Source organism: Strigops habroptila, chromosome 3, assembly GCF_004027225.2.
Source record: "Strigops habroptila isolate Jane chromosome 3, bStrHab1.2.pri, whole genome shotgun sequence".
NCBI classification, from domain to species: Eukaryota; Metazoa; Chordata; class Aves; order Psittaciformes; family Psittacidae; genus Strigops; species Strigops habroptila.
In genome coordinates, this window is record NC_044279.2 from 20,704,040 (window position 1) to 20,776,128 (window position 72,089).

Consider the following 72,089-nt stretch of genomic DNA (forward strand, 5'->3'; position numbering starts at 1 on the left):
TTTAAAAAGGATGTTCCCAAGCTATGGCTTTCTCTATGAGGAAAAGCCTGAGAGGTGATTGTATGTCACACAAGTGCTTCTGCCTCAGGTGTCACAGGCAGGACTTTTTCCTATGCTACATGGGATGTAATTCTCCAAGCCCATTGCTAATGCCTTTTTTGTCTTGTGAATTCTCCTTGAGGTGGTTTGATGACAAGATGAATACTGACATTTCTCTTACTCTGCCAAATGCATCTCTATATGGTAACACTGCAGCCTGGCCACAGTTCAGAGATGTTTCAGGATAAACTCAGCAATTCAGGCCCAGTAGCTTAACCAAGGTTACAATGAATAATTTACAGACCTAAGCAATGTTGTGAACTCTTGCATATGTTCAGTGACACCAGAGGTGACTTCAATGGTAGAGAATTTCATTTTATTCTGGTATGTGTAAACCAGGAAAGACTAAGGAGCTTCAAGTACTGTCAATGCTCTCAGTTACATTCAACCTCAAGAAATCAGCAAACATCTATCAAGGTGGAGATTTATTTAATGGATCATTAGTGAGATATGGGTAAATATTCCAGTTATCCAAACTAACACACCAACGGGCACAGCTCCCAAACTGTTCATCTAACAGTCCATCTTTGGATGATCAGAGTTCAGAAAATTTGTTCTTGCATTCAGGCTCCTTATTATTGCACCTCAAATGAAGCTTGACACCTAAACTTTTTCAATTATAGCACTTATCTAACAGCTGGACACATACAACAGACAGCTGCCCTGTTTAATTTTGTTAACTCTATGATTTAAGTACAAGCTGTTCCAATCTAGCAAAAAAATCCATAAAAATAATTAATACCATTCCATCCTTATTTCATGAGTTGCTGGATGAAAGTAAAATTGCACCTTACCACTTCATACAGGTGCAGTATCTCTGCAGGATTTTTTGGCTTTAGAGATGCAAAGATCAGGCAGAAATACACACCAGTGAGAGTGAGGTCTGGGCTACACTGTCAATGTACAAAACCTAAAATTATATCCTAAATTCCCTGCTTACTGGGGAGGATGTCCAAGTTTGCAGATAATATTGACTAAGAACAGCATATATATGACACAAATACTCTGTTCCAGTGTTCTGACTACAGATTTCTTGATACTCTTTCAGCAGATGGTGCATATCTATCATTCTGACCAATGCTGCCCTTTTGTTGCCTTGTGTTCCCCTCACTGACATGTCATCTCCACTGTTGCCTCCTTTTATGTGCTTGGGCCTTGCCTGCAGGGGCATTCTTGCACATATGAAGTGCATTCAGCAGGTGTTACCATTATCTGCTGTGTAAATCTGCATTCGAAAGTAAGGGCAACTTAATGCATGTTTAGGAAAATCAAGGTGGATTACCCCAGCATCCATGAGTTCCTTCCCTGAAGAATTTCGATGGCCACAGGAGAACAGTTACTGCTGATCAGGTTTGCCCTCTGTGTAGCAGATTTTTTTCTCTCCGGGTCCACAAAGCAATTAAAGAGTACATTTATTGGCTGTATCTTTGCACAGTGAGGACAAGTGAAAGGGTGGGCAAAAGGGCTGCCTCATAACTGGGATCCTTCATCTCATTTAAAAGGCCAAAGTTTATTGATGTGTCAAGAGACCACACAGGTCTTATATCACTGGCCATATTTTATCCTGCAGAAGTACTGGGTATTTTTATATGCTACATAAAGCTTTAGCTTAACTTTTTCATAGTTCAAGCAGTGTATATGTTTGTCTATCTATCTAGATAGCAGCCAGATCATTGACCATATTAACAACATTGTATCAGGCTTCACACTGTTTTGGAAGAAAATGTATCTATCATCTCCTGCAGGTCATCACTAGTACCATTGCAGTGAAAAGTATGTAATCACTTTTTGCTGTCAATAGTGTAATAGCAGAGGTGTTCAGCCTGTAGATGATCTATTATATTTTTATGGGGCTGTCTAGGAGATTTTATAGGACCGAAGATAATTCAGGTTGCTAAATTACATGAAGCTGGTCTGAGTGAACAATTTTATGTTTTAATAGATTCAAATAAAAGATGTTATTAACAAATATATCAATTTTGATTAGTAAAGACATCAGCAGTAAAACCAAATTACCTGATTAATCTTTCTTTTAAATTCAAGAAGTCCTACATTTTAAATATAAGTAAGACTTATATTATCATTTTACAACTAGGAAGCTGAATTATTCATGACCGCTTTGTATATGAAAATATTTTTAAACATATGGAAGATTATATAAACATGATATATTACTCAAAGGATTTATCCTACTAAAAACTAGTGTATGGAATTTTTATGCGTACACTGTGAAGCTTTCTCTGCTTCACATATATGTGTATGCCATACACATTAATCATTTTACAGTATGTTTCAAGCTATGCATTATCAAAAAAATAAAACCAAACCCACAACAGTGCTTTTAATATACAGACACAATATCTGCTAACACGATACAAAAAAAAAAAAAAAAATTTTAGCCCAAGGCACAGCAGTTCTATCATGGACAATGTCACCTGGAATAAAGTAGGCAAACATGTTGTATTCTAATATTTTAAGACACCAGTTAGGCTTATGTTTGAATGTCCTTTATTTAGTTTAATATAAGCTGAATTGACACCCACACACTTCCAAAGCAACAAAAGTGAACACTTTTCTTCATATAAATGAATTTATCTGATTTTCAAAGGGGAAAACCAGGATATAGTCAGGCTCTGTTATTTAAAATGCAGGCTAAAGACAAGTTTATTATGCTATAGAATGAAAGGAGGCACTTCTGGCATAACACAAATTGTAACTGAGTATAACAGAGACATCTAACAATAGGCTTTGCCTAAAGTTCTTTATTTCAGTTCTTTTGCTCCATGGTAGAGTTGTCTTTAGTAGAGATTCTGTAACTGTCAGTGCATCAGAGGTAATCCCAGAAAACTTGTTCCCAGGGTAAATATCAGTATGTTCTGCTCTTCAAACAAAAGAAAAATGCAGGCACTCTACAATCAGATTACAAGTTTAATATTCTTTTCATTATTTATCCTGCTTAAGAGAAGAGTAGCTTCAATGCATCCTAATAAAAAATTTAGATGGCTTTCAAATGAATGAAGCATGATGAAAAATATTTATAGTAAGGTGAGAAGCAGTTGTCAGCCAAAATCTGAAAGGAAAAGTAAGATATTGGGGGCCATTTGTATAATACAGAAATCTAGAAGGAAGGCTTTTACTGAGCCTGATAAGGTTTCACTGGAATTACCAAGAGGTAGGATAGAGAATCACCTTATAATGTAGCAAATGTATACTTGCGTCCAAGGCTTGGGCCTTCTAGAAAAAAAGGGCACAGTCAGAGCAATACATCTGAAACCCAGGAATTTCAGAATAACGTTTGCTGTTCATATGCACATGAACCTTACAGGACACCCAAGCAGTCCAAGGTCTCAGGCATACCGAATACACACCACACAGGAGACCTGTGCATGTACAGTAACACCAGAATGGCCTGTGTCTGTTGAATTTACAACAAATGAGCCAAATGGTGAATATCTCTCCAGGAAATAGCAGAAAGAACTTAGGGCGACTAAACTGAAATGATAGTAATATGCTATTTTTCCATAGTTACTTTTTATTGGAAGACAGCATCTTCACTGGGGGCAGACAGCCTCACCCACACCCATTGCAGAAAAAGTTGGGTTAAAAAAGAGGAAATAATGGTATGGAGGAAGGGAGAGAATGGTGAACAAGGTCATAGCTTAGTGTTATAGGTTAGTCCTTGCTAAACTTGCTTAAATATGGCTCAATTGCCTTTATCAGCTACATAAGAACCAAAATTCAGAATCCTGTGGGTATCAATAATAGCAAGAAAGTAGAAATTTGTGTTAATTCCAGAGCTCCTGAAGCCGAGTATCCATCTATGGGGTATTTTGTATCTTAATGTAAATTTAATTAAATCAGTATGCATTTACATGTTTCAAGGACTGTTCCATGATATGGAGATAGAGCTCAAAGTTTTCAGGATTCAGATAATTATGTTAGAGGATGGTTGGTGAGATGGCACAGCAAGCATATTCTAAGCTTTCTTAAACAGCTTAACCAAAATGCAACACACTTACTAAGTCAACCTCTCAGCAGTTACAAACCGGCACAGTCGTTTTCATTCTATGAACTTGCACTGATTTATGCCAATAAAAGAGTTGGCACTGTCATAAATCCATGAGTTCTTTTGAATTCTATGGACTTCTATTTTTTATGCCAACCAGTTAACACATTATGCAGACCTGGTTGTTTACTGCCAGTGTTGCAAACATCAATCAACTTAATGTATCTCAAAACTAGATTTCTAATCTAAGCTAATCATCTAAGCCCCCAGATAGTCAATGCCAAGAAACAATCATCTTTTCTCGTGCTAGGGCACTGTTCTTGTCTTCTAATGTGGATTCATTTGATCTATTTTAGATGCCTACTTTAAGAGACATGAATCTAAAACTGCCTGTATCTCTCTGTGGACATTTACAGTCATCTGAACAGATTAATTCCACCTTTAGTCTTAAAATAAGGTGACTCATATTTTGGAGGGATCTGTAGCTTTTACGGTGAGGATAGCCTACGGTACAAACTAGATGATTAATTTTTAGATATCTAAATTTGAGATGGATGAAACCTTGCCACAATTCCAGGAGCTTTCAAAAAATCAAAGGAAGCCAAGAGTTCATTGGTTAATTAAATAATTGTTTCTGCTTTCAAATATACATGTCACCCAAGAGGATACCCGACTCCTTAATAATATGGGAAAAGTGCTAAAAGCTTTACCTTTAGATAGCACTAAAAGATGAAAATGCAATGCCCAGAAGTTCAAATATACAGAAACATATGGAACACTAAACGGATATCCTGAGGGATAAATACCATTTCCTCTTTTCTCCTCAACCTTCACCATCAATTTAAAACAGATTAAAAATCTTCAGTAACGTTCATATTTATGAATGGCAAGGATTCTGATCCAATCACTTTAGCCACTCTGTACTTATCACCTTCTGCTATACTGAACATCTCAGAAATTAGTTTGGACAGTGATTGAACAAACTGGCATGAAAACAAAGCCTGAAAGATTTAATTTATTTCTCCAGTATACCCTGATATGAAAAATGCATCATTATAAAAAAAAGGTTTAAAAACTTATAGCTCTGTGAATGATGAATGAAATGACAGCATTTATCTGGATACTTTTAGGAAAATAATATGTTTGTAAGTTTAAAAGGGGAAAAAAACCCAAAACCTACAACCACAAAAAAAAACCCAACAACAAAAACCACTGACCCCAGTGTGATAGATATCTTTAGTATTTGAACACACATGTCGTTCATATTCATACCACAAAAACTGATGTGTTAGGGTTAACACTGTATCCTATCACTAGTAATCATTATCATTAAGAATGCAGTACTCAGTACCTTATGAACTATCATTTGCTGCTTTCTGTAAAAGGCTCTAATAGTTTTATATTAAAGAAACATTTTTACGTTTACCCTAATTATTTATGGGATTTTCTCCTGCTATTGAATTAAGAGGCAAAGAGATTTAAATGGTCCATGTCAGAACAAAGAATGGGTATTTTATGAGTTTACTGCTCAGATTATTACTTTGCACTGGCATTTGCCTTACCACCTTGACAGACTGAAGCAATTTAGTAGATTGCATTCCATCATTTCTTTAATTACAACGCTTCACTAAGCAGTCACTTGTGCACTTGCTAAGAATTTTCTGCTAAGGAATTGTTCTGTCCACTGCCATCAAGCCATAACTTGAGGACTTAATAACAGAGGTACATGTAGCCAAAAGCTAGTCATGTGGAGAGAATGACAACCAGCACCACACAAAAAAACCACTGCAGTCAGATACAAAAGTTAAGTCTCAGGCACCAAATCAATCCATCAGCATTCTGCTAAACAGCTATATTAGATCTTAGTGCTGCACAGATCCAGGTAAACTCTTTTTCCAGTGCAGCTTTACTGAGGTGTGTACAAAAATTGACTTACCTAGTCAGTCCCTCCTATTTTCTCCATAAAGATATAAATTGTTCGTCACATTCCAGAATCCTCCATTTCCTGGCTACAAAAGAAGAAAATTGGGGCTGAGCAACAAAAAGGGTCATTAGGAGAACTGCAATATCTTTTCACGCCAATAAAATCTTCCTTATGAGAACTAGAAGTAGCTTTATAAACGTTAATGAATAGCTTGTTATTAGCATTAGAAGGGGATTTATTTGTTCCAGGTTCACAGACAAAGACAGAGGTTGTTCAGCAACTTGTTCAACATTACACAGTCTAATTGTGGTAACTGCTCTGACTCAGATTTGTTCAAAAATCTTCATTACTTCCCAGCATCCATGGTGATGCTAGGAAGAACAGCTGGCACTACTGACCACCTGGTCTGGTCCTTTATGCGTGGAAACAAATTCCTGCTTCCTCTCAAAAACAAAGGCTTTCATCTTCCAGTATAAAGATATGTAGCCATATATTTTCCCGAGGCTATTTGGATGACAGTTCAGCTCAGTTTGGAAACAGTTCAGGAATCTGGCAGGATATTAAAAAAAAAAAGTCTAAAATATCATAACTGCAAGGAAAAAAATTTCCTTCTCCTGTGAACAGTTGCATCTACATAATTAAGCTTTGGGGTGATGCTGTTTTCAGGTTCTTTTAACAGAGTTATCAGCAGAGAGGAAGTTTATGTATTGTGAAATAGGACAGAGGCTCCTCCTTCACCCTTAAATATGCACTTAGAAAAACCATCATTCTTAGTTTAATACAATTAAACTTAGTTAAACACACTTAAACTAATTTATATCAGGGTACAGGACAGGGGTTTATCTGCCAAGAAAACCTTGAAACATGGATACATGCTATCCCATGAGAAAAAGTTTCTCAGCTAGAGCTGAAGATTCCTTTACCAACACAAGGACGTGGGCATTGCAGCTCATAGCAGCTACTGTTCCAGGGTAATTGGAAACCCAGTTGAAAGAGCCTAAGGGTTTTATCAGTTTGTGTATCAAGCCCTGTAACTTAAGGGTAGCAATTACATAATTTCCGAGTCCAGACCAATTTGTTTTGCTCCTGTGTGTATCAATATCATTTTCAGTTAACACTCTTTTTCCTGCACGCAAACATAAGTGTGTTTTAAATTATTTTTTCTCAGACCTCTTCCAAACAGATCCTAACACCTCAGCTGGTTTATTTTTCTCAACACACATTACTGTAATGATAATGTTCATTTTCCCCTACTTAGCAAAGTACCATTTATTTAAAGAAATTAGATATCAAATGAAAGCAGAGATGAAAGAACCTGCATAAAAACATAGGAATTAATACTATTTGTCTCAGAGTTTTCTACTTATTTTTAATTTCCAGCTGGTATCAACGTTTTTAGCCACTCACACAATCTATGTTAAGTACTTTTAAGATTTCCTATACTAATTAAGAATCCAAACTATGAAACATTTTTGTGTAGATAAAAAACACTAAATGCTTATATCCACATTCACATTTTGCCACATAACATTCCATGCAATGTTGAAGAAATTGCATATAAGGAAAACATCATTCTTACAAGAGTGAATTCCTCAAATATTAAGAAGAAATTGTATGTTTGAAGTTCAAGAAGCAATAGTTAACTAAAATCCTAGTATACTCCAGTATTTACAGGTCCTGCCAAGTTTTCAGCAGGACTCTGCACATCTTCTTCTGTTATCTCTGAAAGTACAGTTATAAATATACTTCCTCTGGTGACACTGAAGCCCTAAGCAACTCATTCCTGCCTCATCATCACCCTTTCCAGTTCCCTGAGAAAACTGTTTCTGGTTCCAGAACATGAAAAATATCAGTGAACAACCCTTGGACAAAAATAGCTCTGCAACCAATAAAAATAGTTTCTACTCTGCACCAATTCCTTGTTCAGTTCATTGCGTAGTGCCACAGAAGTTATACCAACACAAATGATGCTGATTAACACCTGAGAAAGGGAAGATGCATACGATGGCAGTGGTACCAGTAGGATTGTGAAGGTAGCAATATTGACAGAGGGATTTCAGTCTCACCAGTGCTGGTTTGGCTGGGCTGCTCCCACACACTCCCAAGGGATCTGCTAGCATGCTGAGAGGTAAGTTAGGGCTTCAACCAAATGGTGAAATGTAAATCCTACCACCTCCACCAAGACAACAGTCTTTGGTTTTCAAAGATGAAGTCAGAAAAAAATAAGTGTACCTTTAAAGTGCCTTTTATAATAATTTAAAGGTAATTAATAATTAATGAAAAAAAAAAAACAGAAGCAGACAGGATTTCTTTAAAATGTTTTACTATAATCAATATGTGACTAAAAAGTACCAATACTGTAATTTAAGGCAATATTGTTTTCAACCTAGTTAGCTTGAAAAAAACCAAAATCTAAGTTTTATATATTTAACATGTTCATAAACATTTTTAAAATTGACCCATTTAGAAAGATTTCTTGGTTTATTTTACTGACTGGCTACAGATAAATTTTCTTATTGTAAATTAAACCACTTTATGAATGCAATAACCTAAAAATAAGTGAAATATTGCAATGTTTACTGTTACGTTTTGATCACCAAATTAGCTACACAAATCACATGCATGCAAAAATACTTCAAAACATTGTTGAAGATTCCTGTGGCAATATCACTACAAACACATTTAATGTCTGGAAGAATTCCGGTAGCGCATTGAATTATACTGTAATATATATATATAACCACTTGTTAAACTAAAACAATGGTGTCATTAATACAAAGTTCCTACAGAGTATGTCTTTACACAGATAATGGTAATATCAGGCAAAGCCTGGAAAAGTTATCTTGGTTTTCAGTGTATTCTAAAAAAATCACATATATTAAGTAAGGCTGTACACTTCATGTAGTCAATTCTCAGTGGTATTTCAGGAAAGATTTATCAAACCAGTAGATTGTTTCCTCTGAGATACCGCTGAGACGTGTTCATGGAATTCTAAGATGTTTACAGTAAATTAGAAACTAATTAGTTGTACTGAAATGCCAGCACCTGCTCCTGCATTATTTAGAAGAAGAAAGAAAAAAAAAAATAACCCCACCAACATTTAGGGTTTCACAAATAGAGATAATACTTCAGGGCCTGGATTTCTTCAAGCCTATTTAATCATTTGAAAAGGTTGTCAAAATTATTAGGTTATGAAACTGAATCAGTGCATCTCAGATATTTTTCCTTCCTGCAGCTTTATAGTCATTATTGTATTAAGATTCTGGCAAACAAGGCCAACAATATTTATGGTTCCTGCCATAACATTAAAAATGCATATCCCATTCAGATTTCATGAATCTTGAATTGCAGCAGGAAATGAGCAGTTTAGATGATAATTGACTTGTAAGGATTAGAACAGTTCAGGTTTCCCCCTGTGCAAAGAGAAGGGTCATCTGAGGCCTTACAGATAGATGATAATTCCTTCAAAACATCACATCTGTCTCTACAAAAAGGTGCTTTTGTTCTGGTAACTATATTGTGGCAATAACAGTTATTATTAAATCAGATAGAGCAGGCACAGCTAGCCAAATTGTGATGGGAAAATGAGGGTGCAATCCAAATCAAATATTAGATTCATGTGGTATTTTCTATAGTGCATAACCAAATAACCTGCCAATCCTAATGAGCTTGTATTTTAATCAGGAAAGTATAGTACATGAACAATTCTGGAAGGGAATGTGTACTGTCAATGAGAGAATCGAAGTAATAAAAATGCTCTGAGAAAAAGTTGGGTTTCAGATGAAGAACAGAAGGAGAAATTTTCATATTTTTCATATTAAGGATTTTTTCATATTAAGGAATAAGAATTCCTTAATTCTTCTAGGAATTAAGAAGTTTTTCGTATCAGAGAAGATTCCCCCAAAGGAAGGTATAGTGGCAATAGGTGTGAGAAGCCAAAAAAGGAGAGTCATGCAGAGATGATGTTGTTGAGTAGGAACAACTGTAATTTATTAAAAGAGTAAATTAAGAGCAAAATTGCAAAAGGCAGAGCCGAAGAGACTGGGAAATATCTACATGAAAAGATGTGAGATAGTGGCAGAAGAAGAACAAGGTTAAAATAAGGAAGTCAACATGCTTTCCATTGTTGAAGTCAGAATGCCATTTCTGAAAAGAAGCTTCACTTCTTAACATTTTATTTTCCTGATGTTCTCTCTCCTCCCAGAGGAAAGGCTGAGCTCTCATATAGCACTGAGATGTGTTCATGGAACTCTAAGCTCACCATAAATTGGAAGGTGATTAGCTGAACTGAAATTATTTTTGTCTGTCACAGCCTTGCAAGCATACAAACGCACATGCAGGTTGCTGGTACCATTTACAGAAACCCATTCCGAAATTGGTCTGAGCTGTGCTTGTCAGTTCAGCCTGAGATATCTGCTACTTGTATTCCCAGGCTTTTCAAAGGACTAGGATTAGTTTTTGAGCATGTGCTGATTGCATCAGCAGGGCCCCAATTTCCTTGACTGGAAGACAAAGTTTTATTCAAAAAGGGCTGAGAAACCACCATCCTCTTCATTCCCCCTGGCAATCTTTTGGGACACAAAGGGAATGTGAACTGCATAAGGAGCACTCTTCTGGGGAGGTCCTTGTTGCGAGACTCCTTTACTTTTACTCAGTACCTTTGCTTACTACTTTTTGCGGTATTGCACTCAAATTCTTGAAAAAAAACCAATAGAGATATAGCAAAACTCTTTCAAAACCGCTAACTAAAGAAAATAGTATGGTGATAAGCTGAAAGAGGAGAGCTCGTGTATGGTGCTTTGGTTTGGTAAAAGATGTCTAAGGACTTTACCAAGTTTCAAAGGTAGATCAGCTGTCTCAATTTGTACTTGGACCAGGAAAGCAGACAGAAAATGTGGAGTATGATTTCTTTTTTCTTTGGCTGCCCTAAAAGTAGCAGTAGCATGTTCTGGCTCCACACTGCCATGAAAAGAAGTTCATCCTCTCCTCTTCCCTGTCACAGCTTCTTAGCTCTGAGTTTTTCCTTTGCGATGCTTTTGGAGATCCCTCTCTGGTCAGCCTTATCAACTGGTTGAGTTCCCTGCCCCTGAGAACAAACTAAAACTAAAGAGTTTGGGGAGAGGAAGGAGCGGGAGAAGGAAGTAATCATAAGCTATTTTGGTTATAGCCATATTTCATTATTCCATTTCAGTGAATAATTACCAAAGTTTAATCAACCTTTCTTGCCACTTGGTGTGCAAGAGGCAAAAAAATTCTCAGTTTATTCCTTTTATATTCTACCTCAGTATAAAGTTGCAGGAACCAACCAAATATCCAAACAGAGCCTTCTATCTAAAACAAAACTAAGAAAGCATCGTCAATAGTAACAGATTTCATAAATTACCCAAGATCACTATTAACAGATTAGCTATTTTATTTTTCCAGCATAGTCCTCTGCTGTTTTTTCTACTCTTTTCTCTTTCTTCCTCTTAAATTTTATAGCTATCCTGATTGTTTAGCCTGACCTTCAATCAATTTACCAGATCTAATCTGAGATTGTGGTATACTTAGAAGTCCCCAAAAAGCAAGAAAACTATCTTTGTTTGTATGCCTTGCTGACTATGAATTATGCTTGACTTTGCTTCAGAATTTGGCTTTTAAACCAGATATAAGATTACCTTTTTCATGGTAACTATTCTTCCAATACAAATGAATTTGTAAAGTTCTTAAGAAAAATTACGCTATTCTAATATTCTATTGGAACATGTATAAAAACATGTTCATTCGTTTAACTGAACTGAACCATTTCACTTCAATGTGATATTTAATTGGTATCATGACGTCTCTCGGTATTCACACACATCAGATCCCCATTCTCTCCCATCAGTGAGCCTAATGAAAACACACATCATGCAGTGTTATACTGTGTTCTCCCTGCACACGCTGTGTGGTGTTTCATGAAAGCACCTCAGGAGATGGAGACTGTAGATCCAGCTAACAGGAGGCCTGGGCTATTCCCGCAGCACTACAGTTTAATGTCAGACAGAATGATTCCATTAAAAAAGTATAAATATTTCCACAGGGGGGGTATTTTTCACTTTCTCAAAGAGCAGGAACTCCCAATTTCACTCATCATATATCCCCTGAGTCTCATATGCAAAGTCTAATATATGGGCACCTGTGACACCTCTTTAGAGTCTACAACTCTCTATAAATTATGTGACAAATCTGAGAGAGCTAGAATACCTGTGGATTGTGCATGTAATATCCTAACCTAACGCTGTTATGGCTGTAAAATAAAATGTTGGTTTATGAGAATATAGAAGCTTTCAATTGTGGTATTTTTTTTCTCATTAAAAAAAAGGACTATGAGGATGGAAGGCTTTCCACTGGCTGAAGTTTTTCAAATGTACTGGTGGATTTAGAAGAATTTTACCAAAAAATAAATAAATAAAGGAAAATACTCTGCAAAGAAGCACAAAAAGCATAGCCTAGTAACACGGATGCCTGAGAAAAAGCTTAAAGAGAAATATACACTGTCATAGAAGAATAACAAAAGAGACTTGAAACTGTGAGCAGAGACACCGGCTCTTGTTTTTCCAATTGTTGTTAAAAATTAGGTTTCTATATTGTCTGGAAAACAACACCCCCAAGTCCTTCTCTGCAAGCCTGCTCTGAATCTCTTCTCTGCCCAACCTGTAGCAGTGCCTGGGATTGCCCCAGCCCAGGTGTAGGATCTTTTCAAGCCGTTTACCACAACTCTTTGCGTGCAGCCATTGCGCCAGTTTTTTATCCACCGAGTGGTCCATCTATCAAATTGATGACTCTCCAATTTAGAGACAAGGATGTTGTGCAGGACAGTGTCGAACGCTTTGCACAAGTCCAGGTAGATGACGTCAACTGCTCTGCCCCTGTCCATCAGTTCCGTGGCTCCATCCTAGAAGGCCACCAAATTGGTCAGGCAGGATTTCCCCTTAGTGAAGCCATGTTGGCTCTCACCAACCACCTCGTTGTTTTTCATGTGCCTTAGCATGTTTTCCAGGAGAAACTGATCCAAGATTTTGCCAGCCACAGAGGTGAGGCTGACTGGTCTGTAGTTCCCCGGGTCTTCCACCTTCCCCTTCTTGAACATGGGGGTTATATTACCCTTCTTCCAGTCATCAGGAACTTCACCTGACTGCCACGACTTTTCAAATATGATGGACAGTGGTTTAGCAACTTCATTCGCCAGCTCCTTCAGGACCCGTGGATGGATTTCATCAGGTCCCATGGACTTGTGCACGTTCAGGTTCTTAAGATGGTCTCGAACCTGATCCTCTCCTACAGTGGGCCTAAGGTCTTCATTCTCACAGTCCCTGCATTTGCTTCCCAAGACTTGGGTGGTGTGGTCAGAGCATTTGTTGGTGAAGACTGAGGCAAAGAAGTCATTAAAAACCTCAGCCTTCTCCAAATCCATGGTAGTCAGTTCTGATAGCTTCCGGAGAGGGCCCACGTTGTCCCTAGTCTGTCTTTTATTTGCTACATACCTATAGAATCCTTTCCTGTTATCTTTCACATCCCTTGCCAAACTTAATTCTAGCTGGGCCTTAGCTTTCCTAACCTGGTCCCTAGCTTCCTGGGCAATGCTCCTATATTCTTCCCAGGCCGCCTGTCCTCGCTTCCACCTTCTGTAAGCTTCTTTTTTCCCTCTAAGTTTCCTCAGCAGCTCCTTGTTCATCCATGGAGGTCTCCTGGCCCTCCTGCTGCACTTTCTTCTAGTCAGGATGCAGCACTCCTGAGCACATAGCAGGTGATCCTTGAATATCGACCAGCAGTCTTGGGCCCCCCTGCCCTCTAGGACTGTATCCCATGAAACCTTACTAAGGAGGTTCCTGAAGAGGCCAAAGTCTGCTTTCTTGAAGCCCAGGGCAGTGAGCTTGCTGCATGCTCTTCTCACTGTCCTGAGGATCTCAAACTCAACCATCTCGTGATCACTAGAGCCAAGGCTGCCCTGGAGTGTCACATTTCCAACCAGTCCCTCCCTGTTGGTGAGCACCAGGTCAAGCATGGCACCTCTCCTCATCGGCTCCTCTATTGCTTGAAAGAGGAAGTTGTCTTCCACACAATCGAGGAACCTCCTGGATTGCTTGTGCCGGGCCGTACCGTCCCTCCAACAGATGTCAGGATGGTTGAAGTCCCCCATGAGGACCAGGGCCTGCGAGCGTGAGGCTGCTCCTATCTGTCTGTAGAGCGCTTCATCCACAGAGTCCTCTTGATCAGGCGGCCTGTAACAGATCCCCACCGTAATGTCCCCCATTGCTGTTTTCCCTTTGATCCTGACCCACAAACACTCTGTTATCTCATCACCCGTCCCCAGACAGAGTTCCATACTCTCTACCCTATCACTGACATAGATAGCAACGCCCCCTCCCCGTCTGCCTGGCCTGTCTTTTCTAAACAGCCTGTAACCTTCCATTCTGACACTCCAGTCATAGGAGCCATCCCACCATGTTTCTGTGATACCAATGACATCATATTCCCGTAGCCTTGCACACATCTCTAATTCCTCTTGCTTGTTCCCCATACTACGAACGTTTGTATAGAGGCACCTTAGCCGACCTCCAAATGCAGCCGACTCAATGGCTGGGGCAGCTGGAACATCTCTACATCGCTCCAAGCACTTATTACAGGTGCTGGCAACTGACCAGGCGTGTTGGGATGGATCAATGCTCCCCTCCCCCAACACATCTAGTTTAAAGCTTTCTTGACCAGCCTGGCAAGCCTCCTACCAAAACAGCTCTTCCCCTTCTTTGTCAGGCCAGCTCCACCAGCCTCCAGTAGATCTGGCCTCCCAAATGCAGCCCCATGTTCTAAATAGCCAAACCCCTGACTATGGCACCACCATTCTAACCATTTATTAACCTGCCAAACACGCCTAGCTTTTTTAAGGTCCTCCCCTTTGTCCTAGAGAATCAATGAAAAAACTATCTGAGCTCCAGAGCCCCTAACCGCCTCTCCCAGGGCTCTGTAGTCCTTCTTAATGTTCTCCAGGCTACTGCTATCTATATCTCTAGCACCCACATGGACCACTAGAAGGGGGTAATAGTCAGCAGGACTTACTAGAGCAGGCAGCCTCTCAGCAACATCCCTGATCCGAGCCCCTGGCAGGAAACACACCTCCCTCGAGGCTGGATCAGACCGGCAGATGGGTGCCTCTGTGCCTTTCAAAGTAGAGTCCCCTACTACTATGACCCGCTGCTTTTTCCTGGAGGCACCAGTAGTGATCTTAGATGTGGTGGGTGCTTTCTCATTAGCCCCCTGCAGAACTGCGAAGCGGTTCTGGGTGGGGACATCAGATTTAGGAGGAAGTCCCTTGTCGTTAATTGTCCTCTTCCTCCCTTTTTTGTTCGTTTTTCTCGTGACTAATTCCCAGCTTCCTGGGTTGCTGCCCTCCTTCTTTACTATGTGAGCAATGCTGGACGTTTGCAGCCCCTGCACAGTTTGGGCCTGGAGCAAGCAGTTCAGCTTCCTCTCAGCTTCCCTGGCATCTTTTAGCTCTCCAACAGCCTCCCGCAGCTCAGCCACCTGCTGCAGGAGGACCTCCACCAGGGCGCACCGAGTGCAGCCCTGTCCATTGTGCACCCTCGCCTCAAGAGGCCAGTCGAGGCACTTTCTACACTCCGACATCTGCGCCACAGCCTCCCCTCTCATTGGCTCTGTCTGGGTGCCTACGCTGGCCACCACCGGGGCAGAGCTCCCAGAGCGGGCCCTGGTCCTGAGGCGAGTGCTCACCATCCCGCTCGCTGCCCTCACCAACTGCCGCGCCACGACCTGTTCGCTGCGCTCCTGGTCACTCGCGCTCCCTGGGATGGGTTTTTACCCACTGAGGGCTGGTGCCGTCACTCCTGGCACCGCCCCCTGTGAGTCAGCTGCTCGTGTCGGCTGAGCTGCCGGCTCCTGGGCAAGTCCTGTCAAGGACTTGAGGAACCCTCGGTTGCTCTTGCTGCTCCGAACTGAGGCTCCTGGACGCTGTGCTTCCCCCCGCTCCGGTGTTAAAGGCGTCCTCTCTGGAGATACTCACCTCGGCAATTTGAGCTTGGGGCAATCCCAGGCACTGCTACAGGTTGGGCAGAGAAGAGATTCAGAGCAGCCCTGCAGAGAAGGACTTGGGGGTGTTGGCTGATGAGAAGCTTAACATGAGCCGGCAGCGTGCACTTGCAGCCCAGAAAGCCAACCATATCCTGGGCTGCATCAAAAGAAGCATGACCAGCAGGTCAAAGGAGGTGATTCTGCCCCTCTACCCTGCTCTCGTGAGACCTCACTTGGAGTACTGTGTACAGTTCTTGTGTCCTCAACATAAAAAGAACATGGAGCTGTTGGAGCGAGTCCAGAGGGCCACAAGGATGATAAGAGGGCTGGAGCACCTCCCGTATGAAGACAGGCTGAGAGAGTTGGGGCTGTTCAGCCTGGAGAAGAGAAGGCTGCATGGAGACCTCATAGCAGCCTTCCAGTATCTGAAGGGGGCCTATAAGGGTGCTGGGGAGGGACTCTTCCTTAGGGACTGTAGTGGTAGGACAAGGGGTAATGGGTTCAAACTTAAACAGGGGAAGTTTAGACTAGATATAAGGAAGAAGTTCTTTACAGTGAGGGTGGTGAAGCACTGGAATGGGTTGCCCAGGGAGGTTGTGAATGCTCCATCCCTGGCGGTGTTCAAGGCCAGGTTGGACAGAGCCTTGGGTGACATGGTTTAGTGCGAGGTGTCCCTGCACATGGCAGGCGGGTTGGAACTAGATGATCTTAAGGTCCTTTCTAACCCTAACTATTCTATGATTCTATGATTCTATGTGAGATTTCCAGAAGATGTATCGCAAATAATTAGAGCAACTGCACTTTTCAATAAACCATTGTTATTCATATATGAAGATCCAGTGGTCTCACACAATCAGGCACCTAATCATGCTAAAAAAAAAACAAACCAAAACAAACGAATGCTTACATAAATAACTGTGGTAGAACTTCCTAGTCAGTTCTTGTCTTCATATAATCTTTTTAATAGCATATTCTGGCATGTACTAGCTATAAATATATTAAGCATGTGCCCATTGCATAGGTACATGCTTAATATTTCAGTTTAGATCAGTAATTATGATTTTAGTGTGAGCAACATATACAGTATTTCTCTGAGTCCACACATCAAACAATTTGCCAGAGTATTTGACCAGTCAAATCTGGTTCATTCTGTTGACTGGTATTGATTCTGACCAAAGCAGCTAACATTGCATTTTTCAAAACCTAGACTCCATAAATTCACAACTACACCATTGAGCTGACAAACCAGAAGCCAGACAATACATTTACATTCACAGCTGGCACACCTTCTCTGGTCTTTTTCCCCCAGACATGAGCTTGTAATATGATTTATTCTACTCTATTATTGCTTTCGATGTCTCAGTCCATGTTTGTGCTTAGGGACGCATGATGAATCAACTGCCAAGGGCAAGCACACTGCACAAGTGAGAATATGAAGACATGGTGAGGTGAAAATGTGATTACAGTTCCAAACCTGCCCCAAAAGAAAGTCCCTGTCATCGCAGCTTGCACACCACAACTCAGAAGACTAATATGAACCAAGAGTGAAAACTCAATCAGAAATTTTAAATAGACTATTTAAATAAAATCACAGGGTACATACCAAAAAATGAGTTGAAATAAGAGGGTAAAGTAAAAATCCCTGTGCCTTATTATGTAAGCTGATAAAGACTAGCCTAGTAAATCACATAATGTATCAAACATTTTCATGAGTTTGGACAGAACTGTTATCACATTTGCATTTTCATAGACTGCCTTCTAGAGCAGCAGTTAATTAAATAATTAGAAACACAGTTACGATAATTGTATTTCTCCTTAGCATTGCTCAGCCCAGTGGAGTTCTTGTTCCCCAATCCACTGCTGGTGATCGGACACTCCTGGAAACACAGCCACGTGCTACATCATCACCCTGCAGCCTCCCCTTGCCATGCAGGGTGGAGTCAGCCAAGGTGAAATGGCTGAACGCTTTTTGGTAACAGGAGATGTATTGTTCACACGAAGGGCAGCTCTGCTGCCTGCAACGTGCTGCCATCATTACTGCCCTTTATTAAGAAAAAAGAGAACCTTTCACAGTAAAGTGGACATACTTCCTAGAGCACAAGGCTTTGCTGGAAAGCATCATATCCAAGTACTGCTCTGCCTCTGCAGTGCTGGACTTCTGAACCTCGATGGGATTTCAGTGATAATCACTTTTGACTGAAGGCAAGACAAGACTAAACAGGGCAAAAGCTCACTAGACCAAACTCTATCAGCCCTTGTAATGAAGAAGGACAGCTCAGGAAGGTCCTCTCTGTTAGCTGGTTGAGTCTGCTGTTGTTCCTGCTTAACAGCCAATAAAAGTAAGTCATAGTGCACTCTGTGTACAAAAGACAAGGACAGACATCAGCCGTTCCAGCTAAGGGATGGGAATCATTTTGAGACAACTCAGATGACAAAAAGTAGGCTGTTTAGATCTGAGCTACTCTCATTAAAAAAAAAAAAAAAAAAGTGTCTTAAAAGGTGACTCAGTCCATATATTTTAGATACGTGTCTTAAGATGAGATGCATCACCCCATGCAAAAATTGAGTGATTTTTTGAGATCAAACAGCAATAATGAAAATGAAGAAAAGAACAGAACATACATAAAAATGCACTTATTAAAATAAAAGCAGCATTCCTGCAATTGACAGATTTATGGTAAAATCCTGAGTTAGACCCTAAAACGGTCCAGTTGATTTTCTGCAGTTAATCAAATTACATAGCTCCTAACAGCATAGGAACAGTCCCATGATCACAAAAGTGTGTGCCTGCATGCATTTATAATGTGTGCAATATTATGCACATAATATGACTAATAGTATATGTGAAGAGGATTTTCACCCCAAACACCATTTGCTGTTTGATCTGGAAGGTGATTTTAGTCCTTGGACCCTCAAGATAAGAAAAAAAAATTAGGTGCAAGGATCTTTTAAAGCAAGTAAATGCAGTATCTTTGACTTCAATTGAAGAGTATATTTTGAACCAAAGATTTAAGACATTTGACCAGTTCAAGATAGCCCCATCTGAAAAATTGTGCCTCAAGCAAAACAGTTCTCTCCTTTCCAGTGTTCTTTCTTCTTCCTTTTCCAATGAAGAAGAGCCAGTGACAGATTGCATACATGAGTTTATCGTATTTTTATGATGTCAATGCAGCGCATGCATAATTTCTGTAGAGCTCAAGCATTTGGTTATTAATTTTTTTCTAACAGGTATATTTTTATTGTTTCAACCATTAAACCTTACAGGGGAGCATTTGCACTCTAAATTCATGTGTTAATCAACTTACAACCATGGCAAAGATTTGCCTTGGTTTTAATCAATTTTGGTAGGCACCAGCACAAAGATTTACAGATGTAAACCCTAAGGCCTCTTGTTCAGTTGCAGAGTAAATCCAGTAAATTTTGAATGGCTGGTAAATATTTAATGAAACAATAAGCTCCTTGAATTTTTTTAATCTAATATTTCTTTTCATCTGTTGTGCCTCAAGAAGAATTTCATACATCAAAATGCATGAAGTAACTTAAAGCAATTTTCAAGTGTCACGTTGATTTAAAATATTTCCTCTAAAAAGACTCATTCTTCAAATTGTGTCATGATTAAGCAATAATTGGAAGATTCTCTTCACTTCCTAATTCTGCCTTTTAACACTAAGATATGTGATGATCCATATACAAAGGATTAAAATCCTTTTGTAGTATATCCTTTTATGAAATCAATCACTGATAAAGAATATACATAATGAAATTTCTGATTTAGCAGAGGCTAAAGTTACTAAGGGGAAAATATGATAGAATATCATCTTGAAACCAGTACCCTTGATATACAATCGTAAGTCAATTGGCATTTTTGTCTTCCTTATTCTACAACTTCATATTATTAAATGGTGCTATAGCAAGCCCTCAAATTAACAGAGAAGCAGCTAAAAGCCACAGCAAGGACTTTGAGGAAAAAAAGTTTAGACCAAGACATACTTACTAGTTAACTCTTCTTGAACTTGTTTTTTAATAATTAGTCCTTTACTTAGATAACTTGCTCTGTTGAGAAAAGAAACAAAAATTAAATATGCTCTAAGAATAGGCTAAAGCTCATTTTTTACTGTTGGAGAAAATCCTAACCGTATATGCTAAAACCACCTGTGCTAACAGTAAAATCGACAGAGTTTAGGGAAATTTGATGAACTCACTTCGCTGCTTCCACCTCTTACTTCAGTGACAATCACATACAGTGTCAGGCATTGAACTACAGCAGACCCAGCTCAGACATCCAAGGGTATTAAGAGACCTGGCTGATGTTGCGAGGCCATTCTTCATAATGTTTGAGAAGTTATGGAGATCAGAAGATGTCCCAGCAGACTGGAAGAAGGCTAATGCCACCCCCATCTACAAGAGTGACTTAAAGGTGGATCCAGGAAATTATAGGCCCATCAGTCTTACTTCAGTCCCCAGGAAAGTTATGGAACAAATCCTCCTGGGGGCTATCACAAGTCAAATCAAGCATGTAATTGGGAAAAGCCAGCATGGATTCATGGGGCAAATCATGCTTGACAAACCCAATAACTTTCTACAGCAAAGAAACCTGCTCGATTGATGTGGAGCAAGCGGTGGACATTGCCTATCTGGATTTCTTCAAGACTTTTGATATGATTTCTCACAATCTCCTCCTAGAAAAACTGATGTGTTACAGTCTAGACAAGTAGTCTGTGTGGTGGGTGGGGAACTGGCTGGCAAAGAAGAAAATTTTTCACAGTGAGAACAATCAGCACTTGGAATAATCTCCCTAGGGAAGAGGTGGATTTCCCAACACTGGACACATTGAAGATTCAGCTGGGTGCTAGGCCATCTTGTCTAGACCATGATTTTTCCAAGACAGGTTGGACCAGATCATCCTTGAGGTCCCTTTCAACCCGGTTTTCTATGAGTCTATGATTCTATGATCTTCCCCCTGTTCTTCTCACTTTAGTGTCTAGATAGCTAAAGTAATTTCAGTCCCAAATGGTTTGTTAATCCTGAAGAACAGAAATGAATGTTTTACACCTCTTAATGGTAGAATTTTGAGCTTTACAGTGATGTGCAGATGGCTTGGTCTGAGTGCTTTTGTTTTCTGTCTCTGATATTGTAGGAGATATAACTAACCTTAAAAATAAAATGTCTGTCTCGCACATTTTATTTGCATCCTGGTGTGTGACCACTCTGGTTAACCTACTGGAATGGTCACTATCTCACAACAATCTCTATATCTCAGTTTTCAAGAGGCTTGTCTTGGTCTTCATTAGCCAAGGTCAAATAGGACTAATGCTAGGAAGATTTGTACCTCATTAACATTATCTTTATTGTCATTATTTCACAAGCTAACAAAACAAAAAGGAATTATTCCCCAGTTACTCCCAAACATTCTTACCCTTCTCATTAGTATTGGCATAACCCTTTTCTCTAGGGTAGCTCAGAGCTCAGTTCTTGAAGGAAAGGCTGACATCAGCAAAATTATTGTACCAAGATGGACAGGCAGAAAACACTCTCCTGATTTATAATCAGATTCTCTTAGTGTAACAAGCGTTTCTTCATTGCTGGGCTACTTAGATCAGCTCATGTGATTTGTCATATAATAGAAAACACTTCTTATTCTAGACATCAAAGAGGGGTGTGTTTTCTCTCCATAGTTAGTTAAGAATTTCAACCACCAAATGCTGTGCAGGATCTTTGGGGTGGTATTTTAATTCAGCTCTTCATATAAATGAAATACCTTTCTGAACATCACTGACCTCTGCAGGAATGCCCCTCTGAGTGACAGGTAAGGAAGAATGGTTTCAGGATGAGATGTGACATAGGGTCTCAGATGCTCTGGATTCTCATGCGCTTCCCATATAAGCCTTGGTGATCTTTGCAATTCACTCGTATCTAGATGCACCCAAGAGATAAATCTGAGGTTACAGCCAGCTTTGGAGTAGACAGAACATGTAATAAAGCACCTCAACTGAGTAGGACTTTCTAGAAAAATGGAGATGGACAAATCCTCTTAGCCATCAGTGGTCCTTCTGTGGAGCATCAGAGGATTTAGACACAGTTCCCTTGATTTTTAGATTTTCTTAAGTGGAACCTAGCTGTCTAGATCAAACTGACACATATACAGACACGAGTACATAATACCTAACTATGATGTCTGGGGAGCGCTCAGATAATGGAGGTATCAGACATTTATCTACAATTAGTTAAAGCCAAACAGGGTATTTAGGTAGACCCAAGAGTGGGACTTATCTCACTGCATTAATCAGTGAAACAGTCACTTCCAGAGGGTGATTCATCAGAGTTAATTTAGGATTAGATTTTGTAGGGTAAGATAGATCACTTTCTTTAGGTGTTTATTTCATTGACTGTGAAAGGAGCTTAATGACTTGCCTCCACGTTTTCAGTTGTCCCTGACAGAAGACAGAAATTCCCACCTTGGGCCCAACAAAGGTTTTCGTATCACCATATTTCATATGCCTAAGGATCTAATTTCCTCATGTCTCTCTATGGAGAGAGAAGGAAATGCAGAACACCAGTTTTAAATGACAGCTTTGCACACTTACTTTGTTGTTTCTTTTTGACCCTTATTTCTAAGCATAAACTGAAGTAATCTCAGGGCAGAATTTTGTGGGCAAATATTTGCGTGACACAATTTTATAGCATAGTGTAGTTATTTAATACGGCTTCTCTCTCAGGAAAAAACTCCTCAGTACAGCAAAAATCCAGCTCAGCAGTGTCCTTAAATAAGATGTCTCAGAAACCCAAGTGCCTAAACTCACGGCTCTCCTGCCAAGCCCTCAGCACGTTTTAATCTCACCCATAAGAAAGGCACAGAAGGGCTTACAGACACCGTTTACACATAACCAGGGCTGTGACACCTGCTCTTAGAGTGAGAGGTGATCTACTACTTTTATGCCCTGTTTCACTAAACAAGATAGCTGAGGATAAAATCATATCCCACTGGCTAATCCCCTAATGCCACTGACCTGGAAATTTCTTAAGTGCAGTGGAGGTTTCACTGAACTAGGGACAAGGGAGCCCTATTCAGTAATGACCACAGATCTGAGCCACAACAGCCATGTGATACCCTCCCTTTCCTAGTGCCCAGGTCAGCTGAGGCATCAGGAGCCTTTCAAATCTACAGCAAGACTTTCAACTCCACAGAGCACACACGGCTGCAGGGTTTTGTCTTGTCGTTGTGTGATTCTCTTGCTGTCATACATAAATAAATGGAAAAATGTTATAAATAAAGGTCAACTGGAATGCAAAGCTGTAGCTGTCTAGCCAGGGTTTTATAAAAGCCTTCTCCCATTTACCCTACAGGATTATTTTTTTTCCCTATCAGAGAGTTTGACAGATTAAGTGACTTCTGAGCAGGTTGAGTCATAATGTGGGGGTGATGATTCTGTCCTTTTACCTTTATCATCATTTGAAGGAATCTGAGTTATAGAAGGCAGAAGGTAGTAAAGATATCTTTACTACTTAATATATAATCTTTACATTTCATAGAATAATAGGTAGGCTGTGGGGAAAGCAAGGAGCCTACAGTTGGTGTAACTGACTGACACAGCTCTCACACTGCTTTCATAACTGGCAAATAGTCACTGTACATAAAAAACAGACTACCAGGAGTAAAAGGAGGGTATAACAAAATTCAGTGAAGCCAGAATTTCACGCTTACATTTGCTTTTTTATTTATTTGTTATTGTTTTTTCTATCTTGACCAACTTGAGGTCACCTAACTGACTGGTAATTTGACTATAGGGCTGATCGAAATAACTTTCGTTTGACTCTCCTCCTAACCCCTTCAAAAAACACTCAGAAATGGCAGTCTTTCCTTGCAGCTACAAATATTGTATTAATCCACCCAGGAGAAATGGTTTATCCAGCACTGACAGTCTGTCATGTCCTTATCTGACCTCATCAACTTCTGTTGTAGGTGACTGCCAGAGGAATCAGTCAGTGCCTCTCTGATTGATTACAGTATTGATTTTTTCTTCTCCTACTTAAAAAATAAAATAAAATAAAAGCACCAAACCAAATGATCCATCTTACCAACTACAAAACCATTTCAGAAGTTTGTAAAGAAAAGGTTGTGATCCCTTCACAAAAATATGCATTGAATGGGTATTTGAATTCTGTTCCTCACATTAAATTTTTGCCTCCTTTAGATTTCTGTAACTCACTCCGCTCCACTGAAATAAGCAATAGTTCTTTCTTCCAGCAGGATATATCAGGTACTTTTTGAAATTGGTATTTCATTATATACTGATAATAAGCAAAGCAGATTGTAAATATTGAAAGAGTATGACATTTTTCATGTTCCTAGTTTAGGGATCTTAAAACTGTTCTTGAATGTGAAGAACTAACAAAACCCAGTTTATTTCCTATTTCAGTAGTAAATTAAATTTTTTTCACAATATACTTTATTCATATTAGAGAAGTTTCCTAAAGCTTGTTAATCATTTTCTGCTATTAAACGTTATGCAGCTCTTATGTGCATCTTATTTGTATATCATGTAATTAGAGTCATGAAAGGTGTTGATGTGAGGCTATTACTATAAGCTTAAAAAATGCCTGCATAGACTCCCTGGGCCTCTTGTTCTAATTTGCGCAGAAAAGATGTAAGTAGCAATCCATCATTTAGGATTTCCATTTGAAAGCTGTTCTAACCTGATTGTTTTTACTTAAGAACTATACTGCTCGGTACAGTTCCACTGACACTGGCAAAACTAACAATTAAACAAAACTGCAAAGTAGCATGGTAAGTGGTACTATTCAGTGTTATGATAGAATTTAAAAACAATAGTCCAGGATATCCTATTAGCTAAACAAAAAACCTGCAGGTTCAACAAAATGCATGAAGGCCAAAAGCTCATCTTAATTCAGAATGCCTTAGTTGTAGTGAAACAAAAGACTTGTATGATCATTTCTGAAAAGAATATATTAACATTTATTTTTTAGTTAAAAATTATTTAAATACTAAGAAGGATTCAAAGAAAGAGGATGCTGATGTGCATTTAGGAATTTATTTCTTTCAGATTAGATCAATGACTTTATTAAAATGGAGTAAACTTTAATATGCTACTCTGTGTATTTTGATTTGCTATTTTTCACTGAGTCACACAGCTAATAGGTTTCTAATACAGCATATTCTACCTTTCACATTAATTGTGAGATTGAAAAGTAATTATTTTAAACTGTTATAGTTACTTTACATATAGGTAACTATGTGTGACTTTCTGGTAAATAAAAAGAAATGTCATCTTTAAATTTGAAGGCATCAGAATAGTGAATTTCACGGTAATGTGGAAACATACAGTGTTAATTAAGAATCAAAAGATTGTTTTGCATTTCTGATCTACACTAAATGAAAGGACAGAACAAAAAGATATAAAAATTGGTGGATGAGTAAAAAGGAACTGATGTCATGTACTTGGACTTTTGCAAAGCATTTGACACTGTCACACAATATCCTTGTCTCTAAACTCAAGAGGCATGGATTTGGTGGATGGACCACTCAGTGGGTAAGGAATTGGCTGGAAGGTGCACCCAAAGAGTTGTGTTCGACGGCTCAGTGTCTGGGTGGAGATCAGTGATGAGTGGTTTTCCTCAGGGGTTAGCACTGGGGTTGGTGCTGTTTAGTATCTTTGTCAGCAATGTGGAAAGTGGGATTGAGTGCACCCTCAGTAAATTTGCCAATGACACCAAGCTGTATGATCAGTCAACACAGTGGATAGAAGGGACACTAACCAGAGGGACCTTGACAGGCCTGAGAGATGGGCCTGTGCAAACCTCATGAAGTGCCAAGTGCAAGGACCTGCGTGTGGGTCAGGGCAATCCCAGGCACAACTACGGGCTGGACAGCGAATGGATTGAAAGCAGCCCTGAGGAGAAGGACTTGGGGGTGTTGATTGACAAGAAGTTCAACATGACCCAGCAGTGTGCACTCGCAGCCCAGAAAACCGTGTGCTGAGCTCCATCAAAAGGAACGTGGCCAGCAGGTCAAAGGAGGTGATTGTCCCCCCGAACTCCATTCTCATGAGAAATCACCTGGAGTACTACCTCCAGCTCTGGGGCATCAACACAAGAGAGACACGGACCTGCTCAAGTGAATCCAGAGGAGGACCACGAAGATGATCAGAGGGCTGAAGCATGTCTCCTTTGAAGACAGACTGAAAGAGCTGCGTTTATTCAAACAGAAGAAAAGGCTTTGGGGAGACTTTAGAGCAGCCTTCCAGTATCTAAAGGGAGACTGCAAGAAATCTAGAGAGGGACTTTGTACAAGAGCATGCAGTGATAGTATAAGGGGGAATGGCTTTAAACTGAAAGCAGGTAGATTTAGGCTAGACATTAGGAAGAAATTCTTTACTATGAGGGTGGTGATGCGCTGGAACAGGTTGCCCAGAGAAGTTGTGGCTGCCCCATCCCTGGCAGTGTTCAAGGCCAGGTTGGACGGGAGCATTCAGAAAAATAAAAATTATCATCTCCAAAAGCTTGGTTTTGTTGACATATATGTTAGCACTCTTTACTACCACACAGTTAATTTTCCCAGAAGACACACGGAACTCTACAAAATATGGGAAAATCACAGTAGTCACACAGAACAGTTGTAAACAGAACACACAAAGAAAATGAAACTGCCTCTGCCATCTTGAATCATACTGAAATATAAAATATTAGTTACACAAACAGACCCAACAAATTTAAGATGATGCAGGGCACTGTCATGACAGCTGGTATTTCTCTTGCTGGATCCAGATCAAGTCTCCAAACAGCAGAGCTTTTTTGACGATTTTGGGGTTATCGAGGCAGTTACCTGTTTCTACCATTTTTTCTTCATATAAATGGCTTCTTGAAACCAGCACATGTAGTTATCACAAAGGCAGCGGAAGAGTGATGGCTGGGTAATATAAGCCCATACCCCATATGGGTACCCCATATAATACCCCATATAATACCCCATAATTAACATAGAGGTAACTGGGTAATATAGAGCCTTACTGTCAAAGGAAGCCATTTAAAATAGATATATAAAGGAGGACAGGCTTTGGAGGCAAAAATAAAGCTATGTGTTTCCTCTCTTCAGCTTCCAGACATCATTTTTTTTCTAATTCATATTTGCAAGACCACATTTGTAAGGGAGAGAGCTAAAAATAAGCTATTTAGTTTAAAATAGAAATCCAGCTTGTATTTCTTTGCTGTTTAAATTCCTCTTGTGGGCAGAAAGCTGAGTGTAAGCCAGCAGTGCCCTGGCAGCAAAGAGGGCCAGCAGCCTTCTAGGCTGCATTGGCAGGAGCAGAGCCAGTACATTGAGGGAAGGGATTATCCCCCTCTACTCAGCACCCCTGAGGCCACTACTAGAGCACTCTGCTCAGTTTTGGTCACCCAATACAACACACTGATAGACCAAATTAGGGTCAGCAAAGGACTGTCATGATACCTGGGAGATTGCCTTCTTCAGCCTGGAGCAGTTGCCTTCGAGTGGATCAAACAGCAGTCCTGTCAGCATCCAGAAGGAGGTTGTAGGAAGACAGACCAGGATCCTCACAGTGGGACATAGTGGGCAGATGAGACACAATGTGCATAAGTTGAAATAAAAGAGGTTCAAACTGGATAATTTTTTCCTCATGAGGATGGTTAAACCTTGGAGGAAATTGCCCATTCTCTCTCCATCCTTGTGGATTTTCAAGACCCAGCTGGAGAAGACTCTAAGCCACCTGAGTCTAAGCTCAAACTGACTCCTCCTGAGGTCCTGTCCAACCTGAACTATCCCATGATCTTACCACCCCCTTGATCAAGAAGGGAAGCAGTGATTTTCAGGCCTGAGCCAGAACAGTCCCTCCAGTGGGTGCTACATTTCTGAGGCTATCCCCTGTCACTGGTCCTATCTCACGTCTACCTCAAAATACACATGACATTTCTCTTCCTCATGTCCGTCCACAATTGGGCAAATGGATTACACATTCTTGCAGTGCCATGCAATGTGCTGGGGCCTCAGTCCCACCCCAAAAGCCTCACTGGAAGTCGTGTGCAGAATGCCAGAGCTGTAGCACGACTATGGCTCTGGGTGGAATAGGGAAATCCTATGTTTTCAAATCCATGTGCTTAAAAAGGGCCTGTTGCCCTAGCCTTAACCTGTACTGCTAGGTTTTCTCACAATGGAGTGCATAAACATTGAGAATGAACAAACCTAACCCTAAATATACCCTGATTATGCCTTGCTTTGCCTGATGGCCATTTAAATAGCCAGTAATCCACAGCATCATCTTGATTATCTTCAAAGCGGCATAATAGAACTGCTCGCAAAACCTCAGATGGGAGCAAAAGGACTTGTAAGCTATAAAGTTATTCGAAAGCTCATACACCTTGAGATTTGCACTCTGGTAACATTCTTAATTATATAATGGACTATTTTTGTCTGCAGAAACAAGTTACTAAAAATGGCGCAAAATAAAAACAATTTAAAATGCATGAAACAAAATTATGACTAACTTACATGTAAAAAAAGGTATGTGAATGCTGTGTTAATCATAAGAGGCTTGTGTTTCTACAGCACTGCCATTTTATATAGCTTAAAATCTAACAAAACAATCTCACATTGAAAACCATGTGTACCAGGTTCTATTCTGACCATAAAAATATTCTTGGCTTCAGTAAGATTTATTTCAAAGACAGCCTTTCGCTTGCATGAATCACCACAGAGGACTCGAGTGTTGCTTTTCTGCTTCCTGGGATTATTTTCATTTTAGGAAAAATAATCCCTCCATATTCTGACCATGTAAAACTTTGCATAAATGTAGCTATTCATATCACAAAGCCATGGCAAGTAAAATGTTTCTATGATAGACATACCACATCTGCAGTAAAAGAAGACTGTGATAGACAACCAATATCTATCTGTCTGAGATATAACAGATGATACTTTTTCTTGTCAACTGCTCGGTTTCAAGAATATTAAGAATCCCTTGTCTACCAAGTTTTCAAATAAAGCAAAATAGTAACATGCTTAGTAAATCTAAAATTGAACGGAGTTCAGGAGGAAAGTAATGAACTTTACAGGAGCAAGATTTTCCTGACATTTTTTTGTCAATACAGCATAGTTGCCTGAAAAAGTTTTTTACCTTTTTTTTTAAGATAACTAATTATTTCTTTTAATCCTGTGATATACATATCAAACTTATGAATAGAAAATCTTACATGACGATTTTTCCATCTTGTTACCTTTTCCTGTTTAGCCATCTCAGAGACAATCGCAATTTCACACCTGGAAATTATATGTTGCAAGTTCATCTCCAAAAAGGTAAGTGGTATAATGTAGGTGTCTTTGGCTGAATTGCTATAACACACCAAAGCAGGGTTAGGGAAAAACATTCCATAGCTGCCAGCTGTTTTTTGCATGGATAGGCTCCCACCACGCTGACTCTGCCCAGTGCTGCCTGAAGAATAACCTTCTGTGCAGTATTGTCTAGATAGATAGATATATTGACAAAAAGGAAAAAATTGCTTCACATCTTCACATGATAATATTATCAGCTTGAAAGAAACATCTATTGTAAAAAAACCCATAAACTTGACATCTTTATACCATCTGGCACCAAAAGCAATTAAATCTGATTCAATTTCTAAACTGTATCATTTGTATTTGGCTTTACAAGTTAAAATAAACCCCTTTCCATACTGTCTAAATAAAGCAATGAAGTCTTTTAAGTAAAGCACAGAAAGTAATTTTTTTAAATAGAGATAAGTATATTCCACAATCTGTGAGATTTTTTCTTGGAGCAAATGGAGCTCTGTAATGCACTATAATTATTACTACTCTCTGTATGTGCTAAAGTCGCTGTGACAGCTCTCGAACAGGAACATGACCCACTGTTGAAAAGCATCAAAAGATGCCCCAAATGCTACTAATTATGAAATATTATGTTAGTAGAGTTAATGATTTAATTTTAGTTTTTCAGTCTCTTCAATAGAAGTTAAAGGGACTAAACAGAATTCGGAGGCTAAAACAAACATTTCTAGGAATTTTTAAAGATTGAGACTTTTAAAAGCAAGAGATATGCCATATTCTGCTCCTACTTCTACTAACCATAGGTGTCAATGTTCTCATTTGGAAATTACCATCATTACTGTAGAAGCCAAATAAGATTTTAAAGGGAAAGTTCTTTGACAGGACATCTCACTATCTTCACAACTCATCCACAACTCTCATCAGTTTGATTCACATTGTTATAATTCTCATTTGCAGCCTGTGTCACAGGAGAAATTTCTCCTGTGTCACAGGAGAAATTCCTGTGACACAATTCTCCTGTGTCACAGGAGAAAATCAGGGGTTGTGATTACCTATTAAAAAGAAAAAGGCCTAAATATTTAATATAAGAAATAAGTATGAGTAAGGAGGTTGGGGTTGGGTTTTTTTAAACTTTCTTAATACCATAAATCAAGCCTTAAAGTTCTTCATGAAGTCTTTCTGAAACCTAAGAATGGACAATTTGAACTATTTGCCTATTTTTGGCTTGTGACTACTACATGTCTGAAATACACACAAAGTTACTGTAGCTACACTTTTAACTGTGAAAAGTTTTTTTTAAGTTGATTTAAAATTTTTAAATTATAGGGAGAAAGTGATGAAAACATGTCTTCCACCTTCATAGGCTGCAGCCTTTCCTTGGTGTCAGTGCTGCAGCCGTAGTATGATCCCGCTTACACTGCGGCTGAATCTTTCTCTTCAGAGTTTTGGGGGGTTTTATGTTTACCTCCTACTATTACCTTCTTTTCAGAAATTCCAATTGGGTTTAAAATCTGCTTCCAACACAGAATGAGCACTGCTGGAAGCAAATTAGATGCTTAGAGTTACCTAGGACCAACTTCTTACTACATCACATAACTTATGGCCATGAACCAGATATCTAAACTGAGAGAATGAGCTCTCTAGGCTATTCTCAAAGGTGTCAGATAAGGTTGCTCTAAGGAAAAAAACAAAAACAAAAACAAAAATGAAAACAAACAACAAAGAAACAAACAAAAGAAACTCCACACAAACAAAAAAACAAAACCAAACAAACCAAACAAAAATCCCTGGGGCCTAATTAATCCATTCTCTGTCTTTGTCGAAAGATAGCTGTCTCTCGTGGTCACTACATCACACCCTATCAACCAAAAGGTAGCCTAATCTGAATTATGGATATGTCCTCCTCACATTTCTACAATGTCTCTGTTGCATTTCTGTGATGTCCCCCTCAAATTTTTATGATGCAATCCTAGCAATTTTTCCAGTATTTATTGTGGAGGTAGTCAAAGGGCATACTAAGGCTTGGACCAATCAAAATATTGTCTAGGCATCACAAAGATTATAAATAGATGTTGGACTCATCTCACCTAACATTTTTGATGGAAAGAACATGCACTTCTAAGGAACTGTATCTGCAAATAGACATCTGAAGTGGATAGATTAATTGTACCCAAGAAGCATTGAGTGTGGTTTTCCAGAACCTAAAGATGCTACGGGTCTAAGTTTGGTCAGATGAGTCCTCCTTATCTTCCCCTAAGAAGTTCCTTGTTATTAATATTCTCACAGCAGGCCTCAATTCCCAAACACTGATGTGCAGAGTAGACTTTCTAAAATAATCAGTGGGTTTTGGCAAAAATTAGCATATGAGAGCTAAGTGTGACAACAGTTAACTGAAAGTTTGTGTTCTAGGTGCTGTGGAAATGCATATGAAGAATTACAACTCCATATTCTGCTGGGATCATCTATCTCATGCTATTGCTAAACAATGTTAAATAATACCAGAAGAAAAGAAGGGGAGACAGTCCTGTAAATTAATCATGTCTGTAACCTTCTTTAAGATTATATTAAAAGCTATACTTTATTTCCCTGAATTGGAGCTGAGTTAAAATAAGAGGCAAGTTACAGTCAGGGATTCCAAGGTCACACAAGCAAACCTTCCTGCTGCTTTGTGCCTATTATGTTAGTTGAGCAATGTTTGTTTTGTTTTGTTTCCTCCCCTTATCAGTACAGTGAATGTGTTCCATTCAAAACTGTTACTATAGGAACCTTATGGTAACATTTAAAATTTTCTTTTCTTTTGGATAAAAATATCAGAAAATTGATGGATAAGTTGTTTAGGTAGAACAATAGGGCATTTGATATTTAATCTGCAAGCACTTCATAAGAAGTATTCCAAGTAATGGCACAGTGCTATTATCATATCACTTAGTAAAATGGCAGCAAATTATCGTATTATTCACATCTCGTTGGGTCCATGCTATTACCACAGAGATGCCTTTAAAGATGACATTTAACATACTTCTTTTACAGAGTAAAGTGGTTAAAAGCACATTCAGATTGTAAAATGTTCCTGATCTCTTGACAGCTCACCGAAGCATTCTGTGGGCCCCCCTGCCTCACCAGTGGTTAACTACAGCTCTAAAACTTCTTATAATTATGAACATTGCAGTCACACTAAATTAGACTGACAGTTGAAATACTGATTACTAAGGACTTATTAAGGACTACTTTGCAACCAATTATGCTGACATTTGACTAGATTTGACAGTTGAATTGAGTAGAAGATTCCTCCAAAACAGTAGAGAAGAATTTAATTTATATCCTCATCATTTTAAGATAATTGTTCAGGACAGATTCATTAATATACCACTACAAAAATTATTTTTATTCCACCCTGGAGCACCTATGATTCAAATGATAGACAAATAGTAAAAGCATAGAGTCTTTAACATGCATACATTCTCTCATATTTTGAGGTTTGGTGGATGCTATCACGTGATCTCTGGTACAAAGAAAGACAATTTAATGCCAGCTTCCAGGAATTTTCACTGACCATCAACCCAAGGAAGACAAAAATATGTTTTCAAGTTGTGAAATATTTTTCCAGTAAAATGATCAAAATCGTTAAACAAGATTATACTAAATTTCCACTGTTGTAACTTGGCTGTACCATTACATGCAAATTTACTGTCATTACATTGTTTCCTAGTAATTTCTCAAATGTTCTTGTGATTTTGTGAATTTCACCTGGAAAATCTCTGAAACGCCTACTCCATCTTTTTTAATGTGCAACTAAGAATTAGCAGAAAAAGTATTACCCATTACTTTAAACTCGAATGCTATAATTTCAGTGCAGAATGCATAGTACAAAGTTTGGTGAAAGGTGACAAACATTGATTCCTAAGAAACCATCTTCTCTAAAAGAGGTGAATATACAGATACAGGAAATGAAGAAATGAAATTTCCTCAGTGAAATGTGTTACATCAAGTAACTGAGAAAAAAAAAAAAAAAGAGGAAACAAAACCTTCCAGATACCAAAGATATAATGAAATATGCTCAAAGTACGTTTAAGGCTATTTTAGGGTATAAGAAATGTCAACGACATGTTACAGATTAATAACGAATACTCTAGGTACAATTTATTTATTTTCACTCACTGCCTTGTAGAATACACTACAAAATTACATAGAGAATGGAGTTAAATAAGATTCAAAAGCCGATTCTTCTCCTTATAAGGTACTAACTCCCTTGCATGTTTTCAGGACCAAAACAACATGAGAAGTGAACTGTAGCCTGAGACTATTGTAGAAGTGAACAAAAATAAGTATAATCGACACAATAAACAGAAAAAAAATTGTCCAGAATTTGAAGTGGAAAGTTAATCATCTTGAGTTTTAAACAATCTATTTATATGGGCTGTTCTTTTTTCCTAAATTTAGGTAAGACACAGATATCAAGCGACAGGGTTTTCTCGCAAGACTGCATTTCAAGCCTTTCATTTCTTGCCTCAGGAGAAATCCAACAAACATAAGTAAGTTTGTTCTTTAATACTAAAAATCACTAGACTTTGTTTCCAAAATGTAAGGGTCCTGTTATGACTCCAATCAGTTCAGCTTTTTCACAGCTTCAGCACATAGGCAAAGAACAGAACTGCCAAGGAGGCCAAACCACACTAAAAATTTTTTTTAAATAATAGTTGGGCCTACTCCCAGACAAACAGAAGACATTAATGTTACTGCCAGTGTTAAAAACACATATTCAATATGTGAATAATTATTGAAGTTTCTGAATCTACTATTCTAGCACCTTTCTGAAAACTGGGGAGAGGGGAATTGATTGGAAGTGTGATGCTGCAAATTAGTTGAATGAAAATAAAGTTGTTGGCGTAGAATAAATAGTATTTTATTTGCCAACATGTGGGTGAAGAGTTTTGTGTGATTCTCTGCCATAGTAAATTTCATCACATACATCAGCAGAACAGGATATTTATTTATTTACTTTTTATTTTAAGCTACCAGTTTTCTTATTTGGAGCACAGGATAAAACACTATCACATATATAAACCAAATTATTATCTAGACTTTCTAAAGTAAAAAGCTGAAGGGTGTCAGCCCCTGCTAGTATGTTGGTTTGCCTCTACAGATCCTGAATAGTGTTCTACAACAATCAGCTCTGCTATTTTTATGTTCATTGTCTTACTTTCTTTAATGCTTCAGTCTTGTTTTCTTTAATGCTTCTACTGTAAATTGTAACATCAATTGTACAACACCATTTCTCAAACTACAGTCCAATGAACTCTTGATATTCATAGTACATAAAAAGGTGGTCTATAAAATATCAGTGTGTGAAATCTGTTTGGTTTTATTTTTAATAAAAGCAAAATAAAACCTAGACACACATTGTCCTAAGCACAAGCAAAGAAGCAGTCAGAAAATTTAAAAAAAACAAAAGCAACAAACAATTTATAGATAAATTACATTTATCCTGATTTTTCTTTTATGTGAAGGTGAAAATCTTTGTATTAGCACTATACAACATGGTCCTTTAATTAAATAATGAACCAAAACATCTATTCTGTACTGCACTAGTTGTTTGAAAGTAAATTATAAGATTGTAACAGAGGAAGTTAAGTTTCTCATATAATTGTAAGCTTTAGACCTAAACGTTTGTGAAAAGACTGGGGAGGGGAGAGGAAGGGTCTTTCTCCCTGAAAAGTTTTTGGGTTTGGTGGGTTTTGTTATAAAGGACACAAAATATTTTATCTTCATGGTTCACAAAGCAGCACTTATTTGAACCTACAGTAACAACAGTGCTGCCTACCCAGGCACTACATCCTAAAGCAAAGTCTAAAATTATAAGGACTGCAAAATACATCATGGATTAGGTGAAAGAATCATAGAATCATAGAATCACAGAATCATATAACCATAGAATCATAGAACGGTTTGGATTGGAAGGGACCTTAAAGATCATCTAGTTCCAACCCCCCTGCCATGTACTGGGACACCTTCCACTAGACCAGGTTGCTCAAAATCCCATCCAACCTAGCCTTGAACATATAAGTCATCCTTGGGATTGGGTAGGTATAGAACAGCCACAATATCTGAGGACATACGCAGAGTACAGGAATACTGATGATTATCCACCTAGTATAAGCAAGTGAAGTTACTGTTTTAAAGCTTACTGCTTACAGCTGCAAATCTTTTTAGAATAAGCTCTGTCCTAAGATTTTCATTCTAACAGTCCTTTTGAATTTAAAGCATGATTTTTAACTTTTCAGAGAAGACCTCACAGGTTGTCATAATGTACACATGCGCAGCAGTCACACCATGATAACTGTTCATTCATGATAACTAGTCATTCAGGTCTACCACAAGCACAATAGCCAAAATTAAGTAACAACTGAAAGTGGACAGAATAAGACCCCTTGGTTATGCCTTAAGCTCATCAGCCACCCTGGGGTGGGGAAGGTGGAATATGACTGACGTTCATTTACCTCGTAACAATTTTCTCTTAACTTTGATTAAACATGACGTTGTTAAAGTTGAAAACACAGCACTGAACCAGCTACTAAGAAGGAGAAAAATAACTGCTACAGCTGAACCCAGGACACGTGATTTGGTCAAAAGATTGGCAAAGTCTTTCCAATGACAGCTTAACATATTTCTTGTATTATTAATGGCTCTTGATGGACTGTTACTTAAAGAGGCTATGTCTTTACACCTCAAAGAATACTTTGTAAGTGTTTTTGCAGGAAGCCTACACTAATTATACTAATTATATAACATTAGCAAGTGTTATGCATTTATTTCTTCATCTTTCCTGACTTAAAAGCCAGCTTAGTTGGTAGCAAAGGTGGTAATAATTGGACTGGAGAGGAAAGAAAGCCTATGAATGGAGAACAAAGTTCAAAACTACATATAAAAGCTTCTTTGCAGATTGTTGGAAGCATATAAAGAATTTCTTTTCCCAAGCTTACCAATGGGGTTTGAAAAAAAAATACCCAAAACAAAATCATTTGGCTGGTGAGCACTGCAAAATCTGCCAGGCATTCCAGGAGTGCTTCCAACTTCCTTGGATGGTTTGGCAACTAGGAACCTATGGTTAGAGGTGAAAATAAGGGAGAAAAAGCAATAATGAAAAGTGGAAATGTTTGCTTTTCACAAATGCTGGAAGTGAAATTTCAGACTAAAATAGGTTTTGAAACTGTGCAGTGTAAAGAAGCAATACAGGTCCTTTAAAAAGAAGAGGAACAAGCACCTAATGATTTAGGGCTACAGAGATGATTAGGACATTAGAACATCTGACATGAAGAGAGGCTGAGAGAGGTGGTATTTTTCAGCCTAGAGAAAACAACTCCCAGCAGTATCATACACATGGATATGTGTATGAAAGACTCATGTGGGACAGTGGAGAAGATGGAGAAGGACTCTTATTAGTGATGACTAGTGAAAGGACAAGAGGCAATACGCACAAGCTGATGATACACAGGAAATTCTGCTTAAGCATATGAAAAATATTTTTTACTGTAAGGGTGATCAGTTATTCACTGTCTCATTCTCACTTGCTGGTAACAAGAATGGCAGATTATCAAAGATAAAAAAATTTCTACATCCTGATAGAACCAAAAGAAAAGTCATGTCAAGTGTATTTTTCAGATAGAAAGAACTAGATACACCAAGGTATGCGGGTGTTCAAATTTAGGCATTTAAAGTAGATACTAAAATTTGGTCAGCTGAATAACTCTCTGTACTCCCCTGGCTGTGATAACTAGGAGCTTGGTTCAGTTGGCTGAACAAAATCATCGAACACATTTGAGATGCCCTGACTTTTCCAAAAGGCTCTGGTAATATGCTGCTTCCTAAAGGAGGTCTGAGTCCCCATTCTATAGATCATCTCAAGTGGTATTTCATGTCTATATTCAGGCAGCTAAGGCATACAGCTAATATCCGTTAATTACAATTACAGTGGAAGCATCCAGCACATAGGAAGTCGTATACATGCAGACATACAAACTCAGAGTCTTCATTTGTGAGCTAAATCCGACACCTATTATAGATTCTAATGGAGAGTAAGCATCTAAATATTTTGTAGATCTGTGCTTAAACTCCCTAATGTAAGGAATATTTCCTGAATGTAAGGAATATTTCCTGAACCTTTGAATAGTATCTCTCTCAGTAAGACCCTGATTTGACTAAGACTATTGTTTCTACTATTATATAAATTGTATGTAATTAAAAAGAGAGCCCAAGAAATTAAGCTATAATTTCATAGGCGGGGGGAAAAAAAAAAAAAAAAAAAAAAAAAAATATCCTGTGGGGTTTTTTTAACTAAACTCAAAGAGTATAGACTGTTCTTAGTACCCTTAAATAAACTTTTCATCCCACAGGAGAACAAAACTGCTGGAAGCTGTACAAGTGGTAGAAATCCATAAGCAGGAGGAAATTTATCATTGAGATAAGTGAAGAATGTCCCAATCACTTCAAAATCCGTTGCATCATGTGGAAATGTCTGTTTGTTTTGGGGAGGCCAGTTTAGAAGTGAAAGTGGATAAATTATGAAGAATGATCACATTCAAGCTGGTAAAAAAATGCTTAATCATCTTCCTATTGTCACTATATTAGTTTGCTGATGCATCAAGTTGTAGATGACAAATAAGCTGTATGTTAGGATGCAGTAGTTACACATCAGTCTATTCCAAGAAGGCATGAAAAAGAGTAAAAGTATCAACAATTTTCTCTAAAATGAATAGCATTGAGCAGTTAATATAAAAAAAAAAAAAAAACAACCTTCTCATTTTGCATTGTAAAGATTTTTGTCAAAGAATTATAATCTTCATTGCTATCATATCTGGAAAGTTATAAACATCCTGTCCTTTTTTCTTGGGTTTCTCCAGATCTCATACTAAAATTCTACAGTTAAATAAAATGAGAAGGATTATAGCAATTTTCCTCTGTTGAAGCCCACTATCTTTGCTGAATCACCTAAATCACTTTCCCAAAGGTGTACAGTCCTCACAAGTAACTCCACATAGCAGGGAGCCTTTTCTGCATGATTGGTTGAGCTTTGAAAAATGCAGAGATTTCCTCCACTGAGAAAGATATCTTTTGGTACTAGCAGGTACTCAGCAATTACACATAATGAAGGCTGCACATTAATCAATATAGCAAATTAACTTCTTTCACAATCAAATTGAAACATTTTTACCCAGGTCAAACTGCTATAAAGCAGTTTACCAGGTGTGTTGCCACTCCTGTTGATCACAGTTGCAAAAGACACAATTTCCATTTACATGGGAAAATCCTTATTTTATGCTATGAACTCATCTCCTTTTTAAAGGCCTTTGCTGTTTCTGACATATGGATTTTATCACAGGCCAGCAGGAAAGAGAGAATTTAATGGAAGCCTTTTGTTCAAACATGGCAGACCAAAATACTCAATGGAGAGAGTTCTGTATCTTGCATTTCCTTGGCAAAGCCCACAACACAAACAACACAGCACAAGATGAGTGATAGGGAGATACCTTTTTAGCCTTATCTGCTATAGCTATTTTAGTCAGATACTGGACCCACACCAAAACCTGACAAACACAATGTATGTTTGGTCTACATGGCACACCCCATTCTCACCTTACATCTGTGAGAAACTTCTCTATTGAGCTGTCTTACTTAAGTAGAAGGTTGTTTATTTGGAAATGGACATTGTTATATCCCTACATGTACCATGTATAATTAATGCAATTGGTGTGTGCTGACCACTTCATTGCAGTAGCTAGCAATTTCAGTAGTATCCCTGAAGTTAAATAGGACAGGTTTTAGACAACATTAGAGATATCTTTTCTAACACATTCAGTATTTGCCTTTCCAAATGCCATCTCTGTGTACTGTCTAGGAAAATTTCTAAATCCCCAAGACACAGTTGTGGTTTTGCTATTTGGAAATTATCTTTGTATGACATCAGTATTTTGTGTTAGTACAAACTCATGTTTTTTTGTAGTAAATCATGTGTAAAATCATGAAATCCAAGCTAGGCAGAGCATATCATTGCATTATTCTTTGAAGAAATTGCAAGGGGAATCTAGTTCTAGAGGTGGAAGGAAGAAAAAAACTGCTTCTTGTCTTTCAGGTCTGGGTACTTCACAGTGGACAGACTAATCTAAAGTGGGAATGGGCCATTCATGCAGTCATAAACATCCTACTACAGTGGTACTTAGTCACATACCAGCACAAGAAAAGAGAATGCCTGTTATATGGACCTGATTTGGGGTTAATGAAGGAGCAATCTGGTGTATTCTGTGCAAAAGAGTAAACAAAGAAGACAGCCTTTCCCCAGATACACAGAAAATCTCCAACAAAACTTCTCGACTTTTTCATAGGTGTACGAAGTCACTAAGGACTTTGGGTACAGGAGCTGAAATAAGAAAACGTATCTCAAGTTGAATGGAAATCAAACCTCAGAAAGAGAAATATTTCTTTAAAAATTGTAAATTAAAGAAGTGACAACTTGTCATATCAATATAATTTTTAATCATATTAAAATCTATCAATAAACAACAAATGTATAAAAGTATAAAAGTTTTTTCCTTAAGGCCAAGTGACTTTAGACATGTTTAACTATGCTACACAGACATGATCATGATTATTTCAACCACATTTACGTATTTCGTATCTAGCCGTGCAAACAGTATAGAGAGGTTGGGAGCTCTTGGCACACATAACTACAACCATGAAAATGCACATGCCATTTTACAGAACACTTGGCAGTATATTAAAAAAATACAATAATCATCTATTTGAAACATAAGAGCAGCATGAACTTTGGAGAAACAGATTGCCATCACTCTTGGATAACAGAACACTACAGCTTTATTTTCCTTGGTCCAATGAACTAATGATGTCTTAGGAAGTTATTACACAGAAACTGTTCCCTGTTCAAGAGGGTAACATACCCTTCTTTGCATACAAGCAAACAGGCCATATCACGAGGCCTTTCAGCATGGTATTTGTCTAGAGATTATTTAAGATTTATATTTTAGGAAAATTTATCAAAGGAAAGATAGCAGGAGTGATAATTTTGTGATAGATTTGTTAATCCTTTCTGTTGCGGTTTAAGCCCAGCCGGTAACCCAGAACCACACGGCCACTCACTCACTTCCCCATTTCTTCCACCCCACCTACTGGTAGGATGGGGAGGAGAATCGAAAGAATATAAACCTCATGGATTGAGATAAGAACAGTCTAATAACTAAAGTATAATACAAAACTACTACTACTACTACCAATAATAATAATGATAAGAGAAATAACAAGGGGAGAGAATATAAAACAAAAAAGGAAGGGAAAAAAAACCAACAATAAACACAAGTGATGCAAAATACAATTGCTTACCACCCACCGACCGATACCCAGCTTGACCTGAGCAGTGATCTGGGCCTTCTGGGTAACTCCCCCCCAGTTTATATACTGGGCATGATGTGCTGTGGTATGAAATACCCCTTTGGCTAGTTTGGGTCAGGTGTCCTGTCTCTGCTTCCTCCCGGCTTCTTGTGCCCCTCCTCCCTGGCAGGGCATAAGACTGAAAAGTCCTTGATCAAGGTAAGCATTACTTAGCAACAACTAAACCATTGGTGTGTTATCAGCGTTGTTCTCAGACTAAAGCCAAAACACAGCACTGTAACAGGCACTAGGAAGGAGAAAAATAACTGTTACAGCTGAACCTAGGGCACTTTCTGAAATAAATACCTTCATATTCTCTTCTTTTAAGATTTTGATTTTATTAAACTAACTCCAGAAACACTAAAGCACTACACATAAATTGGATTTTCTATGGCGACTGTATAAAATCATTACTGATTTGCTCAGGTGCATTACTGTCCAATAAATGCTGTGCGATTTGGTCAGTGTGTCATATATCAACTGATGTCTTCAATTCATCTTTAAGGAATTAGGTGACTGTTCTATTTGACCGCTCATGTTACCTGGGCAAAATGATAAATAAAAATTGGCACTAGACTTTCATGTTCCTGAAGCCTTAAAATATTTCCATTGTAGCTCTTAGGAAGATATCAATAAGAAGGAATGTAAATAGCAGGTCTTTCTGCTTATGAAAAAGACATTAATGACTGGCAAATATATTTATATACTGTTTGATGTTCAAGTTGGAATGTGGGAAAGAACAAAAATGTTTGATGGTGCTGCAGCTGTTAAAGTTTTCATCTTTATTTTAAAAATAAAGCTTACTGTGTTGCCAGTAGGATTACCAGCTTCTCCATAAGAAAGTATAAATTCTCCACGATGGAAAATTATGTCATAAAATCACATAAGGAAAAATTCTTCCAAGCTTGAAAAGTTTTTCATTAATTTAGTCTGTAGATTACAGTAGTACCAATCTTGGCTCCTAAAACATACTGCCAGACAAAAAAATTCAGATGCCTTTATTATGGAAAGTTTATGAACAGTTTTAGTTTGCCATGCGTTGGAAGGGGCAGTAAGAAAGGACAACCAGAACTGCCAAAAAAGTGAACTAACAGTCTTACTGCAGCAGGATTATGGGACATATTGTTCTCAGTTATTGCCTGGAACATTTTCAGCTGCTTGTATGATTTACCATGCTTTTCCCTCTGTGCATCAGAGTGAGGAATTGCACACCATTTTCACTCATCACCAATGCCCCTCATATTATAAATGCACAGGATTCAATAGACTCTTGTCTTCTATAGGGTGACGAAAGCAGTGCATTAAAGCATGGTAGCTCTCATTAAACCGTGGTGACTCCCTCTAGATTTTAAGTCACTTGACATGCCCCATTATAAGACCGTGTCCTAGGTTGCTTATAATCTTGCCAATTTTAACCACTGAGTTGGAAACTTTCCCTGTTGAGTATCTGTAGAGTACAAAAAGAAAAATATGTCTTCAAATTTATTAAGAGTGCATCAGATATTTTTTAAAGGAAAAAAAGATATTTTTTTGCCTACACTAAAACCTTCTTTAAACTATCTTTAAATACCTGAGGGTGATGTAATTTGGTAAGGCATGCTTTGTAATTTGGTAAGGCAAGTCACAAATTGTGTTTTGTCCCGTTTCCATGAAAATTTGTCCCTTTCAACACTTGGAGCAGCCTAGAAGATGTTTGAGATAAAAGAAAGTATGTTTGGATCAAATGAGAAGTTCGAGGTATGGATTATGTTTTAAAAAAAAGCGAAAAACTAGGAAGCAGAAGAGCAAATAGGATAAATAAGAAAGAATCTTGACATAAGAGAAAGAAAATAGAAATTAATGGAAGATCTCTTTGCTAAGGTGGGGTGGCATGGAAGGGAAAGAAGACATTTGATTCTGGCTAAGAATCCAGAGAAAGAGAGCAAGAGTTAGCTGGACAAGGGAACTATGAGGAGAAATGAGGAAATTGAGGTTAGAAAGAGAAAAACATTGAAAGCATGTCCCAGGCATGCACTCTCTTCGCCGGTGGTTGCAGTCACTCCTGTTTTTTCTAGATTTTCCTCATGACCACACTCTTATACAAGGGTCAGGAGTGCATTACGTTGCAGATACAGCTCAGGTTTGTTCTATGAAAGAAACCTTTTCCATTGCCTCCTGTCCTATCAGTATGCACCTCTGAGAAGAGTTTGGCTTTATACTCTGTACATAAAGGAAATGTTGTAAAAGTACTTAACACTACATCATTTTAAATGTTCTTTAAAAGAATAATAACTGTCTCTGATAGACCATTTTATCTAAATCTTCATGACTATACCCATTGCCTTTATTGAATGGTCTCAAGGCCTCAAGACTTGTCTTGTTATTATCTACCTTGTTTCCTGGAAAGAATAAGTTTAGCTAATATTTCTGATTAGCAAAAAAGTAACCTAAGTTACATTATATGATTACAGGTATCTAAGTTAGATGAGATTAATCCCTTCTAATGTCTCCATCTACTCTGGTGGACAAATAAAGCCTGTCTGACCCTAACACTCACTGGCAAAGTATAACTTGTTTCTATAGAGCTAAATGATCTTCTCCTTCCCACTATAGGATGACCTCTGTGGTGAGAACAGTCCCTTGAAAGACTGGGTATTTGAAGTCAAGTCAAGACTATGCTTTACTTTATATTGTGGTTCTGTTCAGTTTTGACATATCCAGTGACAGCACATGATTGGCAATGAGTGCTAATAACCTCACCCTGATTCTTCTAGAAGGGCTATGATTTTTCCTGTTTCAAAGGAATAAATAGTTATCTTTCACATAAGAAGTCATGTACCCTTGAAGGCAAATACAGTCACGGATACAAAACTGGAGAGCACACACTGCATTCAGGACTGGCTACCTCAGATACAGCTACTATGCTTAGTTTTTCATCTGTGAAACAGAGAATAGCATCACGTCTCTCAGCACAGATACAGTGAAACAGACTTATTACTGTCTAGAAAACACTACATATCACGTTGATAAGCACAACAGAGATCTCCAGAGGGGATTTTCAGTAGTGTGAAATAAATGAGAGTCCAGACATTGAAGAATGAAAACAATATACTGAATAGCTGCTCAGTCAGTGAACACTGAGTGAGATTGGGATCTTATGAAAACATAATGTGTTCCTATAATTAAGGAATGTATAATGTGCATGCAGAGAAAGAGCAGTAAAAATATGCAATACAACCTTATTTCAGGCATTTTCTAACTTTTGAGTGTTTCCCAGCTTCTGTTTTTAATAGGTTTCTAACACACTTTATGTGTAATACTCTCTGATAATCCAACACTTTCTTAAATTTAAAGAGCTAGAGAAAGAGCTGTAAACTATCTGGAAGAGTTGCAAAGCAAATTATTGCCAAGAAATCTGTACTGAAGTACATCCTATCCCACTCCAGGTCTGCCCTGCAGACTGCATGACTATAGGAAGGCACATGTCCTAATAACACTTCATGCTGCCTCCAAAGTCTGGAGTCTTTCCACCCACATTTAAACCTCATTAATATGTCAGCATTCAAACAGTACTATGAGACATCTAATGAAAACAGTAATAACATTATCTCCTCTGTCACTTAGGGTCAGCAGCAAAGAATGTCTCAGCCAGATGTTTCAAAATGCATTTTCTAAGATGCTCTAAGATCTAGGGTGCTCCTCTGCTCCTAGCTGACACTAAATATCATACATTTATGACAATCAAACTATGTGAAAACACTATATTTCCCCCTTACATTGTCACTTGAGCTTTTTATTCAGTATTCCCATAATAGTAAATAATAATGAAATAGTGAAGGGGATTTTTATGATTTATTTAGTTTCTAATTTACTGTAAACTATACATGATTATTCATTTAATATAAAATGTTTTATAATTCTGAAGACTATTAAATATATGTATAAAAGAAGGCTACCCAAACATTGCTAGGCAACCTTCTTTGACTGATGGATATTATATTGACATAGACAAATTAAAAACATTCATATCTGTATATCCCTCATATCCCCCTACATCCAAAAGCTCAGAGCAGCCTAGAGCTGATTGGATAGTATATAAATCTGCTTATGAACAGTTAGCTAACTTAAAATATAAGTTTTGATCCAGGTTATTCAGACCGATTAGGGCTCATTCCTTGAGAAAGTTACTACTTACAAAGCTTTATTAGTGCAAATGAATTTTACGAACACAGCAAGAAAGCAATCTCTTTCAAGCCAAGTCTCCCTTCACTACAAACACACTTTTCTTTGGGAAATGTTTATGTCATGCAGAGAATGATTCACTTCATCTAATTTTTGGTAATCAAGAGTTAAAAATCTCAGCTTGTCAACTCAGGCTAGTCCCCCAGTCTATGGGAAGAAGCAGGCCTTTTGAAGAATGCATGTGACCTATGCAGGAATTCAGGGTATTTCACAGACATATTGCAGGCATCTGTAGTATAATGTGTAACATAATACAACATAGAGCAGCAACAATGGAATAGCCCAAAGCATGTCTAGTTCAACATCCTGCCTGTAAGTGGCCAAAATCAGATGCCTAACGAAGAGTACAAGAAAACATGAATGACACATGACCTAAGTAACCTCCAGGCCTCTAGCTACCGAGGGTTCAATGACTTCTTGAGCTAGATGTTTTTCTATGTGTTTAATAATTCCCTTTCTTTTTTTCCCAAAGAACTTCACTAGACTCCCCTTGAACTTCTGTAAGCTTTTAGTACACCTGAATCATGTGGAAAGGATTTCCACAGCTTAGCTAGACACTGTGAAAAACCAGTTTCAGTTATTCATTTGGAGTTTGTCTCCTTCTAGTTTAATGTAATGACCCCTAGCTCTTATATTAGTAGGGAAGGTGGTTGGTCCTCATACACATTCTTTCATGGTTTCACAGATCTCTATCATATCACACATGATTTTGTTCTGCCAGAGATCCAAGCGCAGAAAATGAAGGTGACCATATGAACACATGCTAAGGTAGAACTATGCCTCCTGGAAGCATTTGTGAGCTGAGATGCATTGACTTTCCAGAATGACTAAAACAAGCTCTCAGATAGGTATAAATAAATGACAAAAATATACTCCCAGACTTTGAGGGGAGAACTAAAATTTAGAAGTAGACAAAAGAGAAACAATATTCTGTGAAGAAAGGTATTCAGTTTCTTCTTTACATCGAAGTATTGTTAATACATAGTAACAGCTTCATCTGCTGGCATATAAAAGAACTGGTAATATCACTCATAAGTCCATAGTTTCAAGATGGGAGAACGTTTTCTTAACTGTCCATGTCTCAGTGGTCCTTTTATGCTAATTTGATCATGAGAGGACAGATGTGTGAAAAGTCTGAACATTAAAAATGTCCTGTTTATGTGAAAAATTTCTGAATGAGACAAAGCCAGCACAGACCTTTGCATCTTGTGACTACTACATCCATTGTAAAAGATGCATCAAGAGATGGCTGGGAGACTGGACGCTTGGTGATGAGGGGAAAGTATGACAGCTTTAGCTGCCTTTAGCAGTTGATGTAGCATATGCTCTTATACTATGCAACGTGATCAGAAAAAAACACACAGGCCTGCATTTGCACCCTTGGCAGATGTCACTATTTTCAGCTGCCAGAACAACTTTTGGCAATACAAGTGTAAATTAGATCAGTCTAGGAGTCATAACTCAGGCTGACCCCACCACCAGCCAGAGTGCAAATACAACAAAACACAAGGTGGCCTAAAACCACACTTGTTCCCATTCATTTATAATGACTATCTCAGCTTGAACTAAAAATCAAGCCCACAACCTGTGGAGTAGGGGAGAGAAGTGTTTTCACCATGCAGAGCTCAAGCCTGCTCTTTTCAAATCCCAAAACTGAGGCTGTTTTTTTGCCAGTGAACACCTTTCCTGCCCATTCTGCATGCTCATTGGCTATCATAACAATAATTGATTTTGATAATAATAGGATGTACAAAACATTGTGAAGCTGGAAGTTCTTATTTTCCCTTCTTATGACATGGGAATGTAGTAGCTCTGGCCATGCACAGCCATTTTAATATTCCTCCAGGAGAACAAGGCTTTCCTGGCAAATCTATATTTTATAAAAGAGCCTCAGCAAGCCCCTCTTATTCCACTCACTGGGAGAAGCAGAGAGCTCAGTTCCACTAAGACCCAAGCACCTCATGTGGAGCACAGACAGCCTGAGTTTTATGGTTACTTTGCTCACACTTACCACAATAAGCTTTATATGTCTTCCTCTATAGATGCACTTGGAGATCATTTTGCAAGCTTCCACACTCTGTCAACATGAAAAAGGCCAAATAAAATAGGTCTGTTTCAGGTAATAATCTTAAATTAGAGGAGTCATAACAGGCTGAGAAGCAGTGTGAGTTCTTCATTCAAGTAAAACAGCTACAGGGTGACCTGATTCACAACAAATCCTGGTTCTCTTACAGGAGAGGAATATATAATTTTAAAAAACCTGGAAGTAGCAAGGATTAAATTATGTTGCCACAGCAGCTTGTTTCTAAAGGGCTTATTACAGCTATGAACCACAAACCTGTGATTTTTCTTTTTTCACATGAATTGATGTCATAATGAGGTTTAAACGGAGACTCAGTGTCTACTTTGCCTCCCAAAGGAGAGGGGTTCCCCCTCTACGCTGAGCATAGTGCCTCCTTCTGCTGTGCTACTTAATGCAAATATAAACAAAAAGGAGAGTCAAACCATGAGAGCTGAATTTATTTTCAACTGGCTGTCATGGGTTTTCACTTTGGTCTCCTTATGGTTCACAAGGGTACCTTTCAAGTCTGGTTTATACAGAAGATGCTTATATGATAAAAGGGTAAAACCTAGAGCAGAAATACAGTACTGATTGTGAGGTGGAAACAAACCTGTTTATAGAAGCAATCCATGTGGAACCCTGATTGTAGAAATCTTTAACACTTCTGTTATTGGAACAGCTGAGAATATAGAAGGAAATCTCAACTGAACAACTATTTTTTCTACCAGTTCTGAAAACTAATGTTTTAGTATAAATCTATCCTTTCCAACACATATTGCATACCCTCAGGGCTAGCTCCACTGTGTAGGCAGATTAAGTGGTTGCCTATGGCAGAAAAATGTTAGGCACAGCAAAATGTTTAGAGACTGTTTATTGTGTGACCATAAGCTGGCTGAAGCAGATATTTTCCAGTGTGTTGAGGGCTACAAAAACCCTGGAGGCATCACCAGCTTCCCCAAATCTTCCGCATACAAGTGAGCAACAAAATGTGCAGTTTCACAACAAGGAGATCAGTCTTGTGAATCACAAGCAATAGAGAATAGTGAAAGCCTGTGCCTTTTAATAAGTAGATAAAAATCATATTGAGAAATCTGATTCTGTAGCATACTGATTAATGTGTTTTGTACTCTAACCTTCAAGAGGGTCAGAACTGTGTCATTCGTATGTCAATCTATTAAGAGCTATGGGGTCATCACCTTGAACTTTTAGCCATGCAGTATTCGGGCAGCTGCTGAGTATTTGAGAAGGCACCTGCCAATCCCAAAGTGGAATGAATATGACTGTTTATTCATGTTAAGAATTTGACCACAGGGACTTTTACTCACTACACTTCCTTTAAAAGAAAATTGAATCACTATTAAGGACACACATTAAAATATTATCTTAGCAAAGCAAATGTTAAACATAGAGAAAGGATGGTCAAAGGTGGGAATACAGCAGCAGGGCAAAGAAGGATATATTCTTTCTCTACCTGCTCAGTCTCCAGTGCCAAATCTGTTTCTCGCAATACACTCCACCAGTGCTCTTTCTGCTTGGTTTATGCTTGCAGCCAAGGTAAGATCTGTGTGGTTGTGGGAGTGCTAAATCAGACTAAAACATGTGCCTTCAGCACTGCCCCATACTCACCACTCCATCCACAACAGATATTTCTGCACCAGTGCATACTAAGTATGCTGGTTGTGAATTTTATTCAGTAATTAACAGCTGTATCAGAGGAGTGCTTAGGCACTTAGAAGAGCCATGCCATTTGAGAGAGTGATGTGGGGCAAGCCTGACAAACGTAACAGCAAGGTATAATTGACTGCCATGAATCAGATCTGTGGGTAGTATCATTGCTGAGACAGTAGTATCTGTCAGTATATTCATGCTAGTTCTCCAGTAGTAGCTGACTTGCCATGGCACAGATACTTCTGACACCACAGGGCTCAGTGCAGGCAGCTGCTAAGCATGCTGAATGCATGCCTTTGTAACTACACCCAGAGACTATGCTGGCCAGCTAGCTTATTCTAGCCTGAGCAGCCAGCATAAGCTGCAGGGATTAAACTATAAAAATGCACCCCAGTCTAGAAGGAATCCACAAGACAAGAATTTCTAAGCACCTTCCTTTCAGGCTGAGGTAATTAAATGCCCTCTGGTTTTACTGGGAACCAGAATCTCCAAGAAGCCATTGACATAATGAGCCATAGGCAGGGCTGCACTGTTTTGGCTAGGAGATGTCCCTAGGACAGGAATAGGGCTGTTTTAAAAGAAGACAGGGGAGGGCAATTCTAAATACCACCTGCAATAGTCTCCTTGGAAAGTACTGTGTTATGGCTGCTTTCAAATTAATACCCAGGCCTCTTGGGCTTGGTGTCTTAAATGGCTCAGACTGACTGAAACCGAAGGAATTAAGGGGTGGATTGGTGTTGAAGGTGTATTTGTTTCTTTGAAGTATGGTTTGCAGTATAAAGTAAGGAAAAGAGCAGTGAATCAGAACCAAGAGCTTCAAACAAGTAATGGGTAGAAAGGGAGACTTACACTTGTTAGCTGGCTGTTTCTTCTGCCTTCAAGGGAAAATTTCATGAACTTGTTTAAGCAAACAAATCCACTAGAACTGTATCATCAGTTAGACCTTCCAGCAAGAAATATCCAGTAATTCCAAAGGTAGCTTCTGACAGAAAGACTAGCAGAGCAAAGCAATGGCACAAGCACACTTTCTCCTAAAGTTAATCAGGGTTGTCTGATGAGAGGCTCCTGCTTTGCTTGCAGTTCCTAGGCTGTCCTTAGCAGGGTGCTGGGGCTGAACTGAACCACAGGATTTGGAATAAATAAGCCAGCAGCCTGGTGCACTGTCCCACGATGGGACATAGCTGCCTGCCCATCCTTACATCCACATTGGATATGGAACCCTGCGGCTGCTTTTTTCCCCACCCTGACATTTTTCAAGTCAGTTCTCTGCATTCTGTGCACCTGCTGGATCCCTGACATCTAGAGATTTTAATGCCTGACTCTTGAAGTCAATAACCCTACAGTAGAAATCACCAATCAGGTAACAAATGGCAGTTTCTGCCATTATTCAGGAAGTTAATTTATTAAAAAACAATTTCCCCTCCAGTTGACCAGCTCTAACGATCAGTTCCTTTAACTGAATTGTTGTTGCCTCTCACCAGCCTAGTTAACACATACAGATTACTATTTTTGGCTCAGATGTGCAGGTGCAGTGGTAGGGTTAATACCTGAAGTCAATCAGTGTTTTGCTGTGGACACCAAAAGGGCCAGGATTTCACTCATGGTTAAAAGCTCTGGCAAACTCCAGCAATAATTGCATGGATTTGTTGATTGCTTCAAATAAAGTTAAAAGATTTGAGAATATTAAATCCAGTTATCAGACATGCATTGCTTCTTTTCCTGTGTATCACTTTCACAATATTTATTTCCTCAGTGAATTTAAAATCTAAGTTTAAAAAAAAAGTAAAAAAAAAAAAAAAGTTGTATTTTACTTTGCTTCTGTATTCTAGTATTTTCTAAATTAAGTTCTGAATTCTTATTTCAGATTTTTCTCTCTCTCTGGAAGTAACATAAAGCTAAGACAAGTAAAGGTTAAAAAAGGTTAAATAATTCATATCAACAAAAAAATGTACTTCAGCTAAAACTAAAGGTTTCAGACCAACTAAATTTACTATTGTATGTTTTTGCCAAAACAATTTGCCAATTTCTGTTTCATCTTACCTTGGTATGAAATTTATTCTCTCTGCTGGTTCATTTACTGGACTTTAAAATTATATATTCTTCTATCTGCTTTGGACCTAGACATGCTGCTCTGAATGCACCTCTTTGGAAGTAATAGAATCTTTTCTGAATGTCATTAGCCTTCTATTCACAAAACTTCTCCCCCACAGATAGAAATTTCAGCTATAAAAAATATTGGGTGAAGGAAATTATAGTTTTATGGCCCAACTTTTATATCTCAAGTTCAAATTCACAAAATTGATTTATTTTTAATTTTTCCCACTCCCTTCACAGGATCCAGACCGCATATGCAGGGCACTTTAATTTCTCTCCTTTCTCAGAATCTGAACCCCTAGGAACAGTTCCTTTGAGCTCATTATGCATCTCCAGGGTACACAATTCAAACAAGAGCTACCTTGTGCTAACTAGAGATTTGCTAGTGCTCACGAAAGCAAGGAGAGTGCTTTCCAGAACGGGATAAGGGAAGGCAAGTGGGTGATGCTTTAGTTTTTTAATTAAAATATTATTTCAATAACTTTGTAGAGTTGTTGAATGGCTGCAGATTTTTCTCTTCCATATTTTAATATTTCTAAAATGCCACTTATGAAAATAGAAGTTTCTTTTCAACACGTAACTTCTATGAAAATATTCTCTTAAAGGATACTATCTTATTTATAGTTGCTTTTCTCTGTTTTTTTGAGGAAAAACATTCTTTTCCTCACCCACAGCATACTGTGATTTTTAGGATTCAGTCCTTACTCTCTACCCATGCATAAACATTTGCAGAACCATGGCCTTCAGCCCCAATCCTGCAAAGGTCCAGTCTGTTCCTAAGCCAGTAGATATAAAGTGGCTACTGTCAAGCACACGATGTAGAAAAACCTCTAAATTTCTGGACTGATGACTGTATTTTAAAATTTCTCTGAAGCATCTCTCTGAAATGCATTGGAGTACTTTAAAATAATCCTCACTAGGGGATATTTTTCATATTTATAATAATTCAGTTTCTGTAGAGCATCCCAGCTTCTTGATGTTCTTTCAAACAGTCATTGGACCACTTCAGAGGTGAATGAAAATTTTACTTCTCCTTAGTTCTAGTTGCAATCCTGAAAAGTGTGTTGTCTTTATGCCACTTGTTATGTATTATTATTTCCCTGTATTTATTCCCTTACTCTTCATTGCTAAAAATCTATAAATTTACTTTCTTAGACTGGATGATAATATCTTCTTCATATAGAAAAATACTGTTTTGCCTGAAGCAAATATACTCTTTCTTTATTTCTCAAAAAGTTTCTATTATTTCCATTCCTAGAGAAGGCAGGTTGGGGGCCTAATGAGTAAGTGGAGTTGCTGGTAAGAGTGGCCAAGGGCAGTCCCTGGGTCATTGATGTATGTGACTTCTTAATGTATGTGAGACACAGGTGGCATGGGCCAAGAACCTTACAAGAGGTAACTATTTCCTCTTAATTCATAGCACAGATATCAGCATTCCTACCCCAAACTTCTCTGCTGGCAAAATTGGAGTAACACAAGTCAGGAGCTGCCATCTGCCAAATGAAAAAGGCTGTCTTCTCAATGTTAATTGGGTATCTCGGGATGCTCAGCTGCTTTGCCAGATGCACTCAGCAAAGACCTCCATGAACATTACCTTTTCACCTCAGCATTCTCCCTTCACTGCTGACCTTCCTGTATTTCCAGAGTGACACTCTGCACAGGCATTGCTTTCCTCATGGCTGCAGGTGTTGTATGGAGTCAGAGACACATGCTTTTCAGCCTTGATTGTGTTGTTTCACAAAAGCCTAGCAATGCATCTGGCTCTTCGCTTGCTCTTTCTTCTCAGCTTGTATCCTTTGTCACTGCATACACTCCCCGAAAAGGAGGCAATGCTTTTCCCAGTAAAGTCTGTTCACACATGATTTCATCACCTGATTCTTCTGGGAAATGGCAACCTTCACAGGTCTTGCCTAGAACAGGCTCATTGGGCAGCATACTGAGGCTGGGAGCTGGGATCAAGAATGTGGAAAGCTGCAGACCTGGCTGTGCTCTGGACAGCAGTGCAGGGCAGATACAAATGCATCCTCCTCATGCTGATTTTCCAGAGAGTACTTTCTAAGATGGGGCTGACTATGGACATGGAGGGTCTACCCTAGAGCTGTGCAAAGGCATGGGTCTGTGGAGCCCAAGCACATTGCTCACAAGGGGTCTTCTATCAGTGGCTTCCCATGAGCTTGAAATGCCTGCTGCCTTTGTCCCAATGCATGTGTACAGCCTCCCAGTTACAAAAGCAGTGTGGCAACCAAGTGAGCCAAAATTAGGAGGTAACTGAGTCTGGCATATTGGGCAGCCATATCACCAGCCAGCATAAATGTCACATGCATCCTGGCTAATTCTACAGAAATACACAGCTGTAAAAACATGTGTTCCTACCTGACCTGAGCTCGTGGTCACTAATGCCCAGTCTAGGCTTTTGATTCGTAGAACTTGTCAGGAACTCGTCAACAAAATTTTAAGTTGACAAGCAGGTATTCTTTATTGTGGCGCCGGAGAACACAGGGGATAGCTCCTCCTAGCGTGTTCTGTCCGAGCATCAGTCAAACCATGATTATATTGTCTTTAGTCATACATATTCATTATATTGTATACATATTCATGAAGTTGTTTATACATGACATCACATTCCTAGAACACTCTTCCCGCATGCGCACTTTATTATGGTAGTGGTATTTGGGACCTTTAGTGGTCATTTCTTCATCATCCTCCTCTTCATCACCTCATCTTTTCCTTGAATTCTTGTTCTGGTAGTCTTTGAGGTCTGCGCAGTAGATAAGTTCTTAAGCCAGTTTAATTAGTTCGGTAACACTGCTGACATAAGTGAGTGATTTCTTCTCGTTCTTCTACTTATCAGTTAGCTTAGCTACAGCACATCCTGAACATCTGCTAGTTTCAGACACTCTTTATCTACAGCCCTTATTTTGCTTACAATAAATTTTATATGAAGGTCATAAGGTTCTAAAACTATGTCAGCTACAACGATTTATCTTATACAATGGTCCTTATTATGTTCTTTTGGTTGGGCTTTTTAGGTTTGGAAAGTTTTGTTGTTACGTACAAAGCCACCAAGCTTAATGTTACTTAAAACGGAATTTTCTTATTTACCATTTTGGACTTCCTTGTCTCAGCTTTACAACTGTGGACGATGAATTTTGTCATTGTCTACAGAGCACAAAGTGCAGGAGTGGTGGGGTTAATTTCTTTCTCTTTTTTTCCACATAAACCCAACATGGCAGGACTCAGCCAAGTACATTCCCAAGGTCATATAAATAGGATTCCTGAACACAGCTACATGAAGTAGTGGCATGTGCTACAGTAGGTTACTTGGAACATATAGCAATTCAGCACCACAGGGCTTTCAACTCATTAAAAATGCAAAGTGGAGTAAAGCAAGTATGTAGGAAATATAAATGGACTCTTAAGATCCTAGTTTACTGAAACGCTTGAAGTTAATCTCCAACGTCTGCATCCTAATACTCTTTATAGCACTTAAAGTTTGTTAGGCTTTTCTCTGATTATTTAAGGACTAATCAAAATTGCACCTTCACTCTGGGAAATTTTGCACTTTCCTCTGATGACTAATGACATCCCAAACAAATCTAAGTACAGGCATTTTTCCATGTTTTTTTCCTCCTCTTAGATGTATTAGTGCTGTCATCAGCAGGAGTGGAGAAAACACAGAAGCCCAAGCACTGAGTATAACAAGTAAGCAGGAACTGCATTTAAATTTATTTGAAATGCAAAAGTAGTGACTCACCTCCTAAGCAGGATTTTGGAATGCTGGAGCATCCTAGTCCCTCACCAGGAAAGGATAACTTGTGCCCAGAGAAGGGATTGTCTCTTCTGTCTTAATACATGCAGCAGTTTTTGAGAACTATTCTCATCTGTGACATGAAAATATATAGATATATTTCTGCTATCTAGCCAAATACAAGGTTCTGCTGTTGTCATGTATAAATATATAAATATTTATAACATATATATGTATAAAACAACAGCAGAACTGTATTGTGCCAGTTCCAATTGTAGAGCTACAGTGCAAACAGCATCTGTGCTTTAACAGTATTTACTGTTAGCATCTTCCTTGTCTATTCCCATAGCTCACACTGGGTCCCATCCACACTAAGACAATGCAGCATAAACAGCCTTCAAAAGCCCCTTCTGTCTATGAGCTGCAATAGCTGGTGTCTCAGATGGTGCTTCTTTTGTCACGAGTTATACTCGTTCTATCTCTCACCTGTCGCATTTGACTTTGACCCACTGATTTTGAATGAATTCAGGGAAGGCAAATTACATGTGACCTACTCTTTAAGCCCATGGCGTTTCACTTAACCAGGGGTGCCTGAACACCATCACCCTGTGTTTAACTTTGGTGCCTTTGATGGCTGCTGCCCAACCTGCCAGGGGTGCTCTGGCCAGGGGTTCCCTGTCATATGCTGCAGAGCAGACAAAAGGGTGAAGGCAGAGTAGTCATTAGCTGGTCACTAGCTAACGACAGTAAATTGATCCATTAAGTCTGAGACAGCCTTTGCCTACTTGTATGAGGTGTGTTTAATTCAGCAAGGCAGCCAAGACGATTATGTAAATTGAACATTTACTTACCTTGGAGAGGGATCTCTCCTGCTGCCCACTGGGCAGCAGCCAGGAGCAAGATGCAGGCAGGCAGCCTAAAGGCAGGCAGCAGCAGGGGCTCAGGGCAGAGCCTGGGGGCACGCGAGGCTCTCACTGACCCACGGCACTCGCCTGGCCACCTGCCGGCCCACCCAGCAGTGTGCAGTGTTTTCTCAGGGGTTACGCTCAGCATCTACAAAGCATCTTTCATCCCCACACAGGTTGGCAAAGCCTAGGCTCTCCCTGAAAACATCCCACTGCCCACTGGGTACCTCCCTTGGCTGTGCCCCTTCCTGTGGGGCACAGGACAAAACCTCCATCCCTGCCTCAGTCCAGCTCCTTGCACACCTGTGGTCCTCAACTCTCACCAGCAGGCATGTCCCTCCCACTACTAACACATCTCTACAGCCAGGTTCCCAGTGGAGAGTGCAATCCCCCTTCTCCCCATCCCTCCCTATCCCCTCCACCTCTGCCTCAGGTCAGGTCTTCTGACTGATACTGAGTTGATGATCACACACACAAGCCTGATGACAGGATTGTTTTCAGCCAAAGCTAGAATTAGACCCACAAAGGGATGTATACCTTTGACACCGTACAATGTCTACATTTTCACATGTTTCTACACAAATACAAATTCCAAGGTACTCTGAATCAGATTTACATCGATGCCCTTTTCCAGTGCCTTGGAAGTAGAAAAAGGCTTGAAAGTAACTATTCACTGCCAAAATGATACGGGGGGCATAGGGAAAATGGAAATCAGGGGCTCTTACATTTTGTTTTTTAATCAAAGCCTTGAAATTTATCATTTGAAGTATTCTTATAACTATCAAAATATATTCTAAGTGTTTTTCACTACAAATGTTGATCATTATGTAAGCACTGCAAAGTTTATAAAGATTATACCTGCAGTTCCATTGCCTGTATCCTGGGGATATGAGAAATATGGCTTTGAGGCACATGCACACAAAGAGTGCAAGCACATCACAAAAAGCTACTTTCCAGGAGAAATCATAAGATTTATGCAAATTCTTTCAAGTGATGAAAATGTTTAGACCATTGAACTGCAATAGCAACAAATAAATGCAATATCATTAGAGTTACAAATTATTTGTTCTTCTTATGTTCTTTTTATGTTTCTGTTGTAAACCCTGAATATTTAAGGACTGCGGCCCAAAGATGTAATAATTCTTAGAAACAGTAGGAAAAATTCAAATACAGAGGAAATATGACTTCATAAAATATAAAGAAAATTCAGGGAGGATTTACACAGAGGAGCTTGTGTGTGCTCTCGTCTAGCCTTTGTACAATGTATACATTTGTTCTGGGGAATCGAAGATTCCGGTGAGGAAATAATGGAACCAACAAGCATGAGTCTCTCCTCTACTTTCTTACAATGGTTAGAGTAGGAAAGGAAAAAAAATGCTTAAAATGGTTAAAGGGTGTTCAGGTTACTTATTAAGTTATATGCTTACCAACCCCGTTAATGACTCTATGATCAAGAGACCAGCTCCGAGATACATCGTAGCAGGAGAGGTGGCAGGTTCTACCTTGGCGGGAGTCCCCGCGGAGGCAACGTGGACCTCGGTGGTAATGAGATCTGCCTCTCCTCCTTCACGAGTCCTGGGCTTTTATTAGTTAAAAGGTGCTGACTCGCCTTGGCTCAGGTGCCCAGCTTGTGCCAAGAGGAGCGGCCTAGTGACCTATTTGGCACTAGTTTGTGTTTGCGTTCTAGAGCAAAGATGGTCTTTTAGGGGTCGGCAACTTCCGGTTACTTCCTCCCCTTCCCTCCTCTTCATCGCTATCTTCATCCCAGTCCAGCGTCTTCATCACCTCTAAATGTCCTTGGCTGCCTTTTATGGGCAACAGTTGGCTCTGGTAGCTGGTTACAGCATCCCCTTCTGATGAAAATGATGAATTCAGCACAGCTCTCTGCTCCTTCTTAGTTACAAAGTTACAGTTACAAGGCAGAAAAGCTTGGGATGTACACTTTCAAGGCAAGAAAGACTCGGGATGGGCCATCACAGACCATTAACTATTGTGTCTCCGGATACAACATTGTAGTCAGGTTTCCCAGTTTAATAAGTTTCATCATTCCTAATATTTCTCTTTATGCCTTGGATTCCCAACCAAATAATTACATGAGAACTGCAGTTTTCATTTCTTAAGAATAAAGAATTTTTCTAGTCCTTTAAGATGATTAAAATTTCCCAAAAGAATAAACCACAAATTAAAAGAATAAAAAACTGTGCAATTTTTACACAATTCTGCATTTTGTGCAGAGGCACTCCTGTCCTGACTGCTGTGCAAAACCATGCTGTTATATTTTTCACTTCAGCCCATGGTTAACTCAGCCAAAGGGCACAGCACAGTGAAGTGTAAATTACATTGATGTGGGCTCTTTTACAAAGCCTGTCAGACTGACTTGCACCTAATTACCAATGTGTGGCTCACACCATTTCATAGCACCTCTTGCCTAGAGTTGCAGTTTCCCAAGCAGGATTCCTTCCCGAGTAGGAAAGAGATGGAAGAGGGAAAGGATACTCTTTGGAATATATCCATACTGATGACAGTGAGAAATTGGGGTCTCAGTTCATTAACATTTTGTATTGCTAGATTTCCCATTTATTTCCCTTTGATTGTGGTGAAGACTTATTACAAAAGTAATGAATCACAAAGCAAAATAATATTACCATAATCCTATTTCCATTCATATCTGATGCTACTCTGCATTTAGAAGAGCCCTGTGGAGCTTGGGGTCTTTAACTTTTGCTGAGATCAGTTTGTAACAATGCATAAATCTATTTCCATTATTCCATTCACTTCAGAGATATAAACCAAAAGAAACAGTCCATAGGTCAAGATTTTTCAAGCAAGCCTCTCATATTCACAGGCATTTCCTTAATACAGGCTCTAAATAAAGGATTTTGTAAAACCTACAGATATTTCACTGCATTTTTTTTTTTTAAACTGAATTTAACAATTAACCAATAAAAAGTGTTTGAGTCATCAACAACAAACTGATCATAATGTTCTTGGGTTCATGATGTGCTAATAATGAAAGTTTAGTTTAAATCTAGGCTTAGATTAAATAAAGTAATCTCATATGCCATGGCCTTGAAGCAAGTTTTTTATGGAATCTTTAATATACCTTCAGGTCTGAAACAGGGACAAATGGTATTTTCAGCATAGTGCTTTAATGAAGAATCCTTAAACTGTTGTCTTGATAATCCTTCATTTCCATGTATGCCATCTAAGATTTTCTAAATTTCTGAAATGCTTATTTCAAAATGGATTTGTTTTTACCATTGTGCAGTACTAAGGCAGCTTCATTCACACTGAGTGGGGAAATAGCACACCTCTGCAGTGAATTATATGATTGCTGCTTTAACCATGCACATTTAATTACTTCACCTGCACTACATCCACTAATTGTACTGTACTTCAAGCTCCTTAGGGCATACCCTGTTATTTTCTTCTCATGTTTCTCACTTCTTTCAGGTCCCCTTAGACTTTTTTCTGTCTTTTCTATTGTTTACAGCACCTTCCAATTTAGTATCACCTGTGATTTTTCTCAAAGTGCTTTATTACCCTCTCTTCCAGAATGCAAATTAAAATATTCCATGCAATCAGTTCTCACACATGCACTCCCACTGATATAGAAGCACACATTTCCAGAAAATCATTATCTCTATCTTTTACTGCAATGCACTGCTGCTTACCACTGGTTTGCAAAGGGGAAGTTTGTGTTGGTTTTGGTTGGGGTTTTTTTAATAGCATTGAATTAAGCTGTTCATTCTGGGAAACAGCAAGGAAAGCTGAAAATATTGTTTTAACTTATTATAAATGACATTCTGAAAAGAATGTTTAAAATAAAGAGTTAACTAGTATATAAACACTTTCTGACACCTTCAGCACGGACTTTGCTATCAAATTATTGCTAGAATAAAATGGAGAGAAAATTAGGAGAAACCTCATTGTGAATCAGCACTTTCTTTGGTTAAGTAAGTTCAGCAGTAATTCTTAAGTAACTGTGTCACTAGTAAATTATGACAACTGCATTCAGGTCTCTGGTGCTGTAATTAGCAACTATTTGTGGAGCTCAAGATACTTCAGATAAATCAAGGACCTAGGTTCTTTCTATGTAAAAAAAATAGGAAAAAGGACAGATGTAGCCATATAAATACATGACAAGCAGGCAAAATAGCCATTTTAATATTCAGAGCAAGTAATATCAATTTGTAAGCTATCTGAAATTCAAATTTTTTGTTAAGACCTTGCCGATTCCAAGAAAAGACAGTTGGCATTTTGATTATAACTACTTCATTTATTGGCTTAATGCTGTATATAATCTTTCTAAAACAAATACACCAAATTAATAATTACACGAACTCCTGCAATGCTCCCAAAACAGGATTCTCTTTAGATCAGCATGGTGTGCGTGTGTGTATTTTTTTCCAAGCAATTAAACTGTATCCTTTAAGATCATTAAGGCTCAGGGTCAGACCAGGCTCTTTATTCTTCTAAACAGATGTTTGGGGGATCCTGGATGCCCTTTTTTTTATCACCTTCTGCTAATTACTATCTGCCTATTCTCTCCACTCCCTGGCTTTCAAGCAGCCTCTGGGCCCCTGAATACCATCTGCTCAAAATTCTGGTCCCTGCCCTCTGTTAGACCTTACTAGACCTTAGCCTTTTTTCTTTTCCATTATGGAGATCATGCATGCATTAGGTGGATCATGTTCCTTTTGCTATACACAGTGGCACATGCCAATGCCCTTCAGGAATCAGCTGCAGGGCTAAATTAACAATTGGCTTGCTTCCCCCAAAACAACATTAAGCTTTTGTTCTCCTGCTCACGATTTCATACAATTACAGAGCTATAACTGTCTGCTTTAGATTATAATGACATTTTAAAATATCTAAAAAAAAACCAAAACCAAAACCTAAACTAAAAAAAACCCTGGAACTAAAATAAATGGAGAAAGGTTAAAAAAGAAAACCAACAACAAAAGTGTTGCAAAAATTACCATTTTTAACTACTTACTTCAAATTCCTGAATTTAAGCAGATTTCTCAGCTTCATCTGAACAAAATCTAAAACGTGCCACTTGCCTCAGGCACAAGCTGCCTCTATCCACCACTTCATTTCTGTAAAGTTTTTGTCTAAGAAACACTAAACATCAAGCTGAAATGAAAGGAACTTAGTCATGTTGAAGGGCTTCTATCCATCACTGCTTGCAGATTCTAAAGGTGGTAGAAGGAATACCCCCTGCAATAAACAGACTTCCTTCCTCATTTTGGTTGTCACTGTCACTGTACAAATTACTTTGTGTTGGTCATATACTGCAGACTACAGAAAAAGATTTAAGGAGATTTGAAAACAAAGAGCAGAGGCTGTTGCTTCCTGTACTGCAATTATGATTAAACCCTAGAGACCATTTTAAGACTATGTTCTAATTTGCACATCTTTTGTATAACATATGAGTCTTTGGAGCATCCAGCGATTCAAAGCTGGTTGACGGTCTTGCTTGAACAGTTATAAAAAAGCATTCTCTCCCACAGAAGAGATCTACCTGAAAGCCTATGCATCAGCCTTCCAAAGCCAGTGGCAGTATCATTTGTCAAGGTCATAAAATCTTCTTTTGCCCTCTTACAGTCTAATGTATTCTGCAGGATTCTCCTAAAGAGTGAATGTTTATATTTAAATTAATATAGTTTCAACTGTATTATGCCTATCAGCATAGATTGCTGTTATTATTCATACCAAAATAAATTGCTGTTATCAGCAAACTTCTGATCCATTCTGACAAAAGTCACAGCACTCAAAGCTGATGCTGTTGGAATAAACAATGCTATAAACTGCATAAGTGAAATCTAAACACACCATACCATATTTTTTTCTATTTCCAGCTCCCGTTATGCCAGTCCACCTCCACCAGAGTGATTTCGATAGTCCAAAATCCCTTCCTTAAACAAAAAGCCCATCTCCTGGAAAAACATTCTTCTTTCTCTTTCAGTCTGTGTGTTTCATCCAAAATATAATCACTATTTCTATCTTGTGACACAGAAGATCTAGTTCTGGGCAAACGTAATTTTCAAACTTGAGACATGTTTGTGATGACAAAGTGTAAACACTTTCCTCTGAGCCACAAATCGTTTGAAGTAAGAACCTATTCCAAGCCTACTGATGTCATTTAAAAGAACCGTATTGACTTCAGTAGGCTTTCAATCAGCTCCTGGTAATCTGTCTCCACAGACAGAAGGATAAAATGCCCAGAATAAATTGTATGCCAACTGCTATGATTATGAAATGTTTAAAGTTTATGGTCTCAGGAAACATAGTGCTTAGGAAAGAAGGTTCAGTCAGAGCTTCATTGTTTGTCCTGTATCACTGGGACCTTTCTGCACGAAGCCAAAAACCAGAAACACCAGACATACAGGGTTTTTGGGGTTTTTTTTGTTTCATCACAAAAATATTGTCTTGATTACAATGTAAAAGTAACAAAACTAATGCCATAACTTTTCACCATCTTGGAATAAAGGTTCCATTGTGTTATCTTCTTCAGTGTTACTCTTCTTCATCAGTAATATCATAGCAGCATATCAGAATGAATAACTTTATATCTTTTGGAAAACTGATGGAAATATTTTTCACAAAAAAAGAAAGGTTACCTAATTCGTGCTGAAGTGTAGTTGCAGGTAATTATGTAAACTATTTTTACTCTAGGAAATTCTTTTGGAAGTTTTTGTATTTCAGTGTAATTATTTTGCATATTAGAAGACACTTTAGGGTAACGTTTTAAAATTACTCATGGTTATGAAAATGTTTAATTTTCAGAATTGAATTAGCATTTCAATAACAATTAGTAGTATTGTTAAAATCTTTCAGTGAGATGGACTTCTAGAATAGGATCCAATTCATTTGACGTACACATTTAATTTGCCCTCAAGATTTAGGTATTTAATGAACCAGACCTTCTGCAATGCTTGCTTCAGTTCTCTCTGTAGAGAATATAAAACCCTGGCGTTTCTGAAGGTCTCCTGGGAGAAGGTCCTGTCCTCTTCCTAGGACCACATACTAAAAATCTCTTAAATTCAATGAATGTAAGAAGATCAAAGTGTCCAAAATTAGGAATCCCAGTGAGAGAGAGTACTTAAACTCAGCACTGCCTTAAGATTCTCTCACACAGGTCTCTTGTAATTGAAAGCTGAGGCAAACTGAGAGAGCTTGCTCCTGTCTGCGTTTTGACTATCCTGAGAGGCGACATAATTTTATTTAAACATAGGAGACAAAAAAAAAAAAAATTAAGAAAATTTTGGTGAAAAGATCCTATAAATCTGGACATTCTGTATCCTACTCTATTCACTGTTAAACCTGCCAGTCCATGGGAGTTCAAACAAAAGCTGACAAATGCTGAGTCTCTATTTTCACTCAGCTCTAGCTATGCTCCACATTTGTCTTTAAGAAGAAAATTGTGAATATATTTCTTCAGAAATGTTTGTGTAGCTTACAAAGAGCTCTGACACTCTTCTTGGGAATTAGATCTTTTATATCAATGAATGTGTTCAAAGACCTCAGATATAATAATGTCAATCTGAAGAGTGCATGTGTTTTCATTAAAGATTTACAGCTGAATTTGTAATAAAAGTGGAACAATATTCTGAGGAGTATTTCAGTATTTTATTGAATTAAAGGGCATATTGTAGCTTATTTACCTATTAATTTAATCTATTCTTGTCCTCAATTCACAGTCAATTAGTTTGAAGGCTCATTCAAGACTTGGACTGTCTCTAAGTACTGATACGCCTGTCACCACTGTCACCACTTCCTGTGAATCTAGACCTCTTGTCACACACTGAAAAGACATGGAGGCTTTTCAGTATTACCTTAAAAGAAAGGAACAGTCTTCCTATTTATAGCAAATGTGACAGAGGGAGCACCCAGGAAGAGAAGAGTCTTCCAAATGTTAAAATTTTTAATACTTCCCTGGAGAAAATGCAACAAATAAAGGAAAGCATCTGTGAGCAGTGGTCAGAGAAAGGTTCATCTGAAAATCATCTCACTTTTTTTTCCAGATATATGTTAATAACCATTATTGACTGAGTACGTGCTCAACAAGGGACTCATGTAAATTAGTGTTGAATCCTTACAGTCACACAAGAAGGGTTTCACCTGCTCCAGGAGGTGGACATGGGAAGTTAGGGAAAAGTACACGTAAGATTCACCTCCTTCTACCTATCCTTACACATCCAGAGCGTACACATCAGAGATAGTCATCACATGTCCCTGTTACAGCTGATGAAGGAATGTTAATATCTTCAGGAAGTAGTTTATCTAATCTTTATTAAACTGCTAATTCAGGATGAAAATAATGGTAGCAGTTGGCTAAAAGGACTAGATCCCCATGGCTGTCAAGGAAGTATAAGCCTATGTGTGGATGTCAAGCGACGACTTCCCACAGCACAGAGTTATCTCAGGTCTCTTATTGACAAGTCAAATTTCTTATTAACATGCTTTCCAAAAGTATCGTCCTCAGATAATGGGCAAAGACTCTTAACAGTTACATGGCAGGGCAGAAATTAAAGAGTGTTTTTTTTCTCCTTCATATAAATAATTTTAAATGTGAGAAAGGGAAGAAAAAGTCCTGTTTCATTTTTTCATTCTGGAATATAGAAATAATGGACAGAGGCTGATTCCTCTGATTCACGAAGATGGAGCAATCGGCCCTTGGATCTTCCTGGTATGCTTTTGTTCCTGTAGGAGAAGCACTTTAGTGCACAGTCAGCATCCTGTGTGCCATTTCCTACTTAGTCTTATTCAGTCCTTTCACCAAAATCACATTGATTTCTATGTCTTTAAATGGAGCTTTAGAAGACATATGGCTTAAAGGATAGCACTGCTTGGGTTCCCCGTAGTGTAATAATACAAATTCTGGACACATGGGTTGTTCTTTGATGACTTACTTTATTAGGTTTCCAAATCACGCTGATGCCTAGAGGGTGTGAATAGAATTGAAATAGCTTTACACTGTCACAGGAGAGTTGGGAAGGTCCTATTTTATGAGGCCAGGGTTAACACTAAAATAACATGTGACAAATGGTCACTTTTTGCTACTTATCGTGCTTGACCAGTATTTTTGTTACAGACACAAGCAATCCATTTCTATTTTCTCAACAGAGAATAAATTCATAGAAAATATTTTAACTGATTACTTATTTCAGCTTTACTGTTTCTAACCACAGCTGAGGAGGAAAAATTGTATACTGGCAGGTCAATAACATTTATTGAAATATTTTCTTCATGAAAAATAGTTGTTGAGTAAAACAACATTTGTTTAATCTCTAAGAATTTTCTGTTTCTGTATTTCTAAATCTATTGTTTTGAGAAAAGTATTCTACCATTTTTTGTTTTCAATGTGTAATGAGTTTTATGGTAGTTAAGACCAAATTGTCTGTTTACTCCAATATCCTGACAGTAGCCAGTGGCAGATGCATAGGAAAAGATGGTAACCTAATCATATAAACCCATGTCCATTTTAGTACATTTCTTTGTACTCCAAATTAATTTGTATGACTGTCTGCAACACTGTTTTTTGGGGAGTTTTTTTGTCTTCTCTTGGATTACTTCATTATTTGAAATCCTAATCTGATGGCACTAAGAGATATGCCCTCATGAGTGTTTGATGACAGAGGACTCCAATCCAATATTTTCAATCAGCTTGCTTATATTTCTCCTCTGAATTTAGAAAGGATAGCATGTTTTTAATTACCTTTTAACAATAAACCTTCCTCCAAGATGTACAGCCTATAGTACAGTTTACCCTAAGGCAGCCAGCAACATCTGAAACAGGCGTTACACAAATTCCTATGGTTATGCCTCAGCACTTTCATGGATTGGTTGGTCTAGTCTTTCAACCAAGGTTACTTGAATCATCTACATACTTCCAAACAAGCAAATCAAAACAGGCCATAAAGTCTTCCTCAAAATCTTGAAGATTTTCTTCCTTGTGAAGAGGATTTAGAAATCTCCCTCTCTCAAAGCCACTTCTGGTACTCTCAGCAAGAAAAGATTTCCAAATCATTGTTCTTGTCCCATGCCAAGAAATATCCCATGCTATCCCTCCTCCTTTCACCACAACTCTCAATTCCATCTTTCAGTGCCTCTCTTCTCAACAATCCTTTATTGTTCTAAGCCTTTTTATAATCCTCTGTTTTTTTCTCATTTCAAAACTCCTTTTTCTTTTTCTAGATCTCTTAAAAAAAAAAAGAAATGCAGGATGGGAAATATATGTTGTTCTTCCACACTCCCCAGGTTTCAAAATCTTATGCTGCAGTGGAGAAACTTAGTTGACAAAGAAGAAAACACACATAAAGGATTGCACAGATATTAACCACAAAGCACAAAGCACATAGCAAAACATACATATTTTTTCCAGGAATAGAAAAGGATTCCTCTCAGAACTGTTTTAGACAGATGTTCGTATAAATGTAGCAAACCTCAGAGAGGAAAAGGACCCCATCAATCAGCTTTCTGAAACATTGGTAGTTTAAGTATAGTCTGCAGTGCAGCCTTCCCACCCATTAATTATTCTGCTTCAAAAGGTGTTCACCGGTCACTTTTGGTTCAGAATATAACCCTTTACAGTAAGTTTAATTTTTGCAACAGTGGTGAAACTTAGACTATGGTAATCATCCATTAATATTTCTATAAACCTCCATATTCCCATAGCGAAGTTGGACTTGTCAGCAACATCAATGGCAAAATTTCCATCACCTCAGAATTTCCTCCTCAGCCTATCAATCAATCAATCCATCAGTCTTGTTTTCATGTCTTTGCATATTGCTACACAATTACTTTCAGAGCTCAGGGTCTAAGACTTGCTATCATACTCATTATATATATTCTTCATAGTTTTTGAAACTAATTGAGTTATATTACAGATATAGCGGACTATATTTTTCTTTTTCTTTTCTACTGACTCTTTTCAGTCAATCTTAAACAATAAATGAATGCATGGGAAATCATTAGACAATGGAGAAGACCAGCTGGTGTCCTTGCCCAGACATGCCAGGTTAATGTTAGCTTAGTTAGCTAATAGGCAACTTTGTTTAGCTGCTCAGGAGACCTCCAGACTTGAATCGCAATAAAGGAGACTTAGAATAGAAGACCTAGAGAGGGATTCATCTTAACTGACTTCATATACTTAACTGCAGAAACAGTGGCTTCTGAAATGATCCATCTATTCCAGGCTCCTTTTACAAGCAGTGAGAATGAGGCACGCGTTTTAAAGCAATTTTAAATACCCATTTTAACCTAAAAATTATAGTCTGGATTCTGTTTGGTACACTGCCTGGATCTCCTCTAACTAAAATTGGAGCCCGCCATAGGTTGTGTTGCCTTTTTGGCATACACAAAGTGTTACTGATCATCACAGCATGAACTCTCAGTTCCTGGCGACCTGAGAAATATCCTGTCATCAGTACTGCACAACACTTAACATAAAGAGATGTATTTTCACTGATAGATAACAGCTATCAAGCTCAGGAAGCACCAGAGGAGAAAATCTGGCTCCTTATGTGCAAATTTGTGTAGTAGAATCAGATTTTAGTTTAGTTGTTTCAGAGACCATCTATTTACTTCACAACTGCTCATTGTGAAGTACTTCAATACCTGATTCCATTATGCAGTATATTTTATTTTTAGTTTGTATTTATTAAATTAGTATTAAATAAAGGAAATTAATATGTGACATTTACTGACTTAATGTTGTGGAAACCTGAAGATTTACTGCCCTTCAAAATAAATGCAGACTTTAGCTTTACCTCAGCAAAATATTAACTCTCATGTAAGTAAGTCTTGATGTTCATTGCTTACTTTAATGGAAGCAATTTCAGCTTAATCTGGTTTATGGAGAAAACTATGTTCCTGCACAGTTAAATAATTTTATTTCAGCATCATAATAAAAAAGCAGCCTTTTTGGAGAATCCAGCAGTGGAAGTTTTCATGATTATATCTTAGCCTCATGAGAATTGTTGCTTTTCTCCTCCTGGAGTCATGTTATTATGGTTATCTCTTCACATCTTTGTTCTGTTAAAATAAAATGAATCATCCACACTTGCACTTTCAGAAAAAAATGCTTAAAAATATTTATCATCTTAAATGCTCAAAACACAAAAGTTAAGTAAAAAGACCCTGCAATTTGTTTATGTTTTCAGTTCATAATTGTTAAGCCAGTACCATCATTTTTTAACACCAGGGATTTTAATTGGAAAGAACAGCTAAAAAACATGTTGGTTTTGTTAATATATGATCATAAATTATTTCACAGATTAAACTATTTATTTTGAAGGCCTGGAATAAGAATATATATGATTCAAATGTCCAAGCTACTAGAATTAAAATGTTTCACTAAAGAGTGTATTATTCAGATATGCTATTCTTTAAGAATGAAAATGCATGTTTACATGACACTGACAAAATTGTGTCTTGGCCATAAAATGTAAAAGAACAAAATCTTGAGAACTTCATAAAGCCTCTAATCAGGCAATTTTCCATTGAATTTAATAGAAATGTATCTAAGTATACAAGTGAAGTCTTTGTATTACCAATTGAAATAAAAATAACATATGTCTTGGCTGTATTCCAATGAACAGCTTCCGAGTTATATCAAATTCAATAACTGTCAGACTGTTGCATGTCAGCAACCAAGTTACTATTTTCTGAACAGTCTGCTAAAAACTTTCTGCTGGGGCTCTCTCCTGGCCAGGAAGGTGTTACAGAAAAAGTTATGTGTATTTCCCTGTATAGGTGTATGAGGGCTAAAGATCTGCCCTTCATGGCTCATTCCAGCCTCACCTCAAGTGAAAGTATTATAAGCGCCCAACAGAGATATAAGGATGGGCACTGATGTCTCAGTTTCAGCCCTAAAGAACATTTGCACTTTCAGCCTTATATTGTGAGGTAATTGGTCAGGCTTGATGAATGAAATATGTCTTGGATAGCACATATCCTCCCCACATGCATAATGGATCAAACAGCTAGGCTAGGAGATGTTATTTTTTCAAATCAATTGAGTAAATGAGGCATCAGGAAATCCTGGCATTATAAAGTGAATTTTTTAGCATAATCACCTAACAAAGGGAAGTATAATAGTTAATGGAAAGTAGAATATGAAAGCATGCATATAGTCAAGTCAAATTATCTGGCATGTATATAGTCAAGTCAAATTATCACTTGGTTATGGAAAAACGTGGTAGAGAAGCACTTATGAAGGGCATGGCATAGCCTTGGTCTTCTTTTCAAGTGTTGTATAAAATTACAGCAAGATTGTGTTTTATTGAGACTGGCAAAGTTCCTAGAAAGCACTAGTTGTGATGCATGGAGCCTGAAATAGTAGCTTTTTATTTGTACTCAAAAGCTCTAGAGTATTGTCTCTTCAATCACTTACAGATCAGGCTGCTCAGTAGCTTTCGTAAGCACTTGAACAGTGTGAATAAATTGTACTGACAATGCTGACAGCCCCATGCCCTGGCTAAGAAAGGCCTGAAAGGCTTTAAACTTCTGCTTTTTCATTCATTGAAGGTGGTCCTTGTGCACAATACATCAGTCTCCGTACTTTACAAGATTCCCCCTTTCTTCCCATACACAGAACTTTTTGGCAAAATGAAATCAGCCTCCTAGCATTAGTTTTGGAAGAAAGCATTTTAAATCAATCTGTCTCTAAATATAATTTAGAAGATCAAAGGAAAGCTATGTGAGCACAATAAAGTGTTGTTCTAATAAATTCCTGGCTGGCAGGGGTCCAATTCCTCTGATATTTTTAATCCTTTCCGAGTTTGCTCTAGACAGAAATAAAAATACAATAGAACTTTCTTAAAATAGTATCCAGGCTAGGAGTTCCAGCTAAGCCCCACATTTAGAACTCCTTTAAAACAACTATCTTTCATTTTTGGTTTCACAAAATTAATTTTTCATTTGCTGTAAACGATTTTCCTTCTCCCCAAAAAAGACTGCTTAGAGATGAAATTTCCACAATTTCTGTGCAGTTAAACATTCACAGCATCAAAGAGGGAGTGACGAACTTAACCATAAAGACATAGCAGTTGCAAGTTACTGCAATTAAGGAAATAAAAGCAAATATGTTGATAGCTCTGAGGCAATTACTCTTTTTCACAAAAATTTTATCCACTGGCCATTTTGGAACTTCAGGTGCAGATGCAATAGGGACACACAGCATACATTTATCACCAGATTACCTACCTGCCTTCTTTCTTTTCTTACAGACATGTCTTGACTACAAATATGTATTTATCAATCAATCTTTTAATTAAAGGAACTGCAATAGTTTGAAGGTTCATAGCATTTTGAAGAGCTTCCAAATTCCCACAGTTCCACAGTGTGCAACTATCACTTCCTCACATTTGATACAGCAGGAATTCTCAAGTTTTGTGCACAGAGGATTACACTCAGCTTTGGGGGGGAGGGAGGAGGCAAATAGGTCAACTTAATATGCATGCAAATTGAGAAAGCTTATTAGGCAAGGATCTACCTTTACATTTTTGAAAGAAGGAGAACAATTTTATCAATGTAATTCTATTGCAGGAGAAATTTAGGAGCTAATGTTATCTTAGTTACTCATTTCCCCTCCTCTCTTCTACAGCAGAGGACAGCAGAAAGCCAAGTGGTGTGGTTGACACTCCTGTGAGGACCTAAACAAGCTCGAGAGGTAGGCCTGTGCAAACCTCATGAAGTTAAACAAAGCAAGTGCAAGGTCCTGAGCCTGGGCCAAGGCAATTTCGGCAGAACTACAGGCTGGGTGGAGAATGAGTTGAAAGCAGCCCTGAGGAAAAGGACTTGGATGTGTTGCTTGGATGAGAAGCTCAACATGACCCAGCAAGGATCTTGGTCCACTCCAACAAATACGGGGACAAACTTTTTAGCAGGGCCTGTTGAAATAGGACAAGGGGTAACAGTTCTAAACTAAAAGAGGGTAGATTCAGACTAGATAGAAGGCAGAAATTTTTTACAATGAGGATGGAAAGACACTGGAACAGGCTGCCCAGGCAGGTGGCAGATACACCATTCTTGGAAACATTCAAAGCAATGTTGGATTGGGCTCTGAGAAACTTGGTCTAGCTGAAGATGCACCTGCTTATTGCAGGGGGGCTGGACGAGATGACTGTTAAAGGTCCCTTCCAAACCAAACTATTCTATGCTCCTATGGTTCTAAGTTCATCTTATTGTCTAATTTACTCTTTTGACCTTAACTTACTGTTGCACTGGCCATCAGCATGTTGATATTTCTGCCTTCCCCTAAGCTAAAACTCTAATATTTTGTGTGAAACTCCATATCTGCCCCTGGGTTCAGGGTTTGCAAGCTGCTAGAAAGACAACCAGCTTCCCAATTTTTCTCCAAATCAATAGATGATAATTTAATAGATTATAATTTTACCCCTTGAAAGATGTCACACCTTCCTATACATAAAACAGCTAGACCATTTTTCCTTGCACTGGAATGAAAAAGGAATATAAATAATTGTGCCACACTGTGCTTCATTCCTCTTTTCACTGTGCTCACCAGTTTCATTGTGAAACAGTGAGTGCATACATTGGCTTCCTCAACTATGTACTTATAATTAGGCACATACAAATACATACATGTGTTTGCATGTATTTCCCAGAACAATAGGTCAGTCACCACAGGTTACCACCATTTTAATATTCAGTAGAATGGAAAGAAGAAATTAGGAAAATCCACAGCATTATGAGTGCCAGAATGCATTATTGCTGTCAGTTCTCAAACCAATATCTGAATAATTATGCTGTAATAAGAATGAAATACCAAATATGCAAAGCCAGAGCTCCACGTGGTCGTAAAGTGGAAGCAGAAAGAATTGTCAGAGTCCGAGTCTAAGGCCTCAGTCTGTTGATTATTGTTCTATTGTGAAAAACAAACAAAAATGTAAGCTTGTGCAGCATATGAAAAGAGACATCAAATTGCTGGCAGCATTTCATCTTCCAAATGCAGCAAATGTTGAAACATATTTAAATTTCCTTCTCAGTCTTTAAATCCTGCTTTATCTCCTGTCATTTGTATGACAGGGACTGAAATTTTTGACAGCTGAAATAGGTGCCAGTAATCTACACCCACAGTCTGATCCAGCCGCAGCTGAATTCAAAGGGCATCTCTCCCCTGACTTCAGTGGGAGCTGGATGACACCTGGTATCACATGAAAACCCAATTATGGGGGGATACAGTCTGAGTAATCAGCTCAAAAATGCATTTACCTCAGATAATCCTCTAGTTCCCCCAACTCTCCCCTCAGTCAGCCATGAGAAGCAAACCAGAGACAGGAAGGCAGGACCCCAGCCTCACAGCCTACATATGAAAGGAACAAAACCGACACTTTCATTAAAGCTTTTTGTCTACTGGTAATTCACTCTGAACCTCTAAGTCATTTAATATTGCCTCAGAAATTGTCCTCAGCCTACTTAGCAAAACTTCTCCATGATAGTAAGGAATGAGCTTGTCACTGTCATACTCACACAGGAGTATCCTGACAGGATTTTGGTAATGGGGGTGATTTTGCTCATTACTTGCTACCTACTTGTC

The 72,089-nt window shown here is 38.4% G+C and overlaps 1 long non-coding RNA gene across 1 annotated transcript; it reads right to left on the reverse strand.

The window, feature by feature from the left end:
- Positions 1-6,049: 6,049 nt before the first annotated feature.
- On the reverse strand, positions 6,050-27,656 carry LOC115605572. Its single transcript, XR_003990641.1, has 4 exons — positions 27,541-27,656; positions 21,854-21,989; positions 20,071-20,129; positions 6,050-6,114 (listed from the first exon to the last, which is right to left on the reverse strand). It is a non-coding gene; the product is annotated as an uncharacterized LOC115605572 (long non-coding RNA).
- Positions 27,657-72,089: the final 44,433 nt, after the last annotated feature.